This window comes from Hippopotamus amphibius, chromosome 1 (assembly GCF_030028045.1).
Source record: "Hippopotamus amphibius kiboko isolate mHipAmp2 chromosome 1, mHipAmp2.hap2, whole genome shotgun sequence".
Classification (NCBI taxonomy): domain Eukaryota; kingdom Metazoa; phylum Chordata; class Mammalia; order Artiodactyla; family Hippopotamidae; genus Hippopotamus; species Hippopotamus amphibius.
In genome coordinates, this window is record NC_080186.1 from 75,310,825 (window position 1) to 75,382,913 (window position 72,089).

The window sequence follows — 72,089 nt, forward strand, 5'->3', positions numbered from 1 at the left end:
TGTGAAGGTGAAGGCTATCCTGAGTGGGTTAATTAATGGTACAGACAGCAGAGGAGCCACTGGAAATTTCTGAGCAAAGAAGAAGCACATTTGGAGGTAGCAGTAATGTGGAGAAGAGATTTGAATGAGGGGAAACAGGAGGAGGGGGTGTTGGTGGGGGCTATAATTCCAGTTCAGGCAAGAGATAATGAGGCCCAAATTAGGGTGCTAACAGTGAAGACGGAGAAGAGTAGACAAAGCGAGAGAGACTGTAGAATGGAATCCACAGGAATGTGTAAGGAGCTGGATGTGGGGAGCAAGATATGTCCCATTTGGAAGTACTATGATTGAACAGTAAGCAGAAGGAAACAGCAGATAGCTTGATTGCCAGAAAGTAGTAAGAGAATCACATCATTAGAGAGAGAGAGAGAGAAATTGATTGATTGTTAGGAAGGAATTTGGGACCAAGTCAGAAAGAGAGCCCTAGCGACCTTTAGAATGTAGCACCTATGAGTTCAGATCAGGCCAGCCATACCTTCCTGGGCTTTACACAGGGTCATCTGCAAATGTGGATTTGAAGAACTTGAACTGGACTGTATATAACCCTTCACTCCTAGAAACCAGGTTTCTGACCACTGAGCATTTGCTCCCATAACACACGGCGTCTCTCTGAGGTCTCACAACTAACACAGACCATACAGGAAGCCGGGCATACAGACGACTTCTATTTTTTTTTTTAATATTTTAAAAATCTTTTGGCCACACTGTGTGGCATGTGGGATCTCAGTTCCCCAACCAGGGATCAAACCTTCGCCCCCCGCATTGAAAGTATGGAGTCCCAACCACTGGAAGGCCAGAGAAGTCCCCAAGGTGACTTATTCTAGAGAAGACAGAGGAGCTAACCCACCCAGGCACATTTGTAGTCTCCAAAGTGGAATGTTCAGGATGAACAACTAAGGAATGGGAAATGAATTTAGAACTTTTATTGTTTAATATAATAAGAACTGAAAATTAAAAATACTAATATTTAATATCCAGATTGAGACCAGCCTGTGGTCTGGAGTATGTAAGTCAGGGAAAGAAATTCCTGTTGGAAGAGTGGCACTTCACAGGTGGAAAGGGTGGCAGTGGCACCTGAACTGTGGGATTGCTTTTGAGATATTGCTACATATTATCACTTACATAAAGTAGGTTTACAGAGCAGACTGTCTGATATTAAAGAAGCTAACCCTCATAAAATGCACTTCTGGTATATAATAATCGCCTCTGAGGAACTGCAGGGTGAAGACAATACAAATAATTCGTTTAGTATCTCACTACAGGAAAATTGTTCAATTAAGACGTCTATCCCTGGTATGAGGTCTTCATTAACCACACCAAAAAGTAAAGGTTGACATTTAAATCAGATTTGACAACAAGTTGGTCAAAATTATTACAATTATTGACCATTCATACCCAGCATCATTAGTTATTAATATTTACTTAGATGTATGTTGTGCTTTTATTTTATTAATACACATATTGTGACTATTTGCTCATTTGCATGCATGTAAGTATAGGTATATGTGTATACATTTTACTAAAACAGGAGTAGTCCAAAAGTTTTGGAAATCAGAGTTATCGATGATTTTCTAATCCTGAGACCTCTGTGGTTATTTCAATATACTGAGACTGAATTTCTTCTGAGAAGACTTTGTTGGAGCAAAAATTTGGAGATGTGATATTATGCAATGGATAAATGGAAGTATATTATTATTGATACAGGAAGGAAAAACATGCAGAGAGAGAAGTTAGGACCATTGAAACCAACTAAATCTCCTGTTTTAATTTTACCCAGAATACCCAAGTGGCAAGGAAGAGACTAATCATTTGCTGGAGCAGAAACGTCCCATTAGGGCTCTCTTAACAAAGCTGCCCTACGGCTGAAGTGTCACCTGTCTCTCCTGTGATGTAATGGTGTGGAAGGCTGGAAAGGAAGCTCTTTAGTGGATGCATCCTTTTCTTTTCTCCTCCCACCACCCAGAAGCTGTTGCAATGGGCACATTTTTAGAATATTTAAAAATAAGTTACAGTTAGTGGTGAAACTCATAAGCCAGAGAAATGCTGGGCAAGTGTGTGCTTCAAGCTACACAGCCCAAGGCTGCCGGGTATAAAAATACTCCATGTCTCCCATTTGGCTAAGTGAGGCTTTAGCAACTGGTAATTTTTGCATGTCATAGTCACTGCTAATTGTTGAATTAGAATATCTGTCAAAAGTAGGGATATTTTCCTCAGAACACAGAACAGGGGAAATTAGCTCTTCTTTAAGGCAGTACAAGGCACATCGTGACTGTGCTCACTGCCAAAAGCAAATATTCCCTCATTCTGGCCATTGTTTTCAAACAGGGAGCCTACTAAGTGGCCTCTGACCACCTTCATTAGAAACCAGGTGGGGTTTTTGCAAATTCTTTGGATTTTCCCCGGCAATGGCAACTTTAAAAATGTTCAAAAAGGGTAAAAACCCTGGGCAGATGCCTGGCTCCAACCAAGAATGTGGAAACTGTGCCAGCTTAGCCTTGTCCCAGGAACTGAGTTCTATTTACAGCTTTACTCCACTAAGGCAGGAGAAGATATTGGCATATATGGCTTTGAGCAAGTCTCATACCCTCTCTAGGTCCCAGCTTTTTCACCTATAAAAGAAGGGACTCGACTAAACCAATGGTTTCCAAACTTTGAGATCTTTAGAACCCTAGAGTTCCTCACACTGTCTTAGGAGTCATCTTGGAAGTGGTTGGTTGAACAGGGCCAGTCTCTCACCCCCATTTCAGTACTCAGTACTCCTTTTATCTTTTTTATATATTGGGGCGCAATGTGCAACAAGGAGGGAGTGATTTGATAGTTAAAACACTTAGAAACTCCCAAAGGTCCCTGGAGAGATCTGCTATGATAAAGAGGACCATGCCAAAGCCGGACCACCCAGTACATCCCATATGGGACTAGACAAGAGGGAGGGTTTCTCTGAACACAGTATTTATTTATAATCCTCAGACACAGCTCTGCCAATTGCCTTACCCCTTAACTCCTTCCATTCTCTCTGCTATTAATTCCTTCCCTGCTCCTTTGATCTGTGTTGTCCTCCTCCTTCAAGGCCCAAATAAGGTTTGCACCTGAAACGTGAAGTCATCAATGCCACCCTACCCTGTCTTTCATGCCATGAACTTGAACCACTGGTCTTCTGCACCCATCATTTGCCTCCAGGATGCCTTCGATTATTATCTATAAGCTTTGTTTCCCTACCAAGAATATAAACCTTTTAAAGGAAGTGGCCAGTATCATTCATTTTGCATCCCAGTAGAGCCCAGCACAATGTTTGGTACATGGTAGAATTCATGAGATTTTGGTGTTTGAGTGGCTGAGTACTTTGAGTAATTAGACTTCTAGGAGTAAAATCAAAATCAAATCTCTGGCACCTCATGAGGTCCAGAACCAAATTAAACTCTTTCAGCATTTACATACCCAACTTATCCATCCATCCATCCATCCATTTATCCAGACAAAGATTTATGGATCTTGGATTCACCATGGACTTTCTTTCACTTTTTTCTTCTTTATTGCCATATTTAATCAACAACCAGATTTGTCAATGTGAAACTCCTCCCCTGGTACACATATATTTAGGGAATCCTTCTATCCTCTCCTACCAACTATATTATTCTGGTTGAGGCCTTGTCATCAGGCTAGAGTTACTGTTTTAGCCTCCTAACTTAACTTTCCCTTTCCAGTTTGGTTCCCCTTAAATCTATCTATCCTTCATGATATCTCCAGATTAAAATACAAATATGACCACATCATTTTTCTGCTTAAAGCAGTTCATTTGTTCTCCAAAAATATAGATCAAACACATTAGTAGGGCATGGAATGCCCCAGATAACATGGCTCTTGTGTAATTCTCCAGCCTCATAGTTTGACACTCCTACACGTTCTACATCTAGTAATACTAAACTGATTTTCTTCCCAATGCCAACTGTGGGATGCCTATTAAATTTTGTAGCCTCTGTCTGTCATGTTCTGGAATCTCCTGCCCCACTTTACTTGGGCAACTCTTCTTGCTCTTTTAAAAGGCAAATTTGGACTCTCTCCAAGAAGACTTCTTTTTATCTCAAGACTTGATGAACTCGATGGCCTCTCAGCTACCACTACATCCCAAGCATAGATCTAAGTAAACATTTGCTGAAACAAAATACAAACATATATCAAAATATAAAATATATTAGCAAATATATATATGTATAAAACATAAAAAACTATGAAAATAAGTAAATACAAATATAAGACATGGTTGAATGTCTTATATTTCCATAATGCTTCACAGATGACAAGGTTTATTCACATCCATGATTGCCTTTGAGCCTTATTTTGTGAGAAAGTTAAAGCAGTCATCTTTTGTTTCACTACTTGAATTATAGGAGTTCAAATGACTTTCTGAAAATCACGAAGCAAGTGGCAGATAAGAGTTCAAAGTTTAAAAGAGATGATCCACGTCCAGTGCATAGCACAGTGTGTGGTACACGATGAACACACAGGGACTGGTAGCTGCCTTCATCATGATTACCCAGGTCTTGGTATTTCATCACCACCCCACCACCCACTTCACATTGACGCTAATGGACTCGATGAGCAGCCCACCTGGCGTGTTTAGTGAGGAACAACTATTCTAGTCCTCCACAGAGCACATGCATGCCCAAGAACTGGCTCAAAATCAAACCTGCTATTAGGACAAAGGGTGGGAGATGATTTGTTTAGGGCCACATACTCCTATCCTAATTTCCCAGTAGGCAACTGATCTTTCTCATCATTATTCTATTGTGTTAATCATGGGGCTGATATTCTAGAACTAGTTTGTTTTTCCCCTTTCTTTTTCAATTTTCTTTTTCATAACTGGCTTTAGATCATGTCTGAAAATGAGGACGTTAGAGGGTATGTTTGTAACATATGGCTTTGTACTGGGGGGAGGTGTGCGCGTGTTTTCCTGAAAAGAAATGGGAATCAAATTCTGGTAAATCAAATCCTATTTTAAATGCCTGAAAGAAGCTTCATGTTTAAAGGGCTCCTCTGGGATATTATTTTATGAAGTGAAAATTCACTCCCTCCTTCCCAATCTGTCAGTATATTTGGATTTTCAGATAACTTTCTTAATTGGTACATCCTGAATATACATATTCAAAAATAAATATTTACGGATTGCTTACTGTGTACCAAACATTTTCTGATGCTGAGGACATAGCACCTCAAGAAGCTTATATTCTACTGGGTGAGAGACAGTAAACCATAATTACGCAAGTAGCCAGTTACTTACTTATAAGTGTTGCATGTATTCCAAAGGAAAGTATCAGGCACTCAGGCAATTTGTAACAGGGAGACCTAGACTATTTGATGGTGTCAGGAGAGTCAAGGAGCTGTGGTGCAGAGGGAGAGGTGGTAGAGTGGGGAGTGGGGAGATTTCTAGAAGTGAAAGTAAGAGTCGGATTTTGGCTTGGGATATACCTATAATGAAATGGTGTCCAGACTTTTTAAGTCAAATATTCTCACATGAGAAGAGGCAGTTCTTGTCACTTAGCTATATCTCCAGGTCTTTCCTCTTCCATTGACAGTGCCTGACTAACGCAATTCTGGGAAAAGGTCCAATGCAAATTTATCTTCCCAGGTAGTTCTGTTAACTAAGTCTTTAGCTAAGACCAGCATTCTTTGAAAGTGGCCAAATGATCACTATTAATCTCCTCCAATATTTAGATTAAAATCGATTCTTTGGAATCCATGCTGAAAATCTGATCCAAGTAATTAAGTTTATTTCTTGAAAGTTTGACACTTTTTAAGGGCAACTTTTTGGATCCTACAGTATATTTGTGTTCGGAGATCATATTTTCATAAACTAAATATCAGGACTCCTAAACTATCCAGGGACTTTCTATTTGTACATTTATTCATTTTCATTAGGGTAAGGGGGGAGTATAGTTAGGCTGTGTTGAGTGACTCCTGTGGCAGATACTTTCCATGGCTTACTCAACATCTCCTTTGCCCACGTCATCTCTTTCTAATTGACTGATAGAACCCTATTTTTTCAGGGATCCAGTTGACATCCCTTTATCTCATATATACCAGATCCTTCCTTGCTCCAGCCCAGATGGTGAATAATGATAATTTTATTACCCTTGGCCATTGATTGAACCCAGTTCTGGCCAATGATTTATAAAAGGGTACTCTAGTAGAGGAGAATTCTATTTCTGAATGCAAAGCCCAAGCTTCCCAAAGAGGAGACTTTTTAATTCTTTTTTCTTTCTTTTTCCCTCTTGAAACTGAAATTAGAGTTGTGAAAGTCATTCTGTGATCATGAGGTAACAGCTTTGGGATGAAAGGCAACGTTCTAAGAACAGTGAAAAGAATAGAGGATTTATGTCATAATTACTGAGCATCTCATCCAATGTCAACAGTTATCTTTTTCTGGGATTTTGCTATCAAAAAAAGATAGGACCCTATTCGTTTAAACCACTTGAGTACGTATGCATTGGGTTTATGTTACTTGCTGCTGAAAACATTCTTAAATATACTCTTATTAACTGCCAGGTATTTTATATGTTGTTAGATCCTTTCAACATTTAATCTTCACAATAACCATTTGACATAGATATTATTATCCTCATTTTACAGATGGGAACTGCGTCTCAGAGAAATTGCCCAAGTTCACATAACTAGAGAATAATGGTAGACATATCTGGACCCAATCCTGTACGAATTTAAAATCCAAGCCCTTCCCATTGCAAAACTCTGCTTTATGACAGTATAAAGTCAATCTGTATTAATTACACAGTTTAAAATCCCACTTATCAAGAACTATTTAATTATATGGAAGCAGAATTATACAGAAAAAATCATTTCATTAATACAATTAGTGCAAGCTCTTGTTTTATTTTAAAAAATACTTTAATAAAAAGAAACCACAATATGATCTCTCAGTGTACTGGACTTGGATCAGGTGGGGCTGTGAGACCACCTGAGGATGATAATGATTCCAACTTGTTCAATGTAGTCAATACTTACTATTCTTCAGTCCCTGTGCTGAGTACTTTACATACAAGATAGCATGAAATTCTTATGACAAATCTTTGAGTAGATAGAATAATTATATCCATCTTACTGATGAGAAAACTGAGGCTTCCTGATGCTAAAATAACTTGGCTAAGGTCACACAAATGGTTATCGGGGGTATTTAGACTTAAGCTTGAATCTAGAGCACATGCTGTTATCTTCAGTGTGCTATGACTTCCATGCACACAGTAGCCCTCCTTCCCAGGAGCCTAAGTCAAACAATCCCAGATACATGGTTATTTCCTTAGAATGCATCCTGGTATTCATCAGTGTTAATGGTAGCAGATAAAGTGCATTAGGCATTACGTGATAGAGTGAAAAAACAAAAGCTTTGGAAACAAAGATCTGGGTTTGAGCCTTGACATTGTCACTTATTAGCTGTATGATAATGAGACAGTTATTTTTCCAGAGCCTCAGTTCCACCATCTATATATGACGGTAATAATGCTACAGTGCAAAATAGTTTTGAGGATCTAAAAAGATAATGTAATTAAATTAATCTTTCTTCCCATATTATCTGCATATGCTATGGCAACTGGATTATTTCAGTGGCATCAAATGCTGAAACCCAATTCTTAAATACTTAAGAATCAGGCAGCATTTACAAGCCTGGAATTGGTTTACATTTTTCCCTGAGGGTAGTTCTATAAGTCATTTTTTTTCAGCTTTCCCTCCCTGTTACCCTAAGGATCATTAGAGAATATTTATTTTGAACAAAATATGTATTGGGAAGTAAGACTTATAGAGGCAAATAATCATGGTAGCTGTGAAGAGTAGTGGGCAATAGGGTTAGGCCGCCTCACAGTTTGTGCATAGCTTTTTGCATTGTAGACTGGTTGAATATATCATATAGAGCCACATATAGGTGCCTTGATGGCCTCAAGCTATGATTTTTAAATACCCGACAATGAGTTGACTGCATATGAATCACCTGGGAACATGTTAAAAATACAGATTCAGGATGTTCCACTAGAAGTTTTGATTCAGTAGTTTCAAATCTAGACATTTTATTTTTAACAAGAATTTTATTTATTTTTTATCCATACATATTTTGGAAATACTGGCTTAAATTACATCATGGCTTATATATTCCCTCCACTTCATCCTTGTTTTGATGAGTGCATTACCACATAAATATCTTTGTATATAATTGTCTCATCTTTCCCCAAATACTTTCTACAGAAGCACACTAGAAAGGGTTATATAAGGAGAGCAAATAGCATTACATGAATGAAAAACATTTATAAACTCTCAGGAGATCAATAAGACAAATGCCAAAAGGGCCTGAAAATTTACTAATTACCCTGTGTTCCCAATAAGCAAATGACCCCTGGACACAGCATACAGCTAAAAGGACTACACATTTTTTGTCTTCCCAAGGCCCTTGGGAGTAATTGTGTATAACCTTTTCACTGGCAGACAGCTGTGTTTATCTCTCACTTAGGTTTTCTCCGTGAAAACATTATTCCAGAATCACTGTTACACAAAGGAAATTTCACCTTGGCAACCAGAAGGAGCACAAGCTGTGATTGGAACTACAAAAAAAAAATCCCTGTTTTAGCAAAACCCATCAAGACCCCCAAATCTTTGACCTCTTTAACCTTTTGTGGAAATGAATTATCACAGGAATTCCAGTAGATTCAACATAAATAAAAGCTGCACTGTTTGAGGCAATGGTGATGGGCACAAAGCCTGCCTCTTCCTCTTAAGAAACCTCCATAATGTGCAGCTATAAGAATTAGTCCCATTGCTTCACAGTATGAAAACGACTGTGGTGGGCCTGTCACCCTTAACCTATCTTTGTTTCCCTCCTACCCAAATGAGACGTCATGTCCAAAAATCATGTTAAAGCACCTATAATTTTTCCACTCCTTGGTCAGTCTTAAACAAGGATCCATCCATACTAACTGTTTTCCACTTCCCCTCTCATCTTCTCAAACCTTGGTAGCAACATTGAAGAGGTATTAACTTACCCCATTAAAAATTTATAATTTTCCCTCTCATTGGGTTCTTGAAACAATTTGACAGCCTTCCTGCTGAGCCTTAATTAGGAGTCTGTCCCTGTTCCTTTAATGATGAGTCCAATTTTTGCCACACTTCCAAGTGCTTGCATCAATCAGTCCCTACATCAATGGTTCTTAAAGTGTGGTCCTCAGACCAGCAACATTAGCACCATGTGTTGGAAAACAAATGCTCCTCCCCAGACCTATTGAGTCAGGAGCTCTCGAGGAGGGACCCAATACTCTTCAGTGATTTGGGTGCACACTGAAGTTTGAGAACCACTGCTCTGAATCACTCTCAACACTTGTCTATGCTGTCTTGCTGAGAAAGCAGAGGCTTTTTCAGCACTGTGAACAGACCTTATCACCACAGATGCCCATTTGTCATTTCCATGTTGCTCTTTCTTCCTGGACTGCTCAAATTTTGAGGATAGGTACTGTATCTTATTCATCTTCATCCTCATATTCCCATATACTAGTACAGTGTTTAGTACATATTAGTGGCACAATAGAAATGTCTGAATAAGTTAAATAGGGTTGTGGCCATTAACAGTCACTATCCTCTCAGGTCTCAGTTTTCTCCTCTACGACGTGGAGGTCAATTATTAATTGACCTTTTTGCTCTCCCAGATTGTAGTAACAGTCAAGTCTAGTGAGATCATGGATATTAAAAAAAAAAAAAACTTTTAATAAGCTAAAAGTGCCACACAAATGGAGATATCATTATTATTCTTTACCATATACCCTGTGAAATAAAAAGTCACCATTCCCTTAAAACTGAAAGGGCAACTGGATAAAATTTGAAGTCATGTAGGTCAGATACCTTCTTTGTTCTTAAAATCCTATTTTCTCTCCATCTGATAATTCAGGAAAGTATACAGACTCAAATTTTTGGTGGCTTCATTTTCCACAAAAATACTATGGGTTTGCAGCTCAAATAAAGACCATGACGTTGTAATTATTTCTGGGTGAATTTAAAGTACAATATTTTGTCTTCAAAGTGAACCACCATATAAATGTTTGATTAAAAGAGAGCTGCAAAAGTCCCCATTTGAAACACTAAGAAAACACACCCTAAAACTCTATCACAATTTGGGGCTGGGTGTAAGGACAGGGGATGATCCTGAGTAGAAAGAGAAACCCCGAAATTTTCTATTGGATTGTGCAGAGGGAAGACAACCCCCACCCCCACCCCACCCCCGACATGACTGTCTGCTGTCTCCAGAGAAGCCAAATCAAAACTGTTGCCAGGGCAGCTCTTCACACAGCTACTCTCTCCAAATAGTTCTGTTATTGGTAGTGCCTCTACTGAAATGCGAGGAAGTGCTGCATTCTCTAATTCAATTCAATTCTCTAAGTATTGATTGACCTCCTAAGATGTGCTCAGCTAAGGCTGACCTGACTTGAAACTGACTGCCTATATGCTATGCTTCAAGTAGAACAAGGAAGGTTCCTGGGTCCTAAGTAGCCACCTCCCCATTTCCCTCATCCTCCATATCACCTGAAACTGCTCAATCTTCTGGGCTATGTAACACGGCACTTTCCGAGATATATTTGATGAATACTCACCCCAGTGATGTTTCACAAATATCCAGTTTTGTGGTCCAGTTGGATAAATAATGCAGCCTATACCCCCTTCTTGGAGATTCTTAATGTTTATTAATAGTAAGACTCTGAGAACACATATAGTAATGGTATCTACTTAACTTTAGTGTCATTTTCCAGTCTTATTTGAGCATAGAACTCTTCCTGTCCAATAAAGTTTTTTTTTCCTTCCCCTTACTTTTAAGTAATTCTTCATAGTATAGACTTCAAAATAGGCAGAAGAAAGTCCAGTTCTACACCTAGCAGGTCTGAATCTGCCTCCTACCTTATCCATCAGCTTGGAACATTGGGTAAGTTATTTAGCTTCTGAGCTTTAATATCCTCATCCATAAATGCAGATAACAAGAACATGTACATGTAGCTCATTCCCTTTTCTTACTGGCAACGGTTTTACCCATTAGAGATCCATTTAAGTTAAAAGACATTCATTTAAAAATTTAACCCTGGGAAGAATAAAAGGACCCCTATTGGGATGACCCTACCCCTCAAGACAAGACATAAACATTTTCTATTTCAACTCTTCAGGGACCATGCCAAATGCTACTTGCATGTAGCCTTGGTATCCCAAGTCCAAAGTGATTTCTCCCTTTTCTGAATTCTCCTGCCATACCCCAAATTGGATACTTAACCCATTCTGCCTAATTTTATAATCCTCACTACAAATACTGCATCTCCTCGACTAGTTTATGAAGTTATTAAGGTAGAAACTGTGTCTTACCTATTATCCGTGATAGTGCTTGAAACAAAAGAAACATTCAATAAATGATTGTTGAATGATTTCAGGCTCACTTGAGTTATCTTAATTGAATCACTTTTGTCCTAACCCACATCTGTTGTAGTAAAGAAATAGAACCTTCTTTGAGGGAAAGAAGGAACACATTAGAATATGAGACAATTGGAATGAAGTTGGTTAGATAATTATCCAAGACAAGTAGTTTAAAGAAGTACTAGGCAACATAATCACCAGATGTCTGAGATGCATGAGTGAGAGTATCTAGGGTGTGAAGAGGGAGGATAGCAGGTAGCACGTTAGGGTTACGCAGTACAAGTTTCCTATTGAAAGTCTTGTCCAGAGGGGCACCCCATGCCCAGCGCATTTTGGGTTGCTATAAAATGAGCACAAGGCACTCAGCACTTAAAGAATTTATATCTAGCCAGAGGACAAGGCTTTATAGACACAATAATCAAAGAAGTAGTGAAATGTGTAAGACAAACATAAGCATGCACTCTGTGATCAGACCACTTAGGTTCCCATCCTAGTTCTGCCACAACCCACCTGTGTGGCCCTGGGCATGGTATTTAACTTCCATGAGTCTCAATTTCCTTATTTGTAAATTGGACATAATAGTATCTACTTCACATGTTTGAAGTATTAAATGAAATAATTCATGTACCATGCTTACAAAAGTGTCTTCATGTCATAAGCATTCGTCAAATATTAGATGCTGTTGCACTTACATTTTACTGCAATTGTGTATTTACTAGTGTAAGTCATATGTCCCTTTGTCTCGCTTGCCAGCAAATACAGTTGTGTGATAATTACAGCAATACACCAAATCACGATGTTCTGGGACCTCACTCTCTGGACTAATAGGAAGTCTTGCCTTTTCCAGAACCTCTCTCCCTAATCAGCCTCACCAGGAATCCTTGGGCCTGGGGAGAGATGTGATTTTCCATAAATAATGAGGGTTGCTGCTAGTGGTTTTGTGGCCCTTCTGTTCAAATGGCTGCCGCTTCCATGGTCCCTCTTGGCTCACTCCTAACAACTTGCTATAGCTGGTCCCACTGCAGGCCTTCTCTGGACTGCTGGCTTCTGGTGATCTTCTCCTGTGTCAGCAAGCAGCAAATCTCCTCTGCTTCTGGAGACCAAGTGATATGGTGCTCATTTTATACCACTGCCCTGGCGCTTCACAGAACACTGGACACTGGAGAGGAGAGTTTCAGAAGACCATCAGCCTCACACAGTTGCCTCCAGGCCTTGCTGTTCAGGATCTTTAGCAGGAAGAGGTTGTGGGGGGACAGGGAAGACCCTGTTCAAGAGGTCATTTTCCTCCTGTGATTTTCCCTTACCATTATCTCTATTTCTATATGCCTGGGTCCCAAAGCTGGCCAGACTCATGCTCTGGGGGTCTTTGGGGTCCTATGTAAACCATAGGATGGACATCTTTCTCAGTGTCCACAAATATTCTCGGCCAGTTAAGAACCTGGTCTTCCCAGAATACCCCTACAACTCTAGTGAGTATAATGGTCTATCTACATGGTTATCTATCAGAGTTCACTCTGACCCACATGAAGACTCTCATCTGATTCTCCAATAGAAGGTGAGTACCGCAAGGCAGAGATAATGTCTATCTTGAGTTTATGACTTAATATTTAGCACCTGTCATAATGCCTGGCATCCTGTGAGTAAGTGCATGATAAATATACATGAAAGATGAATGTAAACAAGGGAGGGACAGAGGGATGGGGGAAAGGATATCTGTTTGGGTCAGCTTAGACAAGAAAGTCCTTTCAGGAGAGGTGGGTTTTAGTTAGGTCTAAAAGAATGATTATTTTTAACATAAACAGCTATTTTGCTGCTGCATCTACATCTTTGTATATACAACGAATAGAAAGAAATCCTGTCCTTCAGTCGAACCAATTTTTCAGTGAAATTTGTGCTTGTATGTGACTCAGCTTCAGCGTTATCTCCCTTGTGGCGTATAGCATATTAAGCTGCAAAAAGCTATTTTTAACAACAATGTCTCTACTGCCGCCAATGCAAGTGTGGATGCAACACAAAGTAAAAGTTGACTAAGGACAAATTTCAGTTTACAAAATGTAAACTTCTTTTGAGGATTCATTCATTCATTTATTCAAAAACTACTGAGCATTAATGTAATACAGATACTGTATTAGGCATTGAAATACATGAATGAAAAGACATAAAGCCTTCCCTCAGGGAGCTTCAAGTATGAAACTGGAATACAAAAACATAGTTGCTTAATGGAACTTGGACTAGTGAAGTAGAAACACAGGAAAACAAAGACCTAAGTGTACAGCGAAGGTAGTCAAAGAGGGTTTTGCAGAAGTATTCTTCCAGCTGACTTTAAAGAGGGCTGTAACACCACCACCAACAAAAATAATAAGTACGTTTGTGGATTATTTACCAAGCACTATATTAGGAACTTGATATTAATAATAGTTTCAACTTAATGTTAACCAGTTAAAGAAGATATTATTGGTTCCATTTTATAGATGAAAAAATTGGAGCATTAAGGAGATAAAAGAAGGTGCCCAAGGCAGCACAGTTACTAAGTCACAAAACCAGGACTTAAGCCCAGATTTAATGACTCCAAACATCATTTCTGTAAGCAAGGGGAGGATTTTATCCTCAGTGACTTGAAAGAACACTTTTTATGGTCAAATGAGGTCAGAGATGAGAAAGCATGTGAGACCACCACAGAATTTACAGTGCAGAGGATCAGTGCTGTCATATTCTGTCCCTTAATTTGCACCCTCCAGTGCCCTTCTGACACTTTCAACCAGTAGACGCCAGATACAGACCCCACTGGGCCAGTCATTATTGCATTCCTGGTGAGTCAGGCACAACATCTAGTATTGAAAGGAGCCATGGCATCAGATAGTCCAGCAGTTTATAAGCTTTAATTTTTAGCCATGAAATACTTATTTTAAATAAGCTTTTGCAAAGATTTCCAATGTATAAATCAAAACTGAAAGCTGACAGGATCATATCACATTCTTTGATGACGTCTACTGCCAAACTGTAAAGCAATATCCCACCACAAATCTAAATGACTTTTCCCCTCAGCAGTAACTCCTTTACTCTTTTGTACATTAGGGATGTAGGCATGGGATGTAGTGATGTGGTTTCATTCTGTTGTCCGCCTGATTTCCCCACTGTACCTTTAGCAAGAACAACTATTCTGTGGATGTGTGTGTAGCTTACTCTCTTCTATTCCCCTGGCCAGGGATGTATCTTCTTGTTTTCTTGGGTCATTAGGGAATTTAATTTGAAAACCACTGGTTTGGTCCAAGCTATTCACTTTCTAGATGAAAGAAAATGTGCAGAGAGGACATAATTTGCCAGAGATTACTGACTGAATACTGGTAGAACTAAAATTCAAACTCAGGGCTTTTAACTCTAGGTCCTACTTTTCAAAAAGACCCTCGAATTACTTTAATAAATGACTTGTGGCTGAAGAATGAGTACAGAACTTACCCTTCTCCCTTACCAGCACACAAGTCAAAGGCCAGAGCCAGGTGAGGACAGATGTTAGAACATGGGAGAAAAAAGAGAGGTTGTGAAAAGAACTCTGGAACGAAAGCTGTGGAAATGTAACACTCTGAAAACCAAAAAACAAAGCAAATAAACACGTTCAAATGTTCAAGATTAGAGAAAGAGCTAATAAGGTGCTTTCTTGTGGAAAACAACAGCAGCAATCCCTTAGACTAGCTTCAGAGGAAAACATAAGTGGGTTGGTATTTTCAAAATGTATTATACATGCAAATTTAACTGATGAAGGAGAAGACAAAAGGTGAAATTCTGCATGGCAGATTTATGTTCTGTTTAATTCTATGGTTTTCCTTTTCTTACATATCACTTTAAAAGGAATAAAAAGTGTTTCTAAAGAAATTATAAACACAGTTTACAGAATCATGTTGATTTTTATATTCTGAGGACAGTGGAAAAAAAACACTTGTGCTGCTGATAGAAGTTTCACTAAAGGGCAAAATCTCATCCCATATCTAGACAATACATTACTATTCCATCAAAATAAAAATTTTAAAAATCACTACCAAGCATGCTCCTGTAGAAAGTTCGCTTGGGTTTGTGAAGAGATTTGACCTTAAAGTTTAGCAATACAAGTTGGCAGAGAGTGTGATAGTATATTAGCTGCCTTCATGTATTGATTGATTAATTCATTCACTTATTCACACATTCCAATGAAGATCGGTGAGGGAATGAGATAGTATAGCAAAGGGGTCAAAACAATGACTAAGACAGGGTTTGGTCCTCTAGTAAGCTCACAACCTAGTTGGACAGAAAAAATATATATGAATATAAATGCAATATAAAATAGATCAAGAGAAAGGAAAATGAGTACTATGAAAAATTAATGCTATGAGAATTCAGAGAAAAAAATCACAAACAGCTGAAATAATTTAGGAAATCTTTATATAGTGGCGGAAACTTGAGATTAGACTTAAGGGTAAGAAAGTGGAAAATACAGGTGGAGCAGACCAGTTGAGTAAGCAAAAAGTGAGAGAGGAGGGGGGAAAGGATGGCATTGGATTTTCCAGGTATTGACTAGAAAAGAAAAGTTTATTCTGGGAAGTTGTGAGAAGCAAGACTAGAAATGTAGATTGGGTGAGATCATAGAAGGTGGTGCTTTCCAATGTTTTTCATTGCATGACACATACAGGAAATTATCATGTGTATATGTTTCACAGGGGTAAATGGACTATGTGCTCATGGCCAGAGGCTTAGTGGCTCTCCAAGGGCTGAGGTGATTGGGTAGCTCAATACCTGTAACCCATTTATAGCATACTTTTGTGTCACTTCATACCTGTTAGGAAGCAGAGGAACCTGAATGCCATTCAAATGATAAGTTATCCTACAGCAATCATTTTTTCTTACCCAAACTTATTTTCCATGCATGTTATCAGAAATTGTCTCCAAATATACTGGGTGGCCAAATAGCGCTTCTCTGTTCTAGCAGGAGAACTTGGGAACAGTAGGCAGAGCTAAGGCCAAGGGTAAGAAACCATAAAGACGTAAATGGTAGAATCTGTCTCTCCTTCACTGACTCAGACCTCTGAATTTGAGCAGATGGGCTTATGACCCCCAAATAGGAGATTATAGGCTTTCTTTCTTGTAAAACAAAATAGCCCAAGTGAAAAGATCCACAGATATTGATTTTGGAGAAACATATCACCCTACAGTGAAACTCAAAAGAATACAAGCACCTACCCACTACTATCCACCATTTTTATCCTTTCTTTTAGTGCTTCTCTGTGAAATGTGAGTGGACAGCCAAATAGTACAAGATGCTTAAGGAATGGCTCTAACATGAAAGACAGAGACCTAAACAAACAAGCAAGTAGCTTAGAGGTAATAGAGACAATTCAGAAAACAAGACAACTTCAACAACAGAAATCATTGGTATTAAGACATGAAAACAATCAAACAAATAAAAATGCTGAAAAAAATTGAAAAGAAAGAATACTTGGGAATTAAAAGTATGATAGAAATACAATGTTTCATAGATGAGAGAAAATGTCCAAGAAAATAAAAAGATTAAAAGTTTGAGGAAATAATAGAGAAAAAAAATAAGAAATTTAGAAGATCAATTTAAGACTGTGGTTAATAGGAGGTCCAAAAAAGAAAACTGGAAAAAAACAGAAGAAATTAACATTAAAAATCTCCACCAATTTCCCAGAATTGATGGACACCATTTTCAAATTGGCATAAGCCACCCAATGCCCAACAACACAGGTCAAATACAGAGGTTCAAAAACTGCAACACATCAGATTTCTAAATAGCAGAATTATGGGTTAGAAGACAACGTAGCTTTCAAAATTCTGAGTAAAAAAAAATTTATTTTCAATCTGCTATTTTATGCAGAACAAACATAAATCAAGGGTGAGGGCAGAAGAAAAGCACTTGCATACAGATGAAATGTGCTCCCTTTCTCAGGGTGGCATAGAAAGATAATGCATTAGTTAATTTTTGCTGCATAAAAATATTACCACAAACTTAGTGGCTTTAAACAGCATACATTTATTATCCCATGATTTGTGAGTCAGGAGTCCAGGCACAGCTTGGTTGGGTCCTCTGTATGGCTGCAATCAAGGTCTTGGCCAAAACTAAATGGTTTCTCCTCTGGTGTCTTGCTGGAGATGGATCTACTTCCAAGCTCACATTTTTGTTGGCAGCATTCAATTTCTTGCAAGATACCAGACTGAGGGCCTTAGTTTCTTATTGACTTTTGGCCAGGAACTGCCTTCAGTGCATTATCACAGAGCTTTCTTCATGGGTCAGCTTGCAATAGACAGCTCTTTTCTCTAAAGTTAGCAAAGGAGAACGTCTCCTACCAAGGCAGGCATTACAATTTTAGGTAACGTGATCACAAAAGTGGCATCTTCTCCTTTTTGTTGTATTCTATTGGATAAGCGAAGGGGATTACGAAAGGCTTGGATACAAAGAGGTGGGAATCATTGGGCCATCTTAGAGTCTGTCCACCTCCATCCATCTTCTGACCATCATTGATTGTCATTTTGCATGTGACCCTTCTACATGCAAAATACATTCACCCCCCTCACAAGATTTCCAAAGGTCTCATCCCATTACAGCATCTTTTCAAAGTCCAGAATCTCATCATCTATAATAATTAAGTTCTCTTGATGCACTGAACTATAAAACTAAAGAGACAAGTTATCTGTTCCATATACAACCAGCATACAAAGGTAGGATAGGTATGAGATGTCAGCTATAGACATTTCCATTCAAAAATAGGAAAAATTAAAGATGCAGAAGAGTCACTGATTCATTGAAATTCTGAAATCAGACTGTGCAAATATTGGGAGTTCCTTGATTAGCTTTCAAGATCTAGGAATAATTTTCCCTGACTCTGGGCTCTACCCTTTGTGTTCTTGGCTCTACCTTCTGAATGATAAAAAGTAATACGTGTTTGCTGCTGAGTAGTTATATCAGCCTACTTCCTGCCAGTAATTTTGGGGACTGGCAGCCTTCTTTCATTTTATACAATCACAATACCTTTCAATTCAAGCTGGCAGTGCTTTTGTTGGATAACTTTCTCAAAATCTTGTGGCTCTTCCACGGTTTATTGCATTAGGCAAAAGCAACTTTTTTGAGATAAATTTTTGTCAACCTTGGGATCCTGCTGAAATTGCTGCTGGACAACACCCTTAATATTCCTAGAGGCCCCAAGATTTGACTGAGAGATTCCATAAAACGTACTCTTAATCTCTTTCAATGGTTCCCTGTGTGAATGAATACTACTCTAATCCCCTGATATTTCTGAGTTGTACTCTTGGCTTCTTTCTCTAAACCATACACTTTTCTGATAGTGCTCATAAGACACCTCCTAGTTTTCCTGCATTTTGCCATCTGGAGAAGCTAAAATTTCTCAAAATCATCAATTTCTGGTTCTTTTTGTTTAACTGTTCTTCCCTTATACATCTCTCTCCTTACTTTTTACCATAAGCAACAAGAAGAAACTAGGCCAAACCTTCAACACTTTGCTGGAAACCTCCTTCACTAAATACATTTATCACTTACATGTTCTGTTCTGCACATAACTGCAGGTGAGAATTTCACTAAGCTTCCTGCCCTTCATAACAAGGATACCCCTTCATCCAGCTTTCAATAACATGCTACTCACTATCTTTGAGTCCGCACTGACAGCATCCTCCTTAAAGTCTAGATTTCTACTGTCTGTCAAGGCAATTTAAGCTTTCTCTATTATTCTCCTTAAAACTCTATTAGGTATCATCCACTGCCTAGTTGCAAGGTTGATCCCACATCTCTAAGAATTTACTATAACATTTCCAGATACCAAAACCTATATTCAGTTTCTATTGCTATACAATAATAGCATCAAAAAGTAGTGATATAAAACTATGCACATTCATTATCTCATATGTTCTATGGGTCAGAAATCTAAGGGCATGACTTAGCTGTGTCCTCTGAAGGGCTACGATCAACGTAATGGCTAAGACTGGGTTCTCATCTAAAGGCTTAGCTAGGGAACGATTTCCTTCCAAGCTTACTTGTTTGTTGGCAGCATTCAGTTCTTTACACAATGCCAGACTGAGGACCTAAATTTCTTGCTGACTGTCAGCCATAAGCTGCTTCAGTTCTTTTCCATGTGGCCCTCTCATAGGACATCCCACAATGTGGCAGCTTGTCTTTTTCAAAGCCAGTAAAGGAGAGAGACTTCTTGCAAGACAACCATTACAATCTTATGTAATATAATCATGAAACCATAAACTCATCACCCCTGCCATATTCTATTACCTAGAAACAATTCACTAGGTTCCCCCAAATAGAGACGTATACCAGGATATGGGGATGGTAACAGTAATCTTAGAATCTCTGTGCCACAGGTGTGTTTTCCTGAACTGGAGTAAACCAAGAAAGATGAAAATATAGAGTCCTGGAAATAGGAGGTAAGTTAGGGTAATCATGGCAAGAGGGTGAAATGAAATCTTGGGGTGGCAGCTGTACAGCAAATACATAGAGCAAATGGTCCAGATTGGAAGAGAAGAGAGGGATCCCAGGGAGCTATCACCTATATTTGTGTGTGTGTGTGTGTGTGTGTGTGTGTGTGTGTGTGTGTGTGTAAAACAATAGATTGCTCAACCATTTTACAGTATTGAGAGGAGTTTCATAGCTGTATTGGCGAGTCTGCAGATGAAGTAGTGATATATAAACAGAAAACTGAGCAAATAAAAAATAGGACAATTAATAATTCCAAGAAAAATTAAAAGTTAAGGAAAGAAACTATTGAGATGGCGGCGAAGTAGAGAGACGTGGAGTGCATCCCTCTCCACAGATGCATTGGGAATGCACGGAAGGACACAGTCATTCCCACAGAGAACCAGCTGAACACCAGCAGACGGCCTCGGACACCGGAAAGGGCTGCGGAGAACCTGACATAGCCGGTAGGGAGGCATCTACGAGGGCTCAGAGAGGGTGAAGCGGCGGAGCTGTGGCAGACGGGAGGGAGTGAGAAACATACGGAGGGTCCGCAGCGCAGCTCAGCGTTCCCGGACCGAGACATCGATCCGCGGCTGAACGGAGGGTCCAGGAGCGGGAGCGTGGGAACCGGAGAGCTGGTTCAGGGGGAGAAACATTGTTGCCGGTAGGGTGACGGACCGAGAGGACAGGAGGGAGGAGGTCCGCGGAGAGGAGTGCCGATCCCTGAGAGCTGCCCAGCCATGATGGCGGCTGGAGGCTGCAGGCTCCAGGGCGGGGGGGAGGAGCCGCGCGCATAGCCTCTCTCTCTCTTTCTGCGCCTCTGCAACAGGCAGCGGAGAGACGCCCTGCGGGGCCACATAAGGCGCTCAGGGATAACAAGCACCCTCAGGCGCTCGGGCGGAGCTAGATTAAAACTCCTTGCAACGCCAGCAGCAGGGAGGCTGCCAAGAGAAAAAAAAAAAAAAAAAAAAAAACAGCATCAAAAAGAAAAAACCCCGAGAGAGGCCCAACTCTAAGACTTTCTGTGTACGCCTGAGCCACCAGCGCCCTCTGCAACAGGCACCTCCAAGCCTGACTGAAGCAACAGTGCGCCACTGCTCACTCCCTCCCAGGAGAAGGAGCCACTATTGCACCCTCTCCCTCCCCACACACCGAGGCTTACAGACGAACAATAAAGGAACCTCTGCTGGTCACAGAATAACGCAAAAAAAAAAAAACCCAAGGCAAGGAGAAGGACACTTACAGCTGAGACGCTAAGGAAACAGAAATAGTAGTATCAATACCTATTGAACTGGTCCATTCGGGGATCAGCTCTGTTTTTTTTTTGTTTTTTTTTTTTTTCCTTTCTCTCTCTTTTTTTTTTTTTTTTTTTTTTTTTTGATTTATTAAATATGATCTTAGCCCTAAGGGATCTACAAGTTTTACAACATAATTTTATAAGGATATTTTTTACTCTTTTTTTTTTTTTTTTTTTTTTTTTGCCTTTTAAAATACTTCTATATCTAGCTAAGTTTTTGGTAGTACGGACAAAATATCTTTCATACTTTCCTTTCATCCCTTTCTTTTATACACTTCTATTCCTTTCTTTTTCTTTGCATATTTCCAACCACATTACGCTCTTCTGTTCCCCTTTCTTCCAGCCATTTTAAGTGTATTTTATCTTAACATACTTATAAGCAACACTATCGGTCTGCTCAGACTCCTTGCTCTATTCTCCAGATGATGCACTGCCTTGGTACTAATATTAGGCTTTTGTCTTTATCTTAGTTCTTAGTACAGTTGTCTAATTACATTCTGAGAATCTCCATTCTCTCTGGTGGTACTCCAGCTCATTTCTATATTTGATCCTAGCTTACAAAATCTCCCTGGATTGATGTTTGTATGTGTAGGGTGTTATTTGTTGTTTGTTTGCTTTTGCTTTTGTCTCTGATTTGTTCTGTTTCAGTTGTCAATTTCTGCTGGGTTTCTCTCTGAATATCTGATAGCACACTGGGGTTCTGTCAGGTCTTTCTAGAGCCTTATGTCCTAACGGATTCAATAATTGTGTGTCTTATACATGTATGTGTTTCCTAGACTGAATATTCGTCTAATCCAATACTTGGACATTAGTCTGAGGCTTGGACAGTCTTCTATAAACACCTCTATCACCAGGACAAGCAACCCCAAAAGCTTGGACAACCATGAGGAAACAAAGAAACACCATGCAGGCAAAGGAGCAGGAAAAAAACCCACAAGACCAAATAAATGAGGAGGAAATAGGAAAAATGCCTGAAAAAGAATTCAGAGTAATGATAGTAAAAATGATACAAAATCTCGATAACAAATTAGAGAAAGTACAAGAAACAGTTCATAAGAACTCAGAAAAACAAACAGCAATGGATAACAAAATAACTGAAATTAAAAATACTCTAGATGCTCTAACCAGCAGAATGACTGAGGCAGAAGAACGAATAAGTGAGTTGGAAGATAGAATGGAAGAAATAAACGCCACAGAGCAGGAAAAAGATAAAAAAATAAAAAGACTAGAAGACAGCCTCAGAGACCTCAGTGATAACCTTAAACGTACCAACATTCGAATTATAGGCATCCCAGAAGAAGAAGAAAACAAGAAAGGGTCTGTGAAAATATTTGAAGAGGTTCTAGTGGAAAACTTCCCCAACATGGGAAAGGAAATAATGAACCAAGTCCAAGAAGCACAGAGAGTCCCATACAGAATAAACCCAAGGAGAAATACACCAAGACACATATTAATCAAACTAACGACAATTCAACACAAAGAAAAAATATTAAAAGCAGCAAGAGAAAAGCAACAAACAACATATAAGGGAAAACCCATCAGGATAACAGCTGACCTTTCTACAGAAACTCTGCAGGCCAGAAGGGAATGGCAGGATATACTGAAAGTCCTGAAAGAGAGAAATCTACAGCCAAGAATACTTTACCCAGCAAGAATCTCATTCAGATTTGAGGGAGAAATCAAAAGCTTCCCAGACAAGCAAAAGTTAAGAGAATTCAGCACCACCAAACCAGCCTTACAACAAGTGCTAAAGGAACTTCTCTAAGTAGGAAACACAAGAAAAGGAAAACACCTACAAATACAAACCCAAAACAATTAAGAAAATGGTAATTGGAACACACATGTCAATAATCACTTTAAATGTCAATGGATTAAATGCTCCAACCAAAAGACACAGACTGGCTGAATGGATACAAAAACAAGACCCTTCTATATGCTCCCTACAAGAAACCCACTTCAGACCTAGGGATACAGATAGACTGAAAGTGAAGGGATGGAAAAAGATATTCCATGCAAATGGAAGTCAAAAGAAAGCTGGAGTAGCAATACTCATATCAGACAAATTAGACTTGAAAGTAAAGACTATACAAGAGACAAGGAAGGACACTACATAATGATCAAGGGATCCATCCAAGAAGAACATATCACAATGGTAAATATCTATGCCCCCAATATAGGAGCACCTCAATACATAAGGCAAATGCTAACAGCTATAAAAGGGGACATCGACAGTAACACAATTATAGTGGGAGACTTGAACACCCCACTTACATCAATGGACAGATCATCCAAACAGAAAATAAATAAAGACACACAAGCTTTAAATGACACATTAGACCATCTCGACTTAATTGATATTTATAGGACATTCCATCCAAAAACGACAGACTACACTTTCTTCTCAAGTGCACACGGAACATTTTCCAGGATAGATCACATCTTGGGTCACAAATCAAACCTCAGCAAATTCAAGAAAATTGAAATCATATCAAGCATCTTCTCAGACCACAACGCCATGAGACTAGATATCAATTACAGGAAAAAAACTGCAAAAAATACAAACACATGGAGGCTAAACAATTCACTATTAAACAACCAAGGAATCACTACAGAAATCAAAGAGGAAATCAAAAAGTATCTAGAAACAAATGACAACGAAAACACAACAACCCAAAACCTATGGGACGCAGCAAAAGCAGTTCTAAGAGGGAAGTTTATAGCAATACAGTCCTACCTTAAGAAACAAGAAAATGATCGAATAAACAACCTAACCTTACACCTCAAACAACTAGAGAAAGAAGAACAAAGAAACCCCAAAGTGAGCAGAAGGAAAGAAATCGTAAAGATCAGAGCAGAAATAAATGAAAAAGAAAGGAAAGAAACCATAAGAAAAATAAATAAAACTAAAAGCTGGTTCTTTGAGAAGATTAACAAAATTGATAAACCATTAGCCAGACTCATCAAGAAAAAAAGGGAGAAGATGCAAATCAACAGAATTAGAAATGAAAAAGGAGAAGTCACAACGGACACCTCAGAAATACAAAACATCATGAGAGACTACTACAAGCAACTATATGCCAATCAATTGGATAACCTGGAAGAAATGGATACATTCTTAGAAAAATACAATCTTCCAAGACTGAACCAGGAAGAAATAGAAACCATGAACAGACCAATCACAAGTACAGAAATTGAGGCAGTGATTAAAAATCTCCCAACACACAAAAGCCCAGGACCAGATGGGTTCACAGGCGAATTCTATCAAACATTTCGAGAAGAGTTAACACCTATCCTTCTCAAACTCTTCCAAAATATTGCAGAAGGCGGAGCACTCCCAAACTCATTCTATGAGGCTACCATCACCCTGATACCAAAACCAGGCAAAGATGTCACAAAAAAAGAAAACTACAGACCAATATCACTGATGAATATAGATGCAAAAATCCTCAACAAAATACTAGCTAACAGACTGCAACAGCACATTAAAAAAATCATACACCACGATCAAGTGGGGTTTATCCCTGGGATGCAAGGATTCTTCAATATACGCAAATCAATCAACGTGATACATCATATCAACAAATTGAAGGATAAAAACCATATGATCATTTCAATAGATGCAGAAAAAGCTTTTGACAAAGTTCAACATCCATTTATGATAAAAGCTCTCCAGAAAATGGGCATAGAAGGAAATTACCTCAACATCATAAAAGCCATATATGCAAAACCAAAAGCCAACATTGTTCTCAATGGAGAAAAACTGGAAGAATTCCCTCTAAGAACAGGAACAAGACAAGGGTGTCCACTCTCACCACTGTTATTCAACATAGTTTTGGAAGTGTTAGCCACAGCAATCAGAGAAGAAAAAGAAATTAAAGGAATCCAAATTGGAAAAGAAGAAGTAAAATTATCACTCTTTGCAGATGACATGATACTATATATAGAAAACCCTAAAGACTCTACCAGAAAACTGCTAGCACTCATTGATGAGTTTAGTAAAGTAGCAGGATACAAAATTAATGCACAGAAATCTCTTGCATTCCTATACACTAACAACGGAAGAGCAGAAAGAGAAATTAAGGAAACTCTCCCATTCACCATTGCAACCAAAAGAATAAAATACCTAGGAATAAACCTGCCTAAGGAGGCAAAAGATCTGTATGCAGAAAACTTTAAGACATTGATGAAAGAAATCAAAGATGACATAAACAGATGGAGGGATATACCATGTTCCTGGATTGGAAGAATCAACATCGTGAAAATGACTGTACTACCCAAAGCAATTTACAGATTTAATGCAATCCCGATCAGATTACCAATGGCATTTTTCACAGAACTAGAGCAAGAAATCTTACGATTTGTATGGAAACGCAAAAGACCCCGAATAGCCAAAGCAATCTTGAGAAGGAAAAATGGAGTTGGTGGAATCAGGCTTCCTGACTTCAAACTATACTACAAGGCCATAGTGATCAAGACAGTATGGTACTGGCACAAAAATAGAAAGGAAGATCAATGGAACAGAATAGAGAACTCAGAAGTAAGCCCAAACACATATGGGCACCTTATCTTTGACAAAGGAGGCACGAGTATACAATGGAAAAAAGACAGCCTCTTCAATAAGTGGTGCTGGGAAAATTGGACAGCAACATGTAAAAGAATGAAATTAGAACACTTCCTAACACCATACACAAAAATAAACTCCAAATGGATTAAAGACCTACATATAAGGCCAGACACTATCAAACTCCTAGAGGAAAACATAGGCAGAACACTCTTTGACATACATCAAAGCAACATCCTTTTTGACCCACCTCCTAGAATCATGGAAATAAAATCAAGAATAAACGAATGGGACCTCATGAAACTTAAAAGCTTTTGCACAGCAAAAGAAACCATAAACAAGACTAAAAGGCAACCCTCAGAATGGGAAAAAATAATTGCCTATGAAACAACGGACAAAGGATTAACCTCCAAAATATACAAGCAGCTCATGCAGCTTCATACCAAAAAAGCAAATAACCCAATCCACAAATGGGCAGAAGACCTAAATAGACATTTCTCCAAAGAAGACATACAGATGGCCAACAAACACATGAAAAGATGCTCAACATCACTCATCATCAGAGAAATGCAAGTCAAAGCCACAATGAGGTATCACCTCACACCAATCAGAATGGCCATCATCACAAAGTCTGGAAACAACAAATGTTGGAGAGGGTGTGGAGAAAAGGGAACTCTCCTGCACTGTTGGTGGGACTGTAAGTTGGTACAGCCACTATGGAAAACAATTTGGAGGTTCCTTCAAAAACTACAAATAGAACTACCATATGACCCAGTCATCCCACTCCTGGGCATATACCCAAAGAAAACCATAATCCCAAAAGAAACGTGTACCATAATGTTTATTGCAGCACTCTTTACAATAGCCAGGACATGGAAGCAACCTAAATGCCCATCAACAAATGAATGGATACAGAAGATGTGGCATATATATACAATGGAATATTACTCAGCTATAAAAAGGGATGAGATGGAGCTATATGTAATGAGGTGGATAGAACTACAATCTGTCATACAGAGTGAAGTAAGTCAGAAAGAGAAAGACAAATATTGTATGCTAACTCACATATACGGAATCTAAAAATGGTACTGATGAACTCAGTGACAAGAACAGGGAAGCAGATACAGGGAATGGACTGGAGAACTCGAGGTATGGGAGGGGGCGGGGGGTGAAGGGGAAACTGAGAAGAAGCGGGAGAGTAGTACAGACATATATATACTACCAACTGTAAAATAGTCAGTGGGAAGTTGTTGTATAACAAAGGGAGTCCAACTCGAGGATGGAAGATGCCTTAGAGGACTGGGGCAGGGAGGGTGGGGGGGAATCGAGGGGGGGGCGTCAAGGAAGGGAGGGAATATGGGGATATGTGTATAAAAACAGTTGATTGAACCTGGTGTACCCCCCAAAAAAATAAAATAAAATAATAAAAAAAAAAAAAAAAAAAAAAAACTAAAAAAAAAAAAAAAAAAAAAAGTTAAGGAAAGAAAATGTAATCATAGTACATTTTGTTCATAACCCCATATCTAATCTATGAACAGAATCAATAGTCAGAATAATATACATACTACATTTTTATTCATCCTAAATTGTGATAAAGTATATTCAAATGATGCGTAGAAGGAAACTTTCATGGCTGTAGGGAAGAGGAGTGAGAATGGTGAGCCTCATCTTCCATAAGTTTAAAATGCAAAGATAATGTGAAAAGCTGAAAAAATAACCCAAGAAATAACATTATTTTTAAAATATGCTATTAAATACTAGAAGAAACAGCTAAATGCCCTTAAAGAGATTGTCCCTATGGAATGAGAATCAGGCAAAGGGAATATTGGAGAAAGAAGCTCCTGACTTTCCATTATAAGCCTTAAAGTATTAACTGATATTTTAATAATATACAGTAGTGAGGTTCCTTAAAAAATTAAAAATAGAATTACAGTATGATCCTGCAATTTCACTGCTGGGCATATATCTGGAGAAAACTATAATTTGAAAAGATATATGCACCCCAATGTTCATTGCAGCACCATTTACAATAGCCAAGACATGGAAGCGATCATCAACAGACGAATGGATAAAGAAGATATGGCATACACACACACACACACACACACACACACACACACACATATGCAATGGAATATTACTCAGCATAAAAAAGAATGAAATAATGCCATTTGCAGCAATGTGGATAGACCTAGAGATTATCATACTAAGTGAAGTAAGCCAGACAGGGATAAATATCATATGATATCACTTATATGTGAAATCTAAAAAAATGATACAAATGAACTTATTTATAAAACAGAAATAGACTAACAGACATAGAAAACAAACTTATGGTTACCAAAGGGATAGAGGCAGGTGAGGGGTGGAGATAAATTAGGAGTTTGGGATTAACATATACCCACCACTGTATATAAAATAGATAAATAACAAGAACCTACTGTATAGCTCATGGAACTACATTCAATATCTTAGAATAATCTATAAGGGAAAAGAATCTGAAAACTGAATCACTGTGCTGTACCCCTGAACTAACATGACATTGTAAACCAACTATATTCCAATTAAAAACAAAATAAAATGAATACACATGCATTACTTAGACAAGAATTAAAAACTTTGGAAAAGCAGCAAAAAAGAAAAAATATATTGTGATTTTAATTTAGCTCCACAGAAAAATGTTGAACAGCGTTTTCAGTGTTACTAAATTACCCTTTCCTTTTTCCCAAATCCTATAGCATTTGTTGATGTTACTTACCCGTAGTGGATTATAATGAAGTCTTGAGTATGGAGTCTCCTAAGACCTTAGCACAACTAGCCAATGGGAAGCAGAGGACTCTAGGACTAGATTCAGCCTTAGCCACTACAATTGAATGCTTTAGAGAAAACAGGCTGTGAACGAATAGCAACTTCACAAACCTGGGTGTGGTTGGACCTTCATCGATGGCAGAAGAGAGAGGAATTTAATGTCATGTGAAAATATGGAGGGGAGAACTTCCAGACTATTTGTGGAAGGATTCCAGCTAGTCACAGAGTAATCAAGAGCAGAATACAGATCCTGAACGGAAGGAGTAGACAGGGGACACAGAAAGGTCAGAGTTCCCATGCAAGAATACAGATCCTGAACGGAAGGAGTAGACAGGGGACACAGAAAGGTCAGAGTGCAAAGGCATGTAAATTAATGCAGCCACAGTGAAATCTTCGAATTTTGGAGGTTTCTAAAAAATCTAAAAGTAGAACTATCATATGACCCAGCAATTCCACTTCTGGGTATATATCTGAAAAAAACAAAAACACTAATTTGAAAAGATATATGCACCCAATGTTCATAGCAGCATTATTTATAATTGCCAAGGTATGGAAGCAACCTAAGTGTCCATCAATAGATAAATGGATAAAGAAGATGTGAGATATGAGTATGTGTGTGTGTGTGTGTCTGTGAATACTACTCAGCCATAAAAAAGAAAAAGACAAATATGTATGAATAACTTATATGTGAAATCTAAAAAATTTAAAAAATGCAACAAACTAGTGAACAAAACAAAAAAGAAGCAGACTCACAGATATAGAGAACAAACTAGTGGTTACCACTGGAGAGAGGGAAGGGAAGAGGGGCAAAATAGGGGTGGAGAAAAAAAGGGTTATTATGGGATTATATAAAATCATGCGTGTGAAACTTCTGCAAATTGTAAGCACTACAGAATTTAAAGAATCCTTCATTCAATTAAAAAAAAAAATAAAGACATGAGATTTTAGGAAGTGTTCCAGTTCATGTGGCGTGCTGGGCAAAGAATCCAATTTAAATTTACACTCTTATGACCTGAGCCAAAAGCAAGAGAGTACAAATAGGATTCTTTAATTGAAGAGGTTATTCATAGGCCTTACCTGTAACCTATCAGATAGTGGGTCAATTAAAAACAAACCTTCAATTCAAACTCAATCATATTGTGAAACTGAAACCATTAATTTTCTCTGTCCCTGCCTCAATTAGCTCAGATATCTATGGGACCTGGTAGTCGGTAGGCCTTGGCTTATGGATAGAGCTCATTGTTTAATCCAACTCTAGGGTACTGTAGAAGTCATAGGCACAAAGAAAAAAAAATAACAATCACATTTTCATTGTGTTCAATTACAATAAATTATTTGGTAAAACCAACTGTCAGCAAATATAACACGCACATAATGAGGTGAAATATTTAAACAGCACAACCTTGGGTTTCTAGCTTTGAATTAAAAGGAAGAGTCTTTGAAAATATGACAAAGGGAGAAATAACAACTTATTTCTATTCAGCTGGGAAGTCTTTACTGAAGTGGTACTCAGCTTGGAAAGAGGTATTTTTCAACAGAAATGTCAAGAACATGTATAAAGCAATCCCTTAAGGAAAAGTAAAAGATACACACTGGAAGGGATAAATCCCAATGGTAATTGCAGTTAAAATTCCAAAGCCCAGAGTGGGCAGAATATGTAAATAGAACTCACAAAAAATGCAGTTTAAAAGGTGATTTTCTACCTTACTGTGTTACCCTGCTTAAAAATTCAGAACATATGCACTAGAGGAGTTGAGGAGACCATAGATTCACCTTGTGATGATATCTTTTGAGATCCATTTCTCAGAATGTGAATAGCCTGCCCAGCCCATAACCATCACTACTTGTCAATTTGAGAAATCATGCAAGGTCTTAATCTCAGACACACCAACTGAGAATGAACCAGGAGAGATTATAATGGCCTTGAACAAAGTCAGATCAAACCTACCCAACCAAGCAACAGCGACAGCAGTTCTAATTAAGGGCCGTTGGAGAGAAGAGTTATGGCTGTCTGAGAAGCATGGGAGTGTTCAGTGACAGGTCCCTGGGCTATAAGGATCAGCAGAGATTAGAGTGTCAGAGGATTGCATAGGTTCCTGCTTCTGACCCAAAGTCCCAGAGGCAGGATGTGAACCACAATAACCTGCTGCCTTTAATAATGCTGTTTCTCTGCTGCTTTCAACTCACCAGGTACAGTGGCATCACAGAGAGGAAGAGAGAACAAGAAGCTGAAAATATCCCTTTAGAACATCAGAACTGATCGGGACAGATATTTTTAGTAAGCGATTGTCTGTCAAATCTGAGTCACGTGGCATGACACTTTAATGATCTGAGAGTTTGCAAGTCCCTGAAAAGTGACAGCTGCAAATGAGAATTTAGGAGGTTCCACTAGGCAAGCAGAACATTAATCAAATCTATTGGCAGGAGCCCTAATCAAAGCAAAGTGTCAGTGGAGATGCTGAGCTTAAAATCCTCCAGGTGATGAAGTACTTTCTGGCCAGGCATTTTCAGTGTTAACATTTAAGAGTTATTGCTATATGAGACTGGTTTACATCTTCAAGAGCCTGTCACACTTTCACTGTTTACTACATTTTAAATATTTTTCCTCCTTATAAATATGTGATGGAATAACATTTCAAAAATAATAAAATGTGAATTGCTGCACATTATGTTCTCTGTGAAATTTTAAATGAAAATTCTCCATTAATCCATGCTCATCCATCATTGACAGGCTGCGGTAGGAATCAAGGTGCCCATTCTCTCTAGTTTCTCTCCATGCCACAGGCCATCTTGCCCACTTGACTGGTCATTCACAGCCTCATGACCAACAGATCATTTATCTTACCTCCATGTTACCCGTGGATGTACCTGGAGGAGTATCCAAGGAAAACCTACCTGAGGTTGGCTCTCTTTGTTGAATGAATCCTCTAAGAAGGCTGCATAAAGGAAAAAAAGTTTAGGGTACAAAGCTCTGTACTGCATCTCAGTTGCTCTCAGAGACATTAAAATTAAGCTAGAATCACAGCATTTTTGCACGAAAGCATCAGCGCTCCTCCTTCCTCTTGTAATCCATTGTGCTAACTCCTCTTCAGATTTTTCTATTACTGACCCATTACCCTTGAACTCTGCTAAATCTCTTAGGGCTAAAATATAATTTTTTTGCAACTCTTATTGCATGATTTTCTGCTTATACAAAATGCTTGTCCTCTCACAACCATATCAACATGGTATACTTGATTACAATGGGACTAAAATTATATAGCATTTTCAACAATGAAATTCTTCATGGATTCTCTATGCATGCATTTTCATGAATAAGTGGAGATGGCATTCCACCTCATCATTTGCAGAACTCTTTGAAATATCTGAACTATTATGTAAGTACTCTTAACGTACATTTATATTAAGAAGTATAATTAACAGAAATGTAATAGACTACAATTATCAACACGGTATGTAGATTGTATTCAGATGTTGAGAATTCCTGATGATCCACAGAATATAAAACTAATCACCTAACCTGAAAATATTTATGCTTTCTTGGATGGAAATTTGGGATCTACCTCCTTTAGTTTCCCAGGGCTTTAGTACAAATACTAAATTCTTTCTTTTGCCAGATTTCTTGGGTAACTGACATATCCTTTTCCCACAGAAAACATATACTGAACTTTGATTCTAGGCAGAAAATCCTCTCTGATCCCAACACTATCCTCTGCCTCAGCACTGGTGTTTCTTGGCTAAAAGAACATTTCAGTGCAATTCTTGAAGGTAGTAATTTTTATATGTATTCATCACAATAGCCACATTACTACCAAGATAGGAGACAAATATCCCTGATTATTATTCCAATTCTTCACTCCATCTCTGAGCACTGAACCAACTTTGAAATTTACCTCAGCCTTTATCTCTTTCTGAGCTTCAATCTCTCCTTAAGCCTTATCCATTCCTCTGGCCCTAATCCTACCCTATTTCTCCTGGTCCCTGTTTCCATGAAGGCATGAACTTATGCTTTAGTCCATGAATCCATCAACATGCAATCCTCATATACTTTTCCTATTCTGTCTCTACAGTTCCGACTGCAGAATATCACCATTCCAATAGAAAGAGAAGACCTCAGTTTGTTTTCCTATTAGTTCCTATACTCATTTTATGCATCTCTACACTCTATGTGAAGAATTACTTCCGGCAGCTTTTGAGCCACTCTTTCTCAATACCCACCCCACCTTACCCCCACTCACCATAGGCCTTTCTCCTCACAGCCTGTCACAATTACACATGTTGTATTTCCCTAAAAACCATGTATCATCACTGTGTTCACCTTAACAAACCAAAGTTTTGAATATTGACTTAAAAATGAAAATTAAACATAAAGAGTTCTAAGAATATAATGATTGTATCAATGATTTGAGAAGGAGAATAAGTGGAAAATGAAAGGGAAAGGCTTCAATTAGGAAAACAAAAAAGTATAGCTACTAAAGCAATGAGAGAAAATTCCACTGTTCTGATATGTTTTTATTTTATCTATAACTCATCCTATGACTGCCACTCATCTCTTCAGCTGGATATCTTACCATGCCTACCTGATAATAGTTTTCTAAGGATGTGTTTCTTCATAGTTTTGCATATGTTATTTCCCCAAAGAAAATTCTCTACCTATGACCTCATCACATCTTCCCTTTGTTATGTATGTGACCTCTTGATAAACCACCACTACTCCTTCAAATATTCAGCACAAATGTCACCTTTTATTTATTCTTTAAGCCAACCATTCCTTATTCCCTAACACCTGATAGCTCCCTCAAATTTAGCAATTATTCTACTGAAATAGCCTGTTCAGTTGCCCACTACAGGGTGAGCTCCTTCCTGTCATACTTTATCTTTGCATCCCAGCTTCTGGTATAGTGTATAACATGGAGCATAAGCTCAGTAAAATAAACAATCTCTAGGGAATCTTTTCAGTAAATATCAGTATATAAGGCTCTTCACTCTCCTAGCAAATTATTTCTGAACCCCTTTTAAAGTTAGGATTAGCAATGCTGTACAACCTTAGACATCTGAGAAGGGGAACGGCAGAAGAACTAAGCAAAATAGAGACTGAGTTAGGAGGTAGAAGGAGGAACATGAAGGGAAAGTACACATCCTTTCAGACCTTGAGACAGGAAACTCTCTTTGTCCTGTGGCCTCTCAGATTACTGCTCCCCCCTATCATTTTTAAGCCCTCTTTAATTGTAGCACTCTCTCTTCAACCCTTCTAAGTCTGTCCCTGAATCCTATTGTGCTTCCTTACTTCAGTAATGCTATGCCAAGAAGGAAAATAGGATATCCAATTAGTTTCTTTGAAGGGAGTTAAGAATATTGGTAGATATTCTGGCCCATATCTTCCTCTCATATGGTAAGCTTGATATAGTCAGGAGTCTTGATGTTTTTGTTTGGTGGACTTATGGGGCAGTTTCTGACTGTTAATTCTGGAGAGACTGAGATCTTTCTAGAAAGATGACATTCAGTAAATTGCTCCAGTGGCCAAACAAGGATAGAAGAAGCATAAGCATAAGTAAAATAACTTTGAATTAGGAAAAGAAATAACATAACCCTGCAGCTGGAAGGGGAAAATGCCCAATACAAATTCAAATTTCCCACTTTCTTTTATGGAACAAGAAAGCATTATCCAAGTCCTCACAGCACAGCCACAGCTGGCACCTCCGGCAAAGCCATGGAGGCTTTTGTTCTTCACACTTCAAAAAGCAGCCTATGAAAACCGAGCATCAATCTCAAGCAATTGCAATCGGTAAGGATGAAAAAAATGTGAAATTTTATTGTTTATGAAATTGGTTTTCCAAATCAGAAGTCTCCCATCTCTGAGAAGAGTTTGCGTGTTTGGCAGCAGAGCAAGAGGCTTCTGACAGAGTTGAATGGGTGCAGGTGGATGGAGTCCTCTCTAGGTCAAAACGGTTACATTGTCTCGAACAAGGACCTGGCCCTCAGCTGCTCCTATGGTATTTGCAAACTACCAGTGACAGATTTTAAATAGATTGTGCTATGGATGCGGAATTGTTGGGCATTCTTCTCATTGTGGAAGGTCACATAGGGTGATTTAAAGGGATGTTCCATGACTGCAAACTTTCTTCTTGAAAAAGAAGTACATTGTGCTAATTGGTTTTTTTTTTTACCTCAGGAACAAAAAGGAAACTGTGGAGAGAAAAGCACCCCCATAAAAACTTGTTTTCTTTAAAGCACCAAGAGAAGAATAGATCAAAGTTTCTAAGCAATCTCTAGACTTCAAAATGAACAGAAGAGCATTTAAGTCGTTTGGCACATCATCTTTTTGAGTGTCAGTGTGGTTATGCCTGCGTACAACTCTAGTCCATTTATAACATTATAAAATAATAAAGTCAAATTCTAAAGCAGAAGGAGCTTGGAAAATTTTTTAATCTCAAGCTCCTAATTTTATATATGAGGAAACTGAGATATCAAGAGGTTGTAACCTTTCCAAGGAAGTGGCAAGAACTGGAACACACATTTTTAAATGCTAATTACCAGGTTTTCTCAACTATGACATATCCAGTTGCAGGCAATTTACACTATTTTTTTAAACCAAGTAAGGCAGTTAGACACATTACTTTAGGGGTGATAATGAATCACAGCTCTGGTCATAACTGAAAGAACTATCATGCATAACATACTTTTACCTGTAAAAAAAAAAAAATCTTACACTTAAAAGTTCACCTTCTAGTGAACTGTGAGTGAAACATTTTGACCACTATATTTACTCTTTGTAATTTTTTTCAACTTCTCCACAGATTAGAAAAACAAAGGACTGTCTTTTGTGCATACCCCCCCAAGAAGTATGTATATTGATATGATGGCCAACACAGTATCAGACATTTTGAATTTTTATCTCCTTGGAACACAGCCGTGGATTATTGCTGGAGATCACTGAGAGTTTGCTATAGCTCATTCTTCATTTCTCATCCATGGCTTATTTGTCAGTGTTTCTCAGGAAAGTTAGGTTTGGTTAATGTACCAACATTATTTATTGGCTCTCAGCATCCATTCTCAATGCCTTTTTACACATTTCAGCAATTACAAGCCTGAAAAAAACTTAACCCCAGCTCTCTGGCAGATGGAGATATATATGCATTTTGGTTTCTTTCAACAAGATGCACTCATTCAAGATTTGGGAAATGGAAAGGAGGTAGAGGCCATTCTTTTCAAATTCCAACAGATGTCAGTGCTCAAGGTAGCTGGACTCTTTGTTTCAGTGGGTAGTTACCAGCTACATGGATGTGAGGTAGTTTTGACTGTTGGCATAGCAACAAACATCTGGTTTGCAACTTGCTGGATCCTGAAATCAGTAGTCCAGTAGGAGAACTCCTGACTTCTACTTCTCTAAACCCTCATCTTGAAAGCAACTAATTTCTTACACTAAACCCCTTCCTTCTAGAAAAACAAAGAAATGTTTCTCTTTCCTGCACTAACTCCTAATATAGTCACTATTTGAAAGTGAAATCTTTCACATCTAAGATCTTTTCTTTCAAATTCCTAGACTTTTCAGACTCCATTCAGGGTCCAAGCTCCTGGGACAATGTCTCTTTCTCCCCCTTTCCAGTCTCCTGCTTAATTCGTAGAAAGTCTGAGGGCTGGAATAGGCACAGCAAAGAACTTAGAGCCTGGAGTTGAGAGGCCTTTTCTAGTTATTTACTGAAATAACTGATCTCAGGATAAAAAAAGCAAATCCTTAGTATGGCCCATGAGAAAGGCTATGATTCAGCCTCATTTTGAGCCTTTTTTCTTAGCTCTCTGTTACATTGCCATATGGCTTTATTTCAGGTCCTTGAGCCATGATGTCCCCTCTCACTTCAGGAAATTTGTATTTGCTCTGGCCTCTTCTTAAAATACATGCCTTACTTATTGCTTCTCTTTCCCCACTCTACCCTCTCCATACAGCCCCACGATGATGCTCTTTACCTACTTAATTCTGCTTTTTTCTGATCTAATTGCGATTTTACTTCCTCAAGAAAACCCCCTAATCTCAGAAACCACATAAAGATCTTATACATTTCATAGCACTTGGCACAGTTTGTAATTGTATTTTGTGTAATGATTTGAGTACTGTCTGTGATACTATCAGAACACAAGCCCAATGAAGATAAGAAATGGGTTTGTTGGAAAGTAAAGTATTAGCATTTGCTGAAAAGTAAATTTCACTTTTAATTCAAGTTTGACATAAAATGTTGCTTGCGTTTCCTCAAAAAATGACTTTCTCTATTATTAATGGTTGTGTAGAGCTTGGAGAAAGAAAATCCCAGTAGAAACTGGAAAAACTTGTCACTCCAATTTATTACAACCTCGGTGGATAACAAAGGATAATATTTGTGAACTGTCATAGTCTTCTATACAAATATGCCTTGTTTTATTTTTGCTTCACTTTATTTCCTTTTCAAGATATTACATTTTTACAAATTAAGGGTTTGTGGCAACCCTGCATTAAGCAAGTATATTGGTGCCATTTTTCCAACAATCTTCATTCACTTCAAGTCTCTGTGTCACATTTTGCTAATTCTCACAATATTTCAAGCCCTCCATTAGCAAAAAGTTTGTCAGTCACTAAAGGCTCAGATGAAGGTTAGCATTATAATGAGAGTATTTTTAATTAAGATATATACATTTTATAGACATAATGCTACTGAACACTTAATAGACTACAGTACAGTGTAAACATTTGTATGAGAAACCAAAAATTTGTGTGACTTGTTTTATGGTGATATTCACTTTATTGTGATGGTCTGGAACTGAACCTGCGATAACTCTGAGGTATGCCTGTAGTAACTAATCATATTTTAAGGCCTGGTACAATAAATAAAATGTTTCACAAATCTTGAAATTGACATAATTATAGAGATTTTTTAAATGTATGTCTTTAAAAGATATAGTCTGTGAGGCACAACTGAAAGAGTTCTCACAAGGCTTTTTTGCTTGTCTGTTTTTTTCAGGCTTGTAGGAAAGCCCAAGCTGGCCAAATGGAGAGCTTTTTGTACACAGAGAGAGGAAGGAGGAGAGAGAGAGAGAGAGAGAAACAGACAGAGGGGTGGAGGGAGAGGGAAGAGAGAAAGAGAGAGAACAATTTCTGGCTAGCTCATTGTTCCAGGCCCCAGCCATTAGACTCAACCCAGCCGAACCCTCACATACCAGGAATCACAGACAAGTTGTTCCCATACTGTTCTGTCAGAATTCCCAACCCACAGAATTAGGAGATAAAATAGGAATAAAAAGTTTTAAAAGCTACTAAGTTTTGGGATAGTTTGTTCATGGCAACAGATACCTGGAACAATCTCTCATAATTGTTTTTATTGAAAAATGTTTGTTGAAAAGTATTTGTTGAATGAATGTCTAATTAAGCAAATACATATTAAAGCAATGAGTCTCTTCTCCACCCCTGTCACATTAGTAATAGCCAGCAAGACTGTTAATAACATGTTAGAGACACAATGGTGAAACAAGATGCTCAGATACCATTGGCAAGGATGTAAATGGATACATTCTCCTTGAAGAACAAGATAGAAATCTCTATTAAAAGTTTAAACACATGTTCCCCTTAGTTATGCTCATCTACATCTCAGAATATATTCCACAGATGTACTCATGTGTGTAGAAACACATGTTCAAATATGTTCACTTACTGCAGAATTGTTTGTTAATGTTAAAGCCTGGAAATAATATAAATGCCCATCAATAGGAGGGCAGTTAAATAGATCATATCTTTTCAAGAGAATAACTTTCCCCTGTTGATGAATATGAGGTAAAATCTATAGGTGTAGATATTAAACTGTCTCTGAAGTGTATTGTTAAATGAGAAAATCAAGGTGCAGAATACTGTATACTGCCCAATGTGAAATAATGTGTAAAAGAAAGAGACATGCAGTCTGTGTAGAAGCACCCTACTTCTTGGAGGCTGATTAGGAAACTGGTAATAGTGGTTGCCACTAGAAAGTGGACTAGTGGTCAGAAATGGTAGAAATTTACTTTTCACTGAAAATACTTTTGTACTGTTAGTTCCTTTCCCCCATGCTTGTTTTACTTTAGATGCAAAAAAAAAAAAAAAAAAAAAAAATCTAGCCCTCTATCACAATTTTCAATTGATATGAAGAGTTAAAAAAAAAAAAAAGATGTTACCACAAATATGTAATCCTAGACTAAACTCAGAAGAGTTGCATCTTACAAAGAATAGACAGCCTAAGGAATGTTTCACCTGAGAAGAAGAAATAATATCTCCTTGGACTTCTGGAAAAATAGGTAAACCTAAAGAGTTTAGTGACCATATGTCAGGACTTCTAACTCTTAGCATTTGGGATTCAGATTTTCTCCTGGAGTATAATTCAGAATAATGTTGGCATCATCACACATCTTTACATTGGTTTGCAGGCAAAAGTTTGAAAGGAATCAACTATGGGCAAGAAAATGCATTCCCTGAACATGAAAATGCTCTACTACCTTCAATCCCTCATCTGGCATTATTTAAGCAGTGAACGGTCACATATATAACATGTATATTTTGAGAACAATTATTAAGTATTTTGAATTTTGTCTCTTTTAGTGAAGAAAGGAAAGAGAAAAAGGAATTCATTATAAATGCCTTTGACCTATAGTGCACATTTGTGTTAACAGGGCTACTGTGGACTAGAACTAGCCCAAGGGAAGCATTTCTCTGCCTTTTCTTGCTGTGATCCAATATCAAGACACCAGCAGAAATTCACTTCTTTTCTACCTTATCCACGCTTGTTGTCCGGCAGCACTTCATCTTTTCCAAGAGCATATGAGCCTCTGCCTGAACTTCCTAGGCTATAAATGATTTTTACATACCAAATTCCCATGGAAATTACAAAACACCTAGGGTCTCATGTACATAATATGGATTTACCTATGGCTTTCCCAGTTTGATCAAAGTCACAACCAGATGGGCCTCTTTTTAAGAGTTTCTATTAATCAATTGCAGACTTACTGTTAAATTTTAAAAGCTGTCACAGATTTCTTCACATTTTTTTAATTAAATTACCAGCAAAGCACTCCTGAACCATTACTTGTCATTCACTGTCTTTGTAAAAATAATTGGCTTTATAAATAATTCAGTTCTGTTATTTTCATGAATGAATGTAAGCTCTCCATGAAGCCTATTTATATTATTTTTTTTAAAGCTGAGATGACTGCTTAGATAAGGCATAGAGAGAAGAAAAATTTCCCCATTGGATTAATTTAATGTAAAGATTGAGAACTGAAAGGAATGATAAAAGATGTTTCCTGCTTGATTATTTTTGTTTTCAGGCTGCTGCATTCTCAATAATTGAAAACCTAAAATATTTAAATCTGCTCTTCTTTTTTAATAGAACATAATCTAAAGGTTTTTCCTTCCTTTTCCTTTCCTTTTTCTTTTCTTTCTTCCTTCCCTTTCTTCCCTCCTTTCAGTCATAATTCCAAGCCATACTATGCAATCACATTCTATTTTAATAAGCCCTGATTTAAATTCACCCCTACAATACTTAACTTCTACCTGAAGTCTTACTCATATACCAAAATTGACACAGAATGTATCTTGCTCTCAAGTTCTTCCTGGTAAAATTATAAAATATAGCCCTTTATCATTTCCTTGCACACATTTAAAAATCATTTTACACCTAGAGAAGTAGTGTATTAGTTTTCTATTGCTCTCATAACAGCAATATTGTTTACTGACTCAATCAATATAAATTTATTAACTTATATTATCTGTAGACCAGAAGTCTGACATGAACTTCACTGGCTAAAATCAAGGTGTCAGTAACACTGTTTCTTTTCAGGAGGCTATAGAGAAGAATCTGTTTCCTTGTCTTTTCCAGCTTCTAGAAGCTGCCTGCATTCTTCAGCTTGTGGCCCCTCTCCATCTTCAAAACCAGCAAAGGTGGGCTGAGTCCTTCACATATCGCATTATTCCGACCTACTCTTCTGTCTCCCCCATCCACTTTTAAGGACTTTGTGATTACACCAGCCTACCCAGATAACTCAGGATAGTTCCATCTGAAAAACTCATTCTCTTTTGCTATGGAATGTAACATATTTACAAGTTCTGGGAGCTAGGATGTGGAGATTTGGTGGAGGCGGCAGGTGCATTATTCTGCCTCCTACAAAAGGTATTGATTGCATCATGAAAAATGCATGGGCTTTAACATCAGATGGGTCATACTAGCATCTCAGAGTAGCCTCTTACCAAGTGAATGAGCTTGGCTAGATAACTTCACCTCTCCGAGTCTTAGTTTTCCATTTGAAAAATGAGTTTAGTAATTCCCAACTTGCAAGATTTGTCCCGAGGACTACAAATAATATAAAATGTCTTCATCATGGTAGAAAGAAAGTCAAGAGCGGCCATTATCAATCTTATTTAATTTATAATACGGTATTTTCTTTGATCATTACCTCCTTTTCTAGAACATATATTAACCAAATGATAAATATTTATTAATTAGAGTATCAGATGTAAAGAAAAAGGAGAAAGAGGTGGTAAAGCAAAATAGAAACCTATGTATGGCAATGTAAAGTGCCTTCAGTAAGGATATTTGGGGGTGAAATAGTCCAGAATAAAATGCATGATATGCCTGAAAATCCCATTTTGTTAGATTGTATGTTCCAAGAGGGCAGAGGCTGGGCATGTCTTATTCAATGCAAGTTCCCTGGCATCTTGCCCAACACCCATCACATAGCAGATACTCAATAAATATTCATTGCATGAATAAAAAGAAGTAGGCTTGAAACCTGGATAGATTTCTGGGTTTGCACAGACTAAATATTTGTGAAGTTAACCAGTATTTCTCAGCTGTTCAGTTCATTCACCTCTAAAAGATCTGCGCTGATACCCTGGGTCAGAATTAGTTAAAAGCTTCATTATCGATAACAACTGTCATTAGTCAAATACCAACTACACACAGACAGAAGAGTTTTACTTGTGCCCTCTAATTAGACACTGCAAGACTATGTGGCAGATATTTCTGTCCATACTTGAGAGCTAAGTTGGGAATCAGAAAAGAGATATAGTATGTCCAAAGTCATCTATCACTTTAATGGTAGAAACAAGATTAAGCATAGATAGACTTTTTTTTTCCCCCAAAGATCATGCATTTTGACTCAGTTATGCTACTTCCCTTTTTTCAACATTTCTGTAGTGTGTCAGGCCACTTCTAAGTGCTAGAAATATAAAATGTAGGTATAGCTTCTACTCTCAAAAATACAACTCTAATATGTTATGATGATAGCTATATTAACAGTATAAACAAAGTACTTTGGGGAACACAGACATGACAACAATTATTTAGCATTCAGGGAATTAGGAAATTTTCCCTCTCCAATTTTTTTAATTGAGTTATAATTGACACACAATATTATATTAGTTTTAGGTATGCAACATAATGACTCAATATTTTTATACATTATAAAATGATCACAATATGCCTAGTTACCATCTGTCACCATACAAGGTTATTACAATATTTTGACTATATTCCCCATGCTGTGAATTATATCCCCATGACATTTTTTCTATAACTGAAAGTTAGTACCTCTTAATCACTTTCACCTATTTTGCCCATCCCCCACCCCCATTCTCTCTGGCAACCACCAGTTTGTTCCCTGTATCTATGAGTCTGTTTCTGCTTTGTTTTCCTTGTTTGTTTTGTTTTTAGATTCCACATATAAGTTAAATCATACCATATTTTTCTTTTTCTCTCTGACTTATTCCACTTAGCATAATACACTTTATAGATCCACCCGCTTTGTTGCAAACAGCATGATTTTATTTTTTTATGGCTGAGATGGCTGAGTAATATTTTGATATATATATATATATGTATATATGTGTATATTATACATATATATATATATATATCACATCCTCTTTATCCATTCTTCTCTCTATATTCTTCAAATATATACTCCAAAGTAGAATTGCTGGATCATATGGTAGTTATATTTTTAACTTTTTGAGGAAACTTTATGCTGTTTTCCATGATGGTTGCACCAATTTACATGCCCATTAACAATGTATAAGAATTCCCTTTTCTCCACATCTTCTCCAACACTCATTATTTTTTCCTTTTTGGGTAATAACCATTCTAATGAGCACAAGGTGATGTCTCGTGGTTTTGACTTCCTTTTCCCTGATGATTAGTGATATTGAGCATTTTTCTTATGTCTGTGGGCCATCTCTATGTCTCTTTTGGAATAAAGTCTATCAGAACTTCTGTCTATTTTAATTGAATTTTTTTTATATTGAGTTGCTTGGGTTCTTTATATATTTTGATATCAACCTCTTATCAAATATATTATTTGCAACTATTTTCTTACATTCCATAGGTTGCCTTGTTGTTTTGTCAATGATTTTCTTCACCATGCAAAAGTTTTTTTTAGTTTGATGTAGTCCCATTTATTATTTTTGCTTTCGTTGTCCTTGCCTAAGGATACATATCAAAAAAAAAAAAAAAGAGGAAAGAAAGAAAGAAACAAAGAAAGAAGGAAAAAAATCTAAGACCAATGTCAAAGAGCTTACTGCCTATATTTTCTTCTAGAAGTTTTATAGTTTCTGGTCTTATATTTAAGTCTTTAATCCATTATGAGTTTATCTTTCTATATGGTATAAGAAAGTGGTCCAGTTATATTCTTTTACATGTAGCTTCCAGTTTTCCAAACATCATTTATTGAAAAGACTGTCTTTTCCTTATTGTATATTTTTACCTCCTTTGAAGTAGATTAGTTGGCTATATAGGTGTGGGTTTATTTCTGGGATTTCTATTTTTTGTGTTTGTACCATACTGTTTTGACTACTATAGCTTTACAGTATAGTTTGAAATCAGGGCACATGATGCCTCCAGCTTTCTTCTTCTTTCTCTAGATTGCTTTGGTTATTTGGGTTCTTTTGTGGTTCCATGCAAATTTTAGGATTTGTTCCAGTTCTGTGAAAAATGCCATTGGATATTTTGATCAGGATTGCATTGAATTTGTAGATTGCCTTAGGTAATATGAACATTTTATCAATGTTAATTTTTCTAATGCATGAGCACAGTATATCTTTCTATTTATTTGTGTTGTCTTCAATTACTTTTATCAATATCTTGTAGTTTTCAGAGTACAGGTATTTCATCTCCTCGGTTAAATTTCTTCATAGGTATGTTATTCTCTTTGATGAAATTGTAAATGAGACGATTTTCTTAATTTCTCTTTCTGATATTTTGCAAAGGATATCTGTATATTAATTTTGTTCCCTGCAACTTCACTTAATTTGTTTCTTAGTTATAATAGTCCTCCCCACCCCCCCCAGAGTCTTACAGTTTTTTTTATACAGTTTCATGCAATCTGCAAATAGTGACAGATTTACCTCTTCCTTTCCTATTTGCCTAATTGCTCTGACTAGGACTTCCAATTCTATGGTGAGAATGGGCAACCTTGCCTTGTTCCTTATGTTATGGGAGAAGCTTTCAGCTTTTCACTATTGAGTATGATGTTAGCTGTGGGTTAGTAATATATGGCTTTTAATTATGTTGGGGTATATACCCTCTATACCCACTTTATTGAGAGTCTTTATCATAAATGTATGTTGAATTTTGTCAAATGATTTTCTGCATCTATTGAGATGATCATACCATTTTGTCCTTTATTTTGTTAATACAGTGTATCAGCTTGATTGATTTGTGGATGTTAAACCATCTTTGCATCCCTGGAATAAATCCCACTTGATCATGGTATAAGATCCTTTGAACGTATAGTTGAATTTGGTTTACTGATATTTTGTTTAGGATTTTTGTATCCATGTTAATCAGGAATATTGGCCTATAGTTTTTTTTTTTTTTTTTTTTTTTGTAGTGTCTTTGGTTTTGGTATCAGGGTAATATTGGCCTCATAAAATGAGTTTGAAAGTGTTCCTTCCTCATCAATTTTTTGGAATAATTAGATAAAGATAGACACAACTCTTCTTTAAATGTTTGGTAGAATTCTCCTGTGAAGCCATCTGGATCAGGACTTTTGTTTGTTGGGAGCTTTTTGATTACTAATTCAATTTTGTTACTAATAATCAGTCTATTCAGATTTTCTATTTCTTCAGCATTCAATCTTGGAAGATTGTATGTTTCTAGGAATGTATCCATTTCATTAGGTTGTCTAATGTGTTGGCATATAATTGTTCATAGTATTCTCTTATGATTTTTTGTAGCTTGTGTTATTGGTTGTTATTTCTCCTCATTCATTTTCAATTTTATTTGTTTGGGCTCTCTTTTTTTCTTAATGAGTCTAGCTAAAGGTTTGTTGATTTTGCATATCTCTTCAAAGAAACAGCTCTTAGTTTCATTGATCATTTCTATTGTATTTTTAGACTATCTATTTCCTCTTTGATCTTTATTATTTACTTTCTTCTACTAACTTTGTTTATTCTTCTTTTTCTTTTTCCTTTAAGTGTAAAGTTAGATGTTTGATGGGTTTTTTTTTGTTTATTTGTTTCTTTACATAGGTCTGTATCACTGAGAACTTCCCTCTTAGAATGTCTTTTGCTGGATCCCAAAGATTTTGGAATACTGTGTTTTCATATTCATTTGGCTCAAAGTATTTTTTGATTTCCATTTTGATTTCTTCATTGCCCCATTCGTTGTTTATAGCATGTTGTTTAGTTTCCATATTTTTGTGTTTTTTCTGGTTTTCTTCTTGTAGTTGATTTCTAGCCTTATACCATTCTGGTTGGAAAAGATGCTTGATATGATTTTAATCTTCTTAAATTTATAGAGACTTGTTTTGTAGACTAACATGTGATCTATCTTGGAGAATGTTTCATGTGCACTTGAAAAGTGCTATTTTTGAATGGCACGATCTTTTAATATCTGTTAAGTCCATCTTGTCTAATGTGTTATTTAAGGCCAATGTTTCCTTACTGATTTTCTGTCTGGATGATCTGTCCATTGATGTAAGTGGGGAATTAAAGTTCCCTATTATTATTGTATTACCATTCATTTCTCCCTTTATTTCTGTTAATTCGTCTTTATATTTAATACCTATTTATGTAGGTGCTTTACATTGGGTGTATAAATGTTTACAAATGTTATATCTTCTTGTTGAATTGACCCCTTTATCATTAGGTACTGCTCATCTTTGTCTTTTGTTATAGTCTTTGTTTAAAAGTCTATTTTACTGATATAAGTATTGCTAACCCAGCTTTCTTTTCTTTTCCATTTGCATCACTTTACTTTTTTTTTTCCAGCCCTTTACTTTTAGTCTGTGAGTGACTTTTGTTTTGAAACGAGTCTCTTATAGGCAGCATATACAAGGGTCTTGGTTTTTGCTTGTTTGTTTTTAATCCATTCAGCTACCTATGTCTTTTGATTAGAGGTTTTAGTCCATTTACATTTAAAGTAATTATTGGTAGGTATATACTTAATGTCAAATTGTTTTCTGGCTGTTTTCATAGTTCCTCTCTCTTCCTTTTTTCTTCTCTCTCTCTCTTCATTTGTAGTTTGTTTTCTTTTGCATTGTGTTTAGATTCTTTCTTAGTTTCTTTTGTGTATTTACTATAACTTTTGGGTATTTTTGTGGTCACCATAAAGGTTACATATAATATTCTGTGTACATACAATCTCTTTTAGTTTGACAGTGACTTAATTTTGAACACATTCCAAAGCTTTACATTTTTCCTCCCCCTTTCATGTTTTATATTTTTGATAACACCTTTTACATCTTTCTATTTTATGTATTCTTTAATTAATTATTGTATTTTTGATTAATTTTACAACCTTTGTCTTTTACCCTTAATGCTTTCTTTATAAGTGATTGATCCAAACTTTATTATTTTTTACCTTTTCTGGCAAGATTCTTATTTTCGTATGTTTTCTTATCATTAACTGGTGCCCTTTTTTTTACTTAGAGAATGCCCTTTAACATTTCTTTTAAGGCTGGTTTAGTGATGATGAACTCCTTTAACTTTTGCTTATCTGAAAAAATCTAAGTCTCTCCTTCAAATCTGAACAATAATCTTGTAGGGTAGAGAATTCTTAGTTGGCAGTTTTTTCCTTTCAAAACTTGAATATGTCATGTCACTCTCTTCTGGCCTGTAAAGCTTCTATTGAAAAATCTGCTGGTAGCTTTATGAGGTTTCCTCTGTATGTATTAATTTGCTTTACTCTTGCTACTTTTAAGATTCTCTCTTTACCCTTAACTTTTACAATTTAATTATAGTGTGTCTCAGTGTGGTTCTCTTTAGGTTCATCTTATTTGGAACTCTCTGGGATTCCTGGATCTGGATGTTGATTTCCTTCTCCAGGTTAGGGAATTTTTTAGCCATTATCTATTCAAATAATTTTTCTGACCCTTTCTCTCTCTCTTCTCCTTTTGGGATCCCTATACTGAGAATGTTATTCCACTTGATATTGTCCCAGAGGTGGGCCTTTAAGGTGTCCTTACTTCTTTTATTTATTTATTTATTTTTCATTTTTCTGCTCTGTCTGGGTGTTTTCCACTGCTTTGTCTTCTGGTTTGCTGACTCATGTTTCTATTTCATCCACTTGCTTTGAAATCCTCTAGTATATTTTCTGGTTCACTTATAACTTCTGTTTGGTGCTGTCTCTTTGTTGAAGTTCTAACTGTGTTCATCCATTCTTCTCTTGAGATTGGTAAGCATCTTTATGACCATTACTTTTAACTCTTTATCAGGTAGGTTGCTTATCTGCATTCCATTAAGGCAGTTTTCTGGGCATTCGCCTTTTTCTTTGGTTTAGAACATATTCCTCTGTCTCCTTATTTTGCCTATCTTTATGTGTTTGTCTGTATGTCTTGGGCAAAATAGCTACCTATCTCAGTCTTGAAAGAGTGGTCCTCTATAGGAATTGTTCTGTGTGGCCTAGAAGCACAATTTCTCCTGGCCACCAGAACCAGGCACTTTATGCATGTCCCTCATGTGGATTGCATGCACACATAAGCTGTGATAGGGCTTTGGTTGCTACATAGGAATAGTGGGGTTCAGGGCACTCATCTGGCACAGTTGTGGCTTGGCCACTATGTGGGGGGGGGGGGGGCAAGTTGCTTGTCTGTCCCCATTGTAACTTGATCTCTGTGTGGTGTGGTAGGGTTCTGGGCACTTGTCTAGCCTGGGTACAGATTGTCTCCTGTGCAGGAAGAGTGGAGATAGGGGCTCTCAATTGGCCTGGTTGCAGCTGGGTCTCTATATGGAATGGTTGGGGTTCAGGGCACTCAGCCCAGTGGCCAGCTCAATGCTGTGCAGGGTAGGTGAGACAGAGGGTGCTTGTCCAACCTGATTACAGTGTGGAGTGGGCAGAGTTATGCCTTCCAGTGCTGGCAGGCTAGAGGGAGGGCACCAAAAATGGTGCCCATCAGCTCTGTCACCAGCAAGTTAGTATTAGATTACAAAAATTGCATCTGCCAGTGCTTATGTCCCTAGATAAAGTCCCTGCAAGTTCCTGCCTCTGCAGAAGCTGCTTTAAAATTAGTAATTGGGTCTCCCTCACTTATGGTCTAAGCATTTTTCAATCTGCTCTTTTTGTGCTGAATCTAAGGAAGATTGGGTTTTTGTATGAGCCCCTTAAGAGCAGGATCTCCATTCCCTACAGATCTATGCTTCACCTGGTCTTAATCTCCATTGATTTTCAAATCAGATATTTTGGGGGTTTGTCTTTCTGGTGCCAGCTCCCAGGATCAAGGTGCCTCATGTGAGGAACAATCCCTTCACTCCTTAGAGGAGAGTTCTGTATTTGGAGATCCCTCCTAATTGTGAAGTCACTGCATCTGGGGTGGGGTCGTGGGTGATGCTATGTCTCTGTCTTTCCTACTCTTTTCAATATATCTCCTTTGTTTTTTGTTGTAGGGGTGCTGTTCATTTAGTTCTCAGGTTCTTTTCAGAGGGTAATTACTCCATGTGTAGATGCAAATTTGTTGTTTCTGTGGGAGGAGGTAAGTTCAGGATCTTCCTACACTGCCATCTTGAACTCCTCCCCTCTGCAGTTCTTTACGAGTTCCATTCCCTGTGCACAGAAACTGTTCCTCTTCCTATTGCTAACTCAGCCTTGAGATCTCAGTATAAACATTAGTCATACCAGCCAATCCCTGACATTCAGGACTAGCTTAAACCTTTTCCTTAATATTCCCAAAGAGCTATACTTTCTCAAAAATTGTTATTTAAAAGTATTGAATATGTGCCAGATGCAAGGCCACACGCACAACATGGATTATCTCATTTGATCACCAAAACCAAGAATGGAGATATGAAAACTGAGGCTAAATGTTAGTAAATTTCTCATGGTCACATAGTTGATATGGAATGGAACAAGTATTTAAACCTAGAAAATTTGTCTAGATTAGCATACCTGTTAAGGACAGTTCACACTTTAATTGCCCATCTGTTTTTTTAAAATAAAGAACAAAAGCTATGAGGGCAAGAATCCAGTTTATCTTGCTCACTGTTGTATCTCCAGTGCCTAAACTTGTAAAAGAATGGTTATAAATAATCAGAGGCTTGAAGGCTCAGAAGGAATTTGCTAGGACTTGAAATAGAAAGGGATTTTGGTATCAACATGGTGGAGTGACTGGTGTTAGAGGGACTAACAGCAAGGAAACCAAGTGGAAGACTGTTCACAATTACCCAGGTGAGAGATGAATAGAGTATGAACTGGAACAGAGATCAGCAAACATTTTCTGAAAAGGCCAGATAGTAAATATTTTAGGCTTTTAAACTACTCAATTCTGCCATTGTAACACCAAAGCAACCTTACATAATAAACAAATGAACATGATTATGTTCCAATAAAACTTAAATTAACCTAAATAGTTGGCAGGCTGGATATGGCCTGGAGGCAGCTGTTTTCTGACCCCTGAACTAGAAAACTGGCAAAGTAATTGGAAGAGTCTTTGTGCCTTGCAGTGGTAGCAGTGTGTGGAAACTAGAAAAACATTTCAAATGCAAACCTGGCAAGATGTATTGACTAACTGACTATAAAGAATGTGAAAAGGAGGAGTTGAAGATAATGATTTCCTTGCCATAGGAAATCAAGGGTGTCAAGGAAGATAAACTAGTTTAAAGGTAAAGAGTGATAATATCAATTCAAAATTCAAATAAGAAGTTTCAGATGGAAAAGAATATCCAGTAATATCCAAAGCCCAAAATAAGAGTAAAAAGACCAATAGATAGACAGAGAGTTCCCTGATACAGTCTTATAAATCCATTATAGGATCACATTATTACCCATCCCTATCTTTATACAACTTGGCTACTTAATGCTGCAGGTCTTTTTGGTTTTTGTTTTTTGATTTTTTGATGATTCATAGTTTCTCTCTGTTCTTATCAAGAGGGACACAGGCTGAACTGTTTATGCAATGATAAGTCATATAGTTCAGTTCACAATTTAATTCACTAGGAAAACTTTCAAGGAGTTACCTTGTAAGATCTTTTAGAAATTCAGTGCTTAAAGAAAAAACTTACTTTGAATTCTCAACTGACTTACAAATGAAGGAGGAATGTAATTTCTACAGATAAGATCCGGTCCCTGACTTGAGGTTTGCTATTTTGTGCAGTGGAAAGAGGCAATCTATGCACAGAAAAGTATGCCAAAAGATGAATTCCTCTGTTTCATTCAAAGAAAGTTTTAGAAAGAAAGGGAAAGGTGGGCCTGGGTGAACACGCACTGCTCTTAATTTAAAGTTACACCCCTTCCCATTACATAAAGTCCCCTTTTACTAATTTTTCTGTGCCACAAAACCTCATTTAACACTAGGAATTTAGGTACTAGGTGCAATTCAAAGATAGTATTAATGAACAATTCTTGCTAAAAGTTATTTTCAAATTAATAGCCTGTATCAATAGCTAGGTCTCAGAGAAAACACATTTTCCTCTCTGAATTTTTTAAAAGTCATTTGAAGAAAACAAGCAATCTAAGGAGTTTGCTCAAAGAAATTCCCCTCTTGCAAGATGTAGTGATCGTCTCTGAGCACAGAAAAATAAAGCTTATTAAAGTGAAGGGAGAATCTTTGCCAATAAATATATCACCAGAATTCATAAACTGGCTTGGGAAGGAAGGAATAGAACATCAGAATCTAGCTATGTGTCATTAGTCTTTCTACCCTTGCAAAAACATGAGTCATACCCTCATACAACTCATGTGAACTCTGAGTTGCAAGAAATTCTGGAATCTTGGAGGTGCCAATAGGTGAGTAGTGAGAGAAAGCCATGACTGAGGGACCAAAACAGGATGCAGGGCTGTGTCTCCCCAGGCAATAGTCTAATTGATGGTGTTCAAGGGGTAGAGTCTTTGGGGAGACCTCAGCCAGCATCAAGAAGGGATCATATCTACCCCTCAGAGAAGAAAGTTGGCAACGTCCAGATAAGATATCAACTGGGGTGCAGGCAAGAACATAGACTGGTTTTGTAGAGAGCCACTCAGCCAGCAGAGAGGGTAACCACCACCACAAAGATGGGCTTGAAAAATCTGAACATTGATGAGTTAATAAGTGCCCGTGATCAACTCCAGACACACCAGACACGGTATGCAATGGCAAAGAGACAAATTTATAACCCTGAACACTCACCCCTTAACTTGGCAGTTAGGGCTGATGCCAGAGCTAATGTTGAATCAATTGTGGTTCATGTACGAGTTGGAGAAGGCGAAACCTAACACACTTCATTTTCTTCATTTCCACTCGAGCAAACTGTTCATTTTCTCTATGAATTGCAATAGAAATATTTGCTAACAAATATCCAGACACTGTGCTGGACCCCTTTTATATACTATTCCTAATCCTCATAAATCTTCAGAGTATTATACCCCTTTTTCAGTTTAGGAAAGTGAAGTGAAAAGAAAGTTAAGTTGTTCACTCAAGACTAAGTGCCAAGGCCTGAAACAGGAATAACTAGAACATTACACCTGCTTGCCGGAGGCCTAGTCTACTCTGGATTAAAAAAAAAAGAAATCAGTGTATAATAGCTACTCCAACAAGAGAGATACCATAAAAAAGTAGTGAATCAGCTTTATAGGAGCTAGGAGAAGAGAACACAACTATACTTGAAAAGGTCAGCAATGACGTCTCCAAAGAAGGTGGTCCTTGAGGGGAACAATGATGGAGTTGTGAAGGAAACTGAACCCTGGAGTCAGGAGATCCTGAATTATGTAACAAGCAGAAGAATAAAGATGATATAGGAAATGGCCTAGGGGGCTTGCTTGAATAAATCAAAGCACAAGTGGTGGAGTAAGGGTATTTGGATGATCCAGGAAACTAAATAAGGACACGGAACAAAAGCCGAGATGTTTCCATTTTGCAAAGATGTTATTTACAGACCAGGCACTTTGCAACATGTACATAATGCTTACTAGACATGCTGCATCAGTCCAAGCACTTAGTTTTGAAGGTGACTGTGAGTTCACCTGGCAGGAGAAGGGAGTAAAAGTAATCTGGATATAACATGTGTAATGTGCCCAGCTAAAGAGTAATGTGATAGAACTAGAATAGAGCAAGGATTTCGACAGAGTCCTGATTTCTGGACATGGGGCTCCCAGCCAGGATTGGAAAGATGGCATTAGTCACATCATGCTGAGAGGCTTTTGTGATACACTGTATGGACTCTACTGTTTTGCATATTTGCTTTCAGTCAGGGAATGCCATCCTTCAGCATTGTGAGCTCAAGAAGCATGCTGGCATAAGAGATAGGAAGCTGTTACAAAAACCCAGGCAATCTAGGAGTACATGAAAGAGGAAGAAACAAGAGCATTTCAATTATAGAACCTATTAAAATGCTATTTTATTTTTTAATTTTTAAAGACTTCCTATTTAATCCTAACAACTACACTGCAAGATAGATACACAGTTGAATACTGAACAACGTGAAGGTTAGGGGTGCCAACCGTCTGTGCTAGAAAATCCCTGCTATATAACTTACAGTCAGCCCTGCATATATGTGGTTCCTCCACATCTGTAGTTCCCATCTGCATATTCAACCAACCTCAGATCACATAGTACTTTAGTATTTACTATTGAAAAAAATCCACAGGTAGGGACCCATGTCAAACCTATGTTGTTAAAGGGTCATTTGTATATTAACAACATCTGATATTTATTGAGCCACTATCATGCCACATACCAAATCTTAGGGAGGCATTTGAGCATGTTGGTTAAGAGCTTTCACTGATTACTAGCTGCACAATCTTGGGAAATGAAACTCCCTATGTTTCAGTTTTCTCATCTGTAAAAATAGAAAGTCTTGTGGTGTTTCTGTAAAGACTAGTGAGATATAATGTATTTAGAATTATTCCTCTCATTTAGTACACAACCAATAAATATTAGCTATCATTATCATGTTTAAATTTCACAGTGCTTTTTATTACTCTATGTGTGCCATGGTACTGAAGAGGAAATAGAATCTCAATGAGAAGTTAAGTAACTTGTCAATCAGAATCAGGGTCTTCTGATTTCCAATCTTACACAGGAGAGAAGAAGCACATGGCTTCCATCCAGCATAACTTCTGTTTTCATCATGATAAATAAGAAACTGTGGATGAGGTAGATGCCATCATCTAAGGCTTATCCATTAATGGCTTCTATGAAAGATCTTTCTGAGCCAAATAAGGATCTCTCTCCTTATCTATTTCATTGTACTGCTTCTTGGAATCATTGTACAGCATTTCTATCTTCACTGACATTTAATTTGCAATCCTAGGAAACCAGAAACTTTCACATATGTAGTTGCCTAGGCTTCCAAAGCAGGGAATACTCCCTTAACTAGGCAACAAATATTTCCAGCAGAAACCTCAGTCAGTTAACGTGGCAACATGCAGTGGGTATTTAGCTATGCTTGCAATGAGTCAGCCAGGTTTCTCTGCCCAGAGCTTCTCAGGGTTGATAGTGCCATGTAAACAGGAAAATCAAGGTTGACCCTAATTATGATAAAGACAGGGTCCTACACCCTATTGAAACTATTGTTAGTCTATTAGTATTGTGTATGTGATATTAATCATACTAGTAAAGCTACCTTTACTGGTTGGTTACTTACTGTGTCATACAGGTATGGCTCAAAGAGGTTTGCTAATTTGTCCAAGGTCACACAGCTAGTATGTTAGCTTTTCATGGCTGCTATCACAAATGACCATGAATTTAGTAGCTTAAAACTACACTAATTTATTTTCTCAGGGGTGATAAATCCAAAAGTGTCACAGGGCTAAAATGGAGGAGTCAACAGAACTGCTGCATTTCTTTCTGGAAGCTATAGGAACCGATTTCCTTGCCTTTTCTATCTTCTTGAGACTGCCTACATACCCAGGCTTATGGTCCTATTCCTCACCCTTCAAAACCAACAATCTCAACAGTCTAAACTCTGCTTTCATGCTCATATCTTTCCCTCTGCTTTCTACTTACATCTTATAATTGGAAGGACCCTGATAAGGGTGCCACTTATAAGGACTCTTATGATTACATCGGTCCTATCTGGCTAATCTGGAAGAATGTCCCCATTTTAAGATCAGCTGATTAGCAACCATAAATTCACCTGCAACTTAAATCTCCTTTACCATGCAACTTAACACAGTCCAGGTTCTGGGCATTAGCATATGCATATCTTTGAAGAGTCATTATTCTGCCTATCACAGCTAATACAAGTGGTAAAGCCAGGATTGGAACCTACATATATCCGATTCTGAAGGCTGTGTTCTTAACCATCACACTATACCAAACTATTGCAAAAACGTCAGGTCCTCATCTTCAAAAGGAAATGATTGAGAATGGTTCTCATAATTCTTACCAGATTTATTCCCCCAAGTAACTTAATGATTAATATTTATATTGTTAATCTGATACTCTATGATCTTATCTGAGCAAAAAAAAAGAGCCAAGTAGCAAAAGGCAGCAAGAGGGCTGTTATTATCCCCATTACCGGTGGTAGGATCAGAGAAAACAAGTGTCACAAGCAGAGTTTCACTTTTAATAAATGACAGAGGCATCTCAAACACTGAGGTTTTGATCTGGACTCTTTAAACACCTCCCCCTACACCAGGTGATATTGAAAGAACTCCCGTCTTCAAAAGCCATTTACAGCTGGACTCAATTTGCAACTCCTCCACATTCTGGCTGTGTGGCACTAAATAAGCCCCTCAACCTCTCTGAGTCTTTATCTCTTTATCTGTAAATGAAAATAAAAGCCATTCTGAAAGCTTTTTAGGTAAAATAGTGATAATGATAGAAGTAGCCTGGCACATGATAGGTGCGTAATAATGGTATCCAGTTATTACTGCATGAAAAATCAGCTGGGTTCACAACTTCTCTAAGAATGGCATCATGTCTTACTGTTCAGAGAGTTTTTGGTAAACGCTCAACTAGAGCCAGCTACCTCAGAGTTCAAGACAGGTAGAATTCTCCATTCCATGACAGGAATCTGTTCCTCCAGAGAGAAGCAGCCTCTTTTTATGGCTTTCTAGGATTTACCTGGAGATGGAATTTGGGCTACAGATAATCAGCAAGAGATTTCAAAACTCACCTTGAATCTCCAGGGACTTTCATTTTGTTGGTGGTATTTTATTCATTTATTTATGGGGTTTTTTTGTTTGTTTGTTTATTTTATTTGTACTGACTGCATTCTCCCAGGTCCAGAACCACAGACTGGAAATAAAATGGCTCTATCTGGAGGATGCTTTCCTTTAGGGTCTTGCTCTAAACCCTGAAGAGGGATTCTCTATCAAGGCTAACCTGTACAGAGACGCTCATGGAGGCAAAAATGAAGCAGCAAGATGCCATGAGTGCATGCCAGGGCTCACTGGAGACTACACACCAACTTCCCAGGCCATCAGCTAATTCTCCATCTATCAAAATATGCTCCTCTTCTTTACCTAATACAACACGTTGTTCATCTACTTGATTTTTATGCCTTGTAGTAGAGATTATAACCTATGTAACTCTCCCAGTATTTTAGTGCCCACTGTCCATCCCACTCCCCATTTCCAAGGTCTCAGCACAGAAAGTTTTATTAAATAGCCCATGAGGTAAATCTACAAATCTACATGTTAAAGGTGCTGGTGATGTCAAGTGTCAAAGGCTGTCTGCCAGGAGCCTGATTTCCATTCAATGTTCATTCATGGATTATCTACTGAGCACTTACTTAGCACTTGGTCCTGTGAATGATGAAAGACAAGGGCAGCCTCTGTGCTCAGAGAACATGCACTGTGATGGAAGCAGGAGATAGACAAACTGCTATAAAACATTGAGTTAAGGGCACAGGGGGCCATGAGAACATATAGAAGAGGATATACCCTGGATTGAAGGATCTCTTAGGGAAAACTTTGTTTTGGTCCTGGTTTTGGTTCCTTACCTGTAAAATGAGGGAGTTGGAATAAACCCAAGGAGGCTGACTCTCAGCCATGGGTATGTCTAGCCACAGATGCGATATCCACCTACTGTACTGTACTGCACAGAAGGTTTCTTTTTCTTTTTTTCTTGAACAAATACCAGAAGTGTTGACAACTTGCACCCCCTTTTTCCACTGACAATGATCTGCTGAACTGAGATGTGGATGCCCTCTGCATTTGCATGTACTCTTCAGTCTCTATAGAGCCCACCGCTTACTATGAACTCTCTTACATGGGTACCAAGTATCATTAGCCAGTTTTCATCAGGTCACCTCTCTCACTGAACCTTCGAATTAGCTGATATCTAATATGCCTCCCAATTTGAATAACCTGGACTTCTGCTTACTTAAGTCTGTGAATAAATTATTAATCCAGCCTTAATGCTTGAATTAGGACTATGGAGATTAATTTAAAAATAGCTCTTGCCTTCAAGGGAGGAACTAGGGAGAGACCAATTGTAGCAAAGCACTGAAAGAGAGTACAATAAGCTCCAACAGGAAAGGAGACATGAAATAAGAGAGAAAGTATAAATTCTTCAGAGGGGCAGACAAGTTTTACCACAGAACCTCACCACGTAAATAGCAAAGGAAGGAGACTTTCCAGCATATTGCATATGTTTGGGTATACTGTAGGTTCAAAGTAGCTGGTTGCAGAATAGACTAGAATTAGCTGAATTCTAAGACTAGGAAGCAGCATGTACAAAGACAAAGAGGTGAGTGATAAAGACTTTCTATTCTAGGAGCCAAAATTATTTATGCAGAGTTGTGTATGAAATTCACATTGAGAAGATATGAGATATGAGCCTGGGGAGGCAGAAAAAAATCCAATAATGTGGGACCTTGTGTGTCATGCTGATGAGGTTTAATTTATTCTGAAGATAATAAGTTACCATGGTAGGGGATTAGGTAGAGAACACATGAATAGATCTGTGGGGTTTTTTGAAAGGTCATCCCATCAGGGGAGTGGGTGGTCAACTGGAGGGGTATGTGCCACAGACAGAGAAACGAGTTGCCAGGCCATTGTGATAATTCTTGGCAAGACAAGATGTATCAGTTAGAATTCGTATGTTTCAAATGAGAGAAATTCCTAGTCAAATTTAGTTAATCAACATGTAAACTTATTGGCTCATATAATGAAAGTAGTAAAGTGAGCTTCAAGTAAGGCTTAACGTAGTGTCTCTAGGTCCATTTTTCTGCTCTTCCCTTGGCTATGCTTCATCCCCTGGCTGGCTTTTCTCATGATGGTAAATGAATCCAGGCTTTATATCATCACTGCAATATCCCAGAAATAACCTCCTTGCATCTCTTTGGCAAAATGAATCATGTTTTATTGATGCAATCTTTTGTCCCAGAATGTGAAAACCTAGGTTCCTGAACCAATTACCTGGGTAATGTGTATATACAGAATTACCATTGGATTGACCAGACCTATCCCTGAATCTGGGAACTGGATCACCTTTCCCTGAATTACCCATATAGAGGGGAGTTGTACATATGGACAAGATTTAGATCACTGTTAGGAAGGGGAAAATGGTTCTTAGGATGCAGTCATCAGATCCACCTTGGATGATGATGGCCTGAGTAAAAGGAGTGTCAGGAGTGAAGTAAAGGAGAGCACAGAGAAATGTTAAAGAGATAGAAGGATCAAGACAGTCATTGATTGAATGTGGGAGGCAAAGAAAGAAGGGAATTGAGAAAGAATGTTCAACTTTCTGACTTGGATATGGAATCCCTGGAGGATAAGCATATTTTGAAGTAAAGATAATGAGTTGATTCTGAACCTGTTAGTTGGCCCAGGCACTTAATTATTCAAGTGATGTATAGAAATTAGTTGGATGGTTCAATTTGAATCACAAGGAATGGGACGAGAAATAAAGATGAGGAGCATGATGGGATCATAGATGGAATCCACCAGGGACAGGGACAGGGTTATGTGAAAAAAGCAACTTCTGAACATGTTACAGTAAAATTGTTTTTAAAAGATATGATGCCTACAAAGGGCAAATTTCACCTCAGAGATAATAGAGATCCTACTAACCTCTGAGAATAATCTCTCCACCCTCAAAACCAAGGAGTTCCAGCCAAGTGACTGATGGAGTTGATAAGCAGCTTTGTCACCTCCTTTTAGTGTTCCTTCAAGTGAGCTAAAATGCACTGTGGCTGCCATTGGTGCCTGCCCTCTGGGAATTTACAATGTTAGACAAGTGTTCAGTCTATTTAGGACATGAACTGTGTCTGAAAATATGCCTTCATCATAAAAGAGAAGCAATGGATTTCTAGTGTCATAGGGCTGACTGAAATTTGACTCATACTTGATAATATATAGCTTGTCGGGATATTAAATATTACAGGGGTAGCTCATCACTGCAGATTAATGAAGTCACCAGAATCATTTAGAAAGCAATTGAGTGACTAATTTTAATTAGAAATTTGATTGCTACTATTGAAATGAAACAAGAGAAACTTATACCCCTCACCCCCAAATGTTTCTTCCCATTGGAACAACAATTACTATGTCAATCTTTGGTTCATTAGTGGATCTTTTCTAAGATTAAACATTAGATGGTTTTCAAAGAATACATTATTATTTTAAGCAGGGAATACAAGGTAGCAGGACTCCAATCAGGAAAACTCCTGGAATCAAAAAGACAGGATAAAAAAGAGGGGGGGCATTTTTCTGAACCTACGGTAATACAGTGAAAGAAAAAGTAGATAGATGGCATTAATCATCCTCCCAGAAAATAATATAAGATTTTCCAAGAAATAAGATATGGTTACAGGTATGATGCTGACAGGTTGGGACATTTTCTTCAGGTTGGCAAGGAGTCAAGTGAATTCCCATAAAAAGGAAGAAATCCATTTAAAAAGAAACAAGTATGAAAACCTGAAAATGTTTATCATAAAGAAATTTTTAACTAGATATAAGATGTTGATTAGCATGTGTTTTTAGAAATGAGAGACCAGAGAATAGAAAATGTCACTTGTCAGAGCTTATCCTCACATGGAAAGAGAGGAAGAGACAGAGAAAAGGAGACTGAGAGGGAAGAGCAGAGGCAGAGAGAGACACACACACATATGGAAAATATGCATTTTCCTTATCAAACTGTCAAACTCTGAAATAATGAGCATTCAGTGGGCTCAACATGGACTGCACCATTTATGTCCAACTACAATCTGCTTATTTCTAATTTGGCTTCCCAGGCATCCCAGGACTTGGTGAAGATGGAAAAGGGAAGAGTCATGATTGAGAGCCTAACAAAATCAAAATACTGTTTTAAGTATTTTGCACATATTACCACCTTTAAGGGTACCTTGAATAAAGGTAATTTTGGTCACTAAGATGCATGCTCCATTTTACATTAATAAACACTTAATGAGCTTAAATATGTGATTCCTTGAGTTGGTTCACCATGAGTCACTCCCAATGAGTGAACTGGTAAAATCAAAATTTAGGATAAGACATTAATTCTAAAGGGATTTCAGAAAGTTTTCATAGTTCATTCTGTATTAAAAGGAAAACAGAGAAACAAAACCCCAGATATTTGTCTCTCTTGCCTTGCATCACAACAAAGTGTATTATATATAGAAATGTATCATCATCGGACAACTCAAATACTAACTGGAATTCTTCACAGCTATCTAAATGCTTTTTGCAAAGAAAACAAATGGTTGACCCAGTTCATTTATATAATGTAAGAAAGTGGTATATGTGGCACTACTAGTGCTAGTTGCCTACCAAATTATCCATTCTCTTCTTTGTGACTAAGAGACTCATCTATTAAGAGCATCGATGTTCCCATCTTACAAAAAAATAAATACATAAATCCCAGTCTTCCTTACTGCTAGGTTGTCCATGTTACATGGTTCTGGACAAAGAGATGAGTGAATGGAAATCTTCTAGAGAGTTTTGGATATGATTTTTTTTAAAAGCTTTTTGCCCATTTACTCTTTTATTCACAAGATTTTAAGTAAGGTATCCACAGTGGATACTTCATTACAATTACCACATGCACAGCTTCCCAATTCACTTTATCCACAGCTCTTCTAAATCAAAGTAGAACGATCAGGTCAGGACCACTGCATTGCACAATTTCCGTGGACACTGTAATCTATTTAAATAGCGTACTCTGAGGACTTCCAACACTTTACCTCTGGTAATTCCATACAACCAAACTCTTTTCTTTTTGAATGCAAAAGTGTCTGCAAACTGTTATGGTTCTTTTGGAGAATTAATAAAACTGAGGTTTACTTTAAGAGAAAATATTTGTTGGATTTTCATAGCAGTAGCTTGTCATTATTCTTAAATTCCTCATCAAAGACTTGTACTTGAATGTCTTTCTTGAGTTGGAAGTCCCTTACTTCAAGTGGTTTGGTTGTTTCCATATCTCCCAGAGGGGTGTGTCCTTTATAAAGGGTACCGAAGACAGGTTTTAAAATCCAAGTTAGAGGGAACATAAAGAAGATACAAATCTGATGGTGCTGCACTGATTCCAGGCCATGGGTGGACGTGGAAATGTGCACAATTCATCTCACAAGACCAGCCTGGTATTAATACACATCGGCTCTCCTATAGTCTTTTTTCATTGCAGGTTATGATAATTGCATTCTATTTGCCCACGTCAAAAATCTTGGAGTAATTCCTGACTATTTTCTTTCTGTCACATCCTACATCTAGTCCAACCATAAATTATATAATCTCCAACTACCATTTTCATCTCCATGTGAGTTTTCTGGACATAGTTTTGCTTTCTGATCTCAGACACAGCTGGAACCAAGGTTTGCAGGACCACCAGTTAGACGGTTCCTGTCTCTCCTCCCTGCTTTTACTCACTGTACCAAATATTCTCTCGTAATAACTTAATAATGGTATCAGGAACACACGGTTTGAAAGATAGGTTCAAGTAAGCATTTAAAGAACAGGTAAATCAGATACTATGGGAACTATTCCAGGCCATGAATGAACATGTAAATGTCTCTGATTCATTCCATAAAAGCAGCCTAGTGTTAATATAGGTAGAATACAGGAAGGCCAGAACCAGTGCCCACACATCCAGAGTGGGTCCTGATGTGTGGCAATGGCACCCGTGTCTACTGATGCCTCCCCAACACACACTCCCACCTCATGCTCAGAGACTGTTTCTTCTGAGAATTAATGCCAAAACCTCTGGGAATGTTTTTGCTTTCCTGATACAAGCACTCTCCTCTCCCTTTCTTTCTTCTCCTTTCTTTCTTCTCCTTCTCTCTGGAGCACAGATATGAGGTAATTCACTACAAGATTACTATTATTTGATTATATCGCTTTTATTTTGCCATCTCAATAAAATCTAAGGCCAATGTTACTGGGGTAGATTATAATACATACATATCAAGACTTGTCTTGTCACCTGAGGAACTCACTAGGTTAGACAACTACCAATCCCTAGACTGCTAAATTAGATTTTCTATATTATTCAGTAGATTCAATCATCCATAATAACTTAGTATTCTCATCAAATCAATGTTTGGGTGAGGAAATAAACTTAGTCACTATGATCTACTTTTGATAGACATGACCTATCTAGTGGAAAACAACTTTCCCTTGATCTAGAAATCCTCATGTCTTTACATTTGTTCTGATAACTCTCCAAATTTGTTGAGCTAAATGCAGGAGAAAGAAATTCCTAAAGTAACTGAGGCCAGAGTTGATAATAGAGATATGACATAAAAAGTTTTGTTTCAGAAGGTCAAGTTGAAACAATTCACCATCAATTACACTTCCTAACTCTTAAAGAAAGGTATGCTTTAGATCATTGACCCTGTTGCTACAGATGCAATATGTTCAATTAATATATTTAACTAGTTAGAGTTCTGCACTTAGAGACCAACTTCATGGTAGAAATGAGAGAAAATAGTATAAAAATTTTTAATTCATTTTCTCCCTGCTATCTCATGTCTTCAAGGCCAAATAGATTTAAATGGCAATTAGTTTGCATACTGACTTTCACTTTTTTCTTTCTCTCCCTTTGATTTCTGTTCCCACTAGCCCCAACAGAATATAAAATACCCTGGTATTTTCTGTGTATAATTCTGAATTGACAGGTCTTCTAAACTTGGACCCCAGCCCATGTGGCACTTGAAATCTCAGTGGACCTCTTCTTTTATCTCCTTTGTGTGAGGTTTACTGTGATGATGGGAAGATATAGAAAATGTTGTCATTATTAAAATTGATAATATCTTTTAGCAGCTCTCTCTGAGAAAGCTTGGACTGAGATATTACCTAACTTCCATGGTAGTGGATGACATGGGAGTAGTAAAAAATTTTGATGATCGAAATATATGCACCTTCTTTTATTTTATCCTGGACCCCTAGTTGCCTGGTCCCCAAAGGGGGATCCAAACATTAATAATGTCAGTACTCACTAATCTTTGGGGCTCAGTTCGGTACCTGCCTGCTTAGACTTGTAGAAAGAATTGAGGTTTCTTGTACAAATCAGAGTCACATAACTTAGGACAGTAAAAACAAAATGAAATTTAGGGAATACCCAATCCAAACATCTCATTTAATAGACTTAGGGGCATAAGGTGCCTTGCCCAAATTTACACAGCAATTTAGAGCACAATTTGGGTTTAAAATTCACATCCGTGAAATGACTCCAAATGCAGTGTTCAGTTCACTCTCTTATTTATTAACATTTTAACTATCTTTTACTGAGATATAATGACACATAACATTGTATTAGTTTTAGGTATACAATATAATGTACAGATTTTCTTCCCTTATAGGTTATTACAAAATATTGAGTATGGTTCCCTGTGCTATACATTAGCTTCGTGTTGGTTATCTATTTTATATACAGTAGTGTGTATATGTTAATCCCAACCTCCTAATTTATCCCTCCCACCACCACCCCCCTTCCCCTTTGGTAACCATAAGTTTGTTTTCTATGTCTGTGAGTCTCTTTCTGTTTTGGAAAGAAGTTCATTTGTATCTTTCTTTCTTTTTTTTTTTTAGATTACACATATAAGCGATATCATATGTATCTTTCTCTGTCTGGTTTATTTCACTTAGTATGGTAATCTCAAGGTCCATCCATATTGCTGCAAATGACATTATCTCATTCCTTTTATGACTAAGTAATATTCCATTGTGTGTATGTATATATATGTGCCACATCTTCTTTATTCATTCATCTGTCAGTGGACATTTAGGTTCTTCCACATCTTGGGTATTGTAAATAGTGCTGTAATGAACATTGGGGAGCATATATCTTTTCCAATTACAGTTTTCTCTGGATGTGTGTTCAGGAGTGGGATTGCAGAATCATATGGTAGATCTATTTTTAGTTTTTTAACAAAACTTCATACTTTTCTCCATAGAGACTGTACCAATTTACATTTCCACCAACATGGAGGAGGGTTCCTTTTTCTCCACACCCTCTCCAGCACTTATTATTTGTAAACTTTTCTGATGATGGCCATTCTGACCAGTGTGAGGTGATATCTCATTGGAGTTTTGATTTGCATTTCTCTAATAATTAGTGATGTTGAGCATCTTTTCATGTGCCTTTTGGCCATTTGTGTGTCTTCTTTGGAGAAATATCTATTTAGATCTTCTGCCTATTTTTTAATTGGGTTGTTTGTTTTTTTTTTTTTTTTTTTTTTTTAATTATTATTTTATTTTATTTTTTTGGGGGGTACACCAGGTTCAATCAACTGTTTTTATACACATATCCCCATATTCCCTCCCTTCCTTGACGCCCCCCCCTCGATTCCCCCCCACCCTCCCTGCCCCAGTCCTCTAAGGCATCTTCCATCCTCGAGTTGGACTCCCTTTGTTATACAACAACTTCCCACTGACTATTTTACAGTTGGTAGTATATATATGTCTGTACTACTCTCCCGCTTCTTCTCAGTTTCCCCTTCACCCCCCGCCCCCTCCCATACCTCGAGTTCTCCAGTCCATTCCCTGTATCTGCTTCCCTGTTCTTGTCACTGAGTTCATCAGTACCATTTTTAGATTCCGTATATGTGAGTTAGCATACAATATTTGTCTTTCTCTTTCTGACTTACTTCACTCTGTATGACAGATTGTAGTTCTATCCACCTCATTACATATAGCTCCATCTCATCCCTTTTTAGAGCTGAGTAATATTCCATTGTATATATATGCCACATCTTCTGTATCCATTCATTTGTTGATGGGCATTTAGGTTGCTTCCATGTCCTGGCTATTGTAAATAGTGCTGCAATAAACATTATGGTACAAGTTTCTTTTGGGATTATGGTTTTCTTTGGGTATATGCCCAGGAGTGGGATGACTGGATCATATGGTAGTTCTATTTGTAGTTTTTTAAGGAACCTCCAAATTGTTTTCCATAGTGGCTGTACCAACTTACAGTCCCACCAACAGTGCAGGAGAGTTCCCTTTTCTCCACACCCTCTCCAACATTTGTGGTTTCCAGACTTTGTGATGATGGCCATTCTGATTGGTGTGAGGTGATACCTCATTGTGGCTTTGACTTGCATTTCTCTGATGATGAGTGATGTTGAGCATCTTTTCATGTGTTTGTTGGCCATCTGTATGTCTTCTTTGGAGAAATGTCTATTTAGGTCTTCTGCCCATTTGTGGATTGGGTTATTTGCTTTTTTGGTATGAAGCTGCCTGAGCTGCTTGTATATTTTGGAGGTTAATCCTTTGTCCGTTGTTTCATAGGCAATTATTTTTTCCCATTCTGAGGGTTGCCTTTTAGTCTTGTTTATGGTTTCTTTTGCTGTGCAAAAGCTTTTAAGTTTCATGAGGTCCCATTCGTTTATTCTTGATTTTATTTCCATGATTCTAGGAGGTGGGTCAAAAAGGATGTTGCTTTGATGTATGTCAAAGAGTGTTCTGCCTATGTTTTCCTCTAGGAGTTTGATAGTGTCTGGCCTTACATGTAGGTCTTTAATCCATTTGGAGTTTATTTTTGTGTATGGTGTTAGGAAGTGTTCTAATTTCATTCTTTTACATGTTGCTGTCCAATTTTCCCAGCACCACTTATTGAAGAGGCTGTCTTTTTTCCATTGTATACTCGTGCCTCCTTTGTCAAAGATAAGGTGCCCATATGTGTTTGGGCTTACTTCTGAGTTCTCTATTCTGTTCCATTGATCTTCCTTTCTATTTTTGTGCCAGTACCATACTGTCATGATCACTATGGCCTTGTAGTATAGTTTGAAGTCAGGAAGCCTGATTCCACCAACTCCATTTTTCCTTCTCAAGATTGCTTTGGCTATTCGGGGTCTTTTGCGTTTCCATACAAATCGTAAGATTTCTTGCTCTAGTTCTGTGAAAAATGCCATTGGTAATCTGATCGGGATTGCATTGAATCTGTAAATTGCTTTGGGTAGTACAGTCATTTTCACGATGTTGATTCTTCCAATCCAGGAACATGGTATATCCCTCCATCTGTTTATGTCATCTTTGATTTCTTTCATCAATGTCTTAAAGTTTTCTGCATACAGATCTTTTGCCTCCTTAGGCAGGTTTATTCCTAGGTCTTTTATTCTTTTGGTTGCAATGGTGAATGGGAGAGTTTCCTTAATTTCTCTTTCTGCTCTTCCGTTGTTAGTGTATAGGAATGCAAGAGATTTCTGTGCATTAATTTTGTATCCTGCTACTTTACTAAACTCATCAATGAGTGCTAGCAGTTTTCTGGTAGAGTCTTTAGGGTTTTCTATATATAGTATCATGTCATCTGCAAAGAGTGATAATTTTACTTCTTCTTTTCCAATTTGGATTCCTTTAATTTCTTTTTCTTCTCTGATTGCTGTGGCTAATACTTCCAAAACTATGTTGAATAACAGTGGTGAGAGTGGACACCCTTGTCTTGTTCCTGTTCTTAGAGGGAATTCTTCCAGTTTTTCTCCATTGAGAACAATGTTGGCTTTTGGTTTGTCATATATGGCTTTTATGATGTTGAGGTAATTTCCTTCTATGCCCATTTTCTGGAGAGCTTTTATCATAAATGGATGTTGAACTTTGTCAAAAGCTTTTTCTGCATCTATTGAAATGATCATATGGTTTTTATCCTTCAATTTGTTGATATGATGTATCACGTTGATTGATTTGCGTATATTGAAGAATCCTTGCATCCCAGGGATAAACCCCACTTGATCGTGGTGTATGATTTTTTTAATGTGCTGTTGCAGTCTGTTAGCTAGTATTTTGTTGAGGATTTTTGCATCTATATTCATCAGTGATATTGGTCTGTAGTTTTCTTTTTTTGTGACATCTTTGCCTGGTTTTGGTATCAGGGTGATGGTAGCCTCGTAGAATGAGTTTGGGAGTGCTCCGCCTTCTGCAATATTTTGGAAGAGTTTGAGAAGGATAGGTGTTAACTCTTCTCGAAATGTTTGATAGAATTCGCCTGTGAATCCATCTGGTCCTGGGCTTTTGTGTGTTGGGAGATTTTTAATCACTGCCTCAATTTCTGTACTTGTGATTGGTCTGTTCATGGTTTCTATTTCTTCCTGGTTCAGTCTTGGAAGATTGTATTTTTCTAAGAATGTATCCATTTCTTCCAGGTTATCCAATTGATTGGCATATAGTTGCTTGTAGTAGTCTCTCATGATGTTTTGTATTTCTGAGGTGTCCGTTGTGACTTCTCCTTTTTCATTTCTAATTCTGTTGATTTGCATCTTCTCCCTTTTTTTCTTGATGAGTCTGGCTAATGGTTTATCAATTTTGTTAATCTTCTCAAAGAACCAGCTTTTAGTTTTATTTATTTTTCTTATGGTTTCTTTCCTTTCTTTTTCATTTATTTCTGCTCTGATCTTTACGATTTCTTTCCTTCTGCTCACTTTGGGGTTTCTTTGTTCTTCTTTCTCTAGTTGTTTGAGGTGTAAGGTTAGGTTGTTTATTCGATCATTTTCTTGTTTCTTAAGGTAGGACTGTATTGCTATAAACTTCCCTCTTAGAACTGCTTTTGCTGCGTCCCATAGGTTTTGGGTTGTTGTGTTTTCGTTGTCATTTGTTTCTAGATACTTTTTGATTTCCTCTTTGATTTCTGTAATGATTCCTTGGTTGTTTAATAGTGAATTGTTTAGCCTCCATGTGTTTGTCTTTTTTGCAGTTTTTTTCCTGTAATTGATATCTAGTCTCATGGCGTTGTGGTCTGAGAAGATGCTTGATATGATTTCAATTTTCTTGAATTTGCTGAGGTTTGATTTGTGACCCAAGATGTGATCTATCCTGGAAAATGTTCCGTGTGCACTTGAGAAGAAAGTGTAGTCTGTCGTTTTTGGATGGAATGTCCTATAAATATCAATTAAGTCGAGATGGTCTAATGTGTCATTTAAAGCTTGTGTGTCTTTATTTATTTTCTGTTTGGATGATCTGTCCATTGATGTAAGTGGGGTGTTCAAGTCTCCCACTATAATTGTGTTACTGTCGATGTCCCCTTTTATAGCTGTTAGCATTTGCCTTATGTATTGAGGTGCTCCTATATTGGGGGCATAGATATTTACCATTGTGATATGTTCTTCTTGGATGGATCCCTTGATCATTATGTAGTGCCCTTCCTTGTCTCTTTTAATAGTCTTTACTTTCAAGTCTAATTTGTCTGATATGAGTATTGCTACTCCAGCTTTCTTTTGACTTCCATTTGCATGGAATATCTTTTTCCATCCCTTCACTTTCAGTCTATATGTATCCCTTGGTCTGAAGTGGGTTTCTTGTAGGCAGCATATAGAAGGGTCTTGTTTTTGTATCCATTCAGCCATTCTGTGTCTTTTGGTTGGAGCATTTAATCCATTTACATTTAAAGTGATTATTGACATGTGTGTTCCAATGACCATTTTCTTAATTGGTTTGGGTTTGTATTTGTAGGTGTTTTCCTTTTCTTGTGTTTCCTACTTAGAGAAGTTCCTTTAGCACTTGTTGTAAGGCTGGTTTGGTGGTGCTGAATTCTCTTAACTTTTGCTTGTCTGGAAAGCTTTTTAGTTCTCCCTCAAATCTGAATGAGATTCTTGCTGGGTAAAGTATTCTTGGCTGTAGGTTTCTCTCTTTCAGGACTTTCCGTATATCCTGCCATTCCCTTCTGGCCTGCAGAGTTTCTGTAGAAAGGTCAGCTGTTATCCTGATGGGTTTTCCCTTATATGTTGTTTGTTGCTTTTCTCTTGCTGCTTTTAATATTTTTTCTTTGTGTTGAATTGTCGTTAGTTTGATTAATATGTGTCTTGGTGTATTTCTCCTTGGGTTTATTCTGTATGGGACTCTCTGTGCTTCTTGGACTTGGTTCATTATTTCCTTTCCCATGTTGGGGAAGTTTTCCACTAGAACCTCTTCAAATATTTTCACAGACCCTTTCTTGTTTTCTTCTTCTTCTGGGATGCCTATAATTCGAATGTTGGTACGTTTAAGGTTATCACTGAGGTCTCTGAGGCTGTCTTCTAGTCTTTTTATTTTTTTATCTTTTTCCTGCTCTGTGGCGTTTATTTCTTCCATTCTATCTTCCAACTCACTTATTCGTTCTTCTGCCTCAGTCATTCTGCTGGTTAGAGCATCTAGAGTATTTTTAATTTCAGTTATTTTGTTATCCATTGCTGTTTGTTTTTCTGAGTTCTTATGAACTGTTTCTTGTACTTTCTCTAATTTGTTATCGAGATTTTGTATCATTTTTACTATCATGACTCTGAATTCTTTTTCAGGCATTTTTCCTATTTCCTCCTCATTTATTTGGTCTTGTGGGTTTTTTTCCTGCTCCTTTGCCTGCATGGTGTTTCTTTGTTTCCTCATGGTTGTCCAAGCTTTTGGGGTTGCTTGTCCTGGTGATAGAGGTGTTTATAGAAGACTGTCCAAGCCTCAGACTAATGTCCAAGTATTGGATTAGACGAATATTCAGTCGGCTATGTCAGGTTCTCCGCAGCCCTTTCCGGTGTCCGAGGCCGTCTGCTGGTGTTCAGCTGGTTCTCTGTCGGAATGACTGTGTCCTTCCGTGCATTCCCAATGCATCTGTGGAGAGGGATGCACTCCACGTCTCTCTACTTCGCCGCCGTTTGTTTTTTGATATTGAGCTGTATGAGCAATTTGTATATTTTAAGTTGCAGTATACAAAATTAATACACAGAAATTTCTTGCATTCCTATATACTAACAATGAAAGATCAGAAAGAGAAGTTAAGGAAACAATCTCATTTACCATCGCATCAAAAAGAATAAAATACCTAGAAGTAAACCTAGCTAAGGAGGCAAAAGACTGGTACTCTGAAAACTATAAGATGCTGATGAAAGAAATCAAAGATGACATAGATGGGAAGATACCATATTCTTGGATTGGAAGAATCAATATTGTCAAAATGACTACACTACCCAAGGCAATCTACAGATTCCATGCAATTCATATTAAATTACCAACGGCATTTTTCACAGAACTAGAACAAAATTTTTTTTAATTTGTATGAAAACACAAAAGACCCTGAATAGTCGTAGAAATCTTTAGAAAAACAGAGCTGGAGAAATCAGGCTCTCTGAGTTCAGACTATACTACAAAGCTACAGTAGTCAAAACAGAAAGGTATTGGCACAAAAACAGAAATATAGATCAATGGAAAGGATAGAAAGCCCAGAAATAAACACATGCATGTACAGTCAATTAATATATGACAAAGGAGGCAAGAATATACAATGGAGATAAGGTAGTCTCTTCAAAAAGTGGTACTGGGAAAACTGAATAGCAACATTTATAAAAATGAATTACAACATCCCCCAACACCATACACAAAAAGAAACTCAAAATGAATTAAAGACCTAAATGTAAGACCAGGTGTTATAAAACTCCCAGAGGAAAATATAGGCAGGACACTCTTTGACATAAATAGCAGCAATATCATTTTGGATCCACCTCCTAGAATAATGGAAATAAAAACAAAAATAAACAAATGAGACCTAATTAAACTTAAAATCTTTTGCACAGCAAAGGAAACCAACAAACAAAACAAAAAGACATCCTAAAGAATGGGAGAAAATATTTGCAAATGATGTGACTGACAAGGGATTTATTTACTTCTTTTTGCATAGGATCTAAGCCTTTTGTATTATTAGTGCTTTTTCTATGAGGACTCAAGAGAGAAACCTTCCTTTGGCCTCAGTATCAGCAGTATGTTGTATTTCTCCCAGGCAACTAATTTGGAGACCAGTAATACCTTGTTTCATGTTTTCAACTTTTGTAAGAAGTTCCATATACATCTTTCATTTATGCATTCAATCATCTGTTGAGGTTTCATTACATCTTAAGTCTCTCGTAGACATCATAGACACACAGATAAAGCAAGGTCTCTGCCCTTAAGAGCTCAAAATCTGATGTGGAGAACAAACCAACAAATAACAGAAAATTCCTTGCTTTTTAAGGCAAAAACTCTAGAGAAATTGCTATGGGAACTCTTGGGAGGTGTATTTAAGTCATAGGCATCAGCGAAGGATTTTTGGAGGAGAGAACATCTATACTAAAACCTAAAGGGTGAATAGAAGTTAGCTGTTCATAGTTGAAGGGAAAGTAGGGAGGTTAAGAGAATAAAAAATTTTCCCAGGAAGAGAAGAAGAAAAGTACCAAGTTCCAGAAGAAAGGAACAGCATGGAATATGGAGGAGCAGAAAATGTGTGTGTGTATGGGGAGGTGGGGGTGGTGGTGGTGTTGAGATGAAGGTGGAATGGCTAGGGGATTAGTTGAAGAGGGAGGAAGAGACTGGTTCCTAAAGGACCTCATATGTCTGACCAAGAAGTTTGGATTTTTCTAAAGTGAGTACACTGGAGAACAACTGAAGAGTCTTAAAAAGAGAAATGACATTGTGTGCATTTTAGGAAGATCATGCTGGTGTAGACATTGGATTGGGTAGGGGGAAAGGGATTAAGCCTGAAATGCTATAAACAAATTAGGAAACTAGGTCAATTCTCAAGTCAACGATGAAAATCTTAACAATAACATGGGAGGGGGAGACTAATGAGAGACAGATTGAAGATATGGAATCTATAATGATTTAGTGAGTGATTGGATTAGGACTGGGTATGTGAATATACTATCCTATCATCCTATGAGAATTATAAGCAAGTCTGGCCTTATATTTTTATTTCTGTTTGTACAACTTAGCTTCTATTACAAAAAGAGTTGAACTAAGGCTGGTCTTATTACACAGAGTACCTGGGTATCTGCATAAAGTAATTTTAGTTATTTTCAAAAGACTCTCTTACTCAAATATAATACATGCCCACTTATGCCTGAAATTCTACAATTAGAGCACTATTCCTTTTGTTTAAACTAGATGTTCTGCTTATAAATCATTACACCTCAAAGTGGATGAGTTTAGTATCTCTTTTCCTGAGAATATTAGGAGGTTAGAAAGAGCACATGAGAGAATTTTAAGTTTAAGAGCAATGGAAAGCAAACTGGGGGTTGGGAAGGAAGTATATCATCACCAAGGAGAGGCTAAGGGCACAGATGGAAGCAAGCAGAAGGTGTACTCTCCTAATAGGGCTCCTTTCTCCTGCCCTTGTCTTATTTCATTCTATTGATGAATAGCAACTATAGGCATCATGTTAAAACATAAATCAGGAATCGGGTAATATTATTCATCTTCTCAAAACACTTGAATGGCTTTGCATTTCATTCTGATTAAAAGCCAAAGTCCTACAGTGGTCTCCAAGACCCTATAGACCTGATTCCTTCCTTTCGTCTGTTCCACCCCATCCTTCTCCATTACTTTTCTGAATCATCCCCCACCTTCTCTCTGTCACTCACATGCTGGTTTTCTAGTTATTCTGTAAATACCCGAGGTACACTCCTACATGAGGACATTTGCTCTTTCTGTTTCCTCTGTTGGAATTATCTATCCCCAGAAAGCCAACAGTTTGCTTCCTTATTTTTTAGAGTCTTTACCTATATTTCATGTTTTCGTTGAGGCCTTCCTTGATCATCTTATTTAAAATCTGATCCTTCCCCCACACTCCCTATTTATCGTTTTCTATAATACTTGCTATCATCTAACACACTATCCATACTGCTCATATTTTTTTTATTGTTTGACTCCCTCAATGAAGCGGAATCTCCCTGCTGCACTCCCAGATATATACCACCACCTGACACATAATAAAAGTCAACAAATATCTGT